At 45.1% G+C, this 54204-nt stretch overlaps 1 protein-coding gene and 1 non-coding gene across 3 annotated transcripts; one reads left to right on the top strand and one right to left on the bottom strand.

The window, feature by feature from the left end:
* Nucleotides 1-5822: 5822 nt before the first annotated feature.
* Nucleotides 5823-16287, bottom strand: Creg1 (cellular repressor of E1A stimulated genes 1). Of its 2 annotated transcripts, XM_034513433.2 has the most exons (4): nucleotides 15880-16286; nucleotides 11676-11795; nucleotides 10118-10302; nucleotides 5823-6042 (listed from the first exon to the last, which is right to left on the bottom strand). In XM_034513433.2, exons 1-4 carry the CDS (start codon nucleotides 16231-16233, stop codon nucleotides 6039-6041), a joined length of 663 nt encoding a protein of 220 aa, XP_034369324.1. In that variant the 5' UTR covers nucleotides 16234-16286; the 3' UTR covers nucleotides 5823-6038. The 2 variants fall into 2 exon arrangements, with proteins under 2 accessions (XP_034369324.1, XP_034369326.1); XM_034513435.2 differs by lacking the exon at nucleotides 5823-6042 and having other exon boundaries at nucleotides 10114-10302; nucleotides 15880-16287.
* A 12962-nt stretch (nucleotides 16288-29249) lies between these two features.
* On the top strand, nucleotides 29250-29368 carry LOC117716639 (5S ribosomal RNA). The gene has a single exon (XR_004607756.1). It is a non-coding gene; the product is annotated as a 5S ribosomal RNA (ribosomal RNA).
* The last annotated feature ends 24836 nt before the right edge of the window (nucleotides 29369-54204 follow it).

Below are 54204 nucleotides of genomic sequence, written 5' to 3'. Positions count from 1 at the left end.
ACGTGTGCCCCACCCATTTCTTGGGCTTGTAACTAAACTTAGAAAAAGAGCACTGCACGTGGGTATATTTCATAAAATTAAATGCATTGACAGCTGTGACTATTGCTTTTGAGAAAACAACATTATCAACTGATATATGAAGTAAAGAAACAGGACTTGCCTATCTGGTATTTACTGAGTGTTCACTCTATAAGGTAGCCTCTTATGGGCTTTTATGTGTTAACTTAAAAAAACCAAACAACTTTAAGGAAGGCTCTCACTATGTTGACCAGGCTGACCCTGAACCCACAATTCTTCTGCCTCAGGCTTCAGGGTGCTGGGTAACTTGGACTCTTTCTACAAATAAAGAGGAAGGGATTGTATTATCCTCTATTTTATGGCTGAAAATTCTGTGGCTCCCTCAGCAGACGGCACTTGTTCAATATGAACCACCTAGCTAAGGCTGAAACCAGCATTTGAACCTAGGCCCATGGCAGAGCCAGAACACTTGATTTTGAGATTAACTTTCCTTATGCATTCCGAAGGCTCACAGAGAGGATGCTGTTTGGACTCCCAGTGCATGATGGTTTCTTCTCTGTTATCCCTAAGAACAGTGGCAACCAGCAGCAGGCAGGGTGCAAAATGATTTGAGAACATTGTTGCTAATTTGTTCTTTGTCCTGTGAAGTATGGTCCTTCATGGGTATACCAAATAGCTCAAAGAAATAAAGAGATGTATTCAAGACAACATGTACTCTGCACAGATAGGGTCAAGACTTGGGGCTCCTGCAGTCTAGTCTATGTTCCCAACCTTAGATGAGCTATGTCCTGCTAAATTGTTCCGGGGGTCCACCAGGGGACCAAGAGAGCCTTTCCTTCCCATGGCCCAAGGCTCCCCTGCCTTCTCTAGGATTTTATGAACAGGCTCAAAAGCACACAGCATAGGAAAAGACCACCCTATGCTGGCTCTGTCAGTCCAGAGTGCCTGTGTGGCTTTAGATGGGACTTCCAGTTTTTATAATGGTGAGAAAAACATTTCTGTGTACTAACCAGCCGGTCTACGGTATTTTGTTGTAGCAGCTTGAGGAAAATCAGGCCCAGATGAATCCAAGAGATACAGACCTTTAACAGACGACCCTTGGTGACTAAATAAGACGTGTGCGTTAACTGACCTCAGCACATATATGTAATATGTTAGACTACCGTTCTCAGAAGAAACTGATTCGGTCAAACTGTTCTGCAATCATCCACCAATTTTTTTTAAAATTACATTTAGTGTATGTGCGTGTACATGTGTGGTATTGTCTGTGTGGTGTGTATCTGTGTGTCTGTGTGCATGCCACTACACACACACACAGGATAGATGCTGAGAAAGCCAACGAAGGGCTCATTGTGGAAGGACTGGAGACTCTAGCTAAGGAATGTGAGTGCATATTTATTAAACACCCTCAGAGTTCGAGTCTATGAGAATCTTAACAGATTTTGGTCAGTATCAGTGCCGAGGGCCCAAGCTGTGGACTACAGGGCGTCTCTAGACCAGGCTGCTCCACAGATTGCAAACAAGTTACGTGGGGAGGCCTAACTTAAATGTCTGTCCATGCTGTTGAAAGACCTGTGTGTAGATTTGGGCTCATACATCAGTTAAAGAGCTAAGTGTGAGTTGGGATCGTCATTAAGAAGAAGAACATTGTACACAAAGTGCAATCCAGGCAGATTGAAGAACCGAGGGTGAAAACCTAGGAAGAATGGAAGAAAGCCTGGACTGGCGATTACCAAAGTTCTCAAAGGCAAAGAACTAAATTTAAAGAAAAATAAATATGTTAAGAGGGAAATATTCAATTATGTAAATTTTCTTTGTGGAAAAATTTAAATCTACTGTTTTAGAACAGTTTAAAAGGAAAACAGTTTTTTTTTTTTTTTACCAAGTCTCTATTGACAACAAAAATTATTTATTGAAATAAACACATAACATTCACAAAAATAAAATTTTAAAAGGCATCCCCAAGGGCTCAGTTACCATGCATACTTGGGCCCTGGGTCCCACCTTGAGAGCCACCAGGAGGTAAATTAAAATGATTCCCAGGACCATTGGACAAGGAGCATAAGCCAACAATTCATAAAGAAGAAAAACAGCTGGCAGAACACCTTAAAAATTAATATATTTATTTAATGAGTATATTGTATGTGGAGTGGCACATGAATGCCATGGTGCATGGTGGGCACAGGACAATTTTTGTACTATCATATGGGTCCCAGGGATTAAATTCAGGTCATCAGGCTTGGCAGCAAGTACATTTACTAACTAAGTCATCTCGTTGACCCAAACTATTTTATATGTTAAGACCTAAACTCAACACCGTAAACACCACAATAGTGCTTTCCCCTGCTAGATCCAGCACAGAATAAGCACTGTGACATTTTGGAGATGTTGGTGGATATCAATCCCTAAAAGCAATCTGTAGCATTCTTGGAAATTCTATAACCTAAATGTTTAGAACGTAAGGAAGACAAGGAAACCAGGGTGGTGACCCATCAGCCTCTGCTTGCTCAGTCTGACCATCAGATATCGTGACTTCTCTCAGGAGTACCCTTCAGAACTCTCCAAGTCCCGATAGTTCCCAGGGCTGTCGCTGTACCCCCATCTTCTGGAAAGGACAATGAAGCACAGGACCTGGGCTCAATCACTGAGGGCACCCCATTTCCAAACCCACTTCTTACTGAGGAGTGAGTAGAACCGACTATGAGCATCTTTGTTAGAATTGTTGGCCGCAGACAAAACTAAGGAAGAGGAAAGCAGAGCCGAGAAGAAGGTGCTCTGAAGGACTATTTTATTTTAGGAACAGAGAACTCCTCCACTTTGTTTAAATTGCTCTGATTTGAGTCCCTGTGATAGCAAGAGAGTCCCAACACTGGTGTCTCCCCACCCCCACCCCATCCCCACCCCGAAGCAGATGGTTATTTTGTAGCCTGGGTATGAGGAAGATTCCCCAGCTACTCTGTTACCCTTGACTACTGTGGCTTCTCTTCGGGTTGTGTAGATCCTTTGCCTTTTACTAAATTATCCTTGTAAACAACTTCTAGGAACATAAGGAACTCAAGACCAAGTGGAAGACGTAGGTGCCTGCCTAGTACTCAGCCCAGCTCTGACCACACGTAAGCAAGTCATCAGAGACTGGAAAGAACCACAAAATACTAGCAGCTAGCCTAATCTCTCTCTGTGTGTGTGTCTCTCTGTCTCTGTCTCTGTCTCTGTCTCTCTCTCTCTGTCTCTCTCTCTCTTTCTCCTCCTCTGTACCTTTTCTTCTCCGTCTCCTATCATCCCCTATCATGTATGTTCCCTACAACACAAAGGAAAAGGAAAAAAAAAAAAAAAAAAAAAACCAACAAGAAAACGATTGCTCCACATTCTCTTCTGAACTTATCATTCGTCTTCCCAGATGAAAATACAGACCATCTGTTTTGAAGAGTTTGGAAAACACCACAAAAATACTGGCCAATAAACTCCCACAGAGTATTATTTTCTCAGCACAAAACAGCCCCAAAATGTGCCATTATAGGAAAGTAGTCTTCAATTACCTTGTGATTCTCTGCCTGAATACTACTAAGAAACCACACGATCCTGGCAATCTCTAGTCAGAACATTCCTGTTTCACTGAATCAGTGCCTCAGTTCATAATGGACCCCCACCCGGATGTAATCCCAAGGGGTTTGAACCTGGGCTAGATGACAGATGTTGTTGGTCATGGTTTGGGCAGGGAAACATCTGCCGAATGCAACCAATGTATCCCAGCTAAGACCCATGCTCAGTCTGCAGCAGGTGAAGTGTGAGACCCAAGGTCTGAAGCAAAGCCCATGAAGGAAGTGACTGAGCCTTGAACTGGCCAACAGCAGTGTGAAACTAGGCCTTCATCTCATCTCTTCCCTGCTGAATTGCCTGTGTTAATGTCACCATCATGGTCACATTGGACATTGTCCTATGTGAGAAAGTAGCACTGTACTGGGCATAACGGTGTGCATTTGTCATCCCAGTACTTAGGAAGCTGAGGCAGGAGAATCACAGGTTTAAAGACACCTTAGGCTACCGTCTATAAACACTAAGAAATAGAGGAAACAAAACAAAATAAAACCAAACCACCAAAACCCAGTCTGGATCTGCTTTATCGGTAGTCTATGGCGCCCCCTTGTGGACATACAGAATGCACTGTGACAGTCTGCAAATTCAATTATAAAAGAATGTGCGGAACCTTCTGCGAAGATTTGATCTGAATGTGGATAGTTTTTCATAGTGCCTAGTGCTTAAGACAAAACTCACAGTTAAATGGAAAAAGGAGAGAAAACCAGGGAGGAGAGATCCTCGAGCCAGTTCTACAATGCATGCTGCAACCCCAAGGCCTACATTTAGACACTGCTCAAATTCTAGGACATGGCCATCGGGGAAAGTAGGATTCTTCTTGAGTCCTGCAATGATCAGAGGCTGGTTTAAAGTGTGGCTAAAGAGGAACATTGATTGAGCAGTGCACAATGAAGCTTTCTAATAAACATCTGTGTCTCTGAAATCAGTCCAGTACACCTTGTTAGAATAATGCTTTTAATTATTGACTTGGAAAACAAGATTCTTACTGTTTAATGGGTTTTTACTGAGAAGTCATTTGCTGGATTTCTACCTCTTTCTCCAACATGATGGTTCATATTTAACTCTTTTGATGTTTAAGAAGTCACTTTATTAAAAGGAATCTTATACCATCTGAGAGCACGACTACACGTAATAAAACTAAGTAGTACCTCTTCTGAAAAAAAAAGATGTATTGTTTTAAATTATGTGTCTGTGTGTGTCTATATGTGCACTTGACCTCGAGTGCAGGTGACCTCGGACTGAAGGTATTTGATTTCCTGGAGCTGGAGTTATGGGTAATTGTGCCTATCTGACTCCAGCAACGGGAACTGAACTTGGGTCCCTGTTAAAGCAGTCAATCTTCTTAAATGCTGAGCCATCCCTCTAGGCCAGAAACATGTTGTAGTTTGTTTTAATGCCATGGTACCTTGGTGTCTCCCACAGAGGATTCAGGCTGCAGCACCAGGAACCTGGAGATTCAGAACCCCCTAAGGAGGGCTTGGATTATGGTTGGTGCTGGGTCAAGTCTTACAAAAAAAGAACCCAGCATATGTAAAATTCCCGCGATTCCTTTTTCATGCAAATAAAAATGTTATTTTTGGTTGGTTGTTTGTTTCAATGCTGGGGAAGAGATCTAAGGTCTCATTCATGCTAGTCAAGCACTCTACCAAGAAAGCTGCACCCCCAGCTCGTGTGTGTGTGTGTGTGTGTGTGTGTGTGTATGTGTGTGTGTGTGTGTGTGTGTTTTGAAGGGTGAGGAATGAATACAGTCTACTTAGATGGAAAATGGATACAGGAAAATCTTCTTGACTTACTTTGTTCTGGGTAATTATGACGTTAGGACATAAGACGTTTATGGAGTTTTATCAAAGAGCCAGTTTTGCCTTGTGCTGGTCAGCCACACAGGTGGACATGAGTGGGGGGCTCCATCTGTGGCCACTGCTGTCCTTGACTGAAGGATTCATTCAGACACTCTGTACCCGGGACCCACGCTCTGCCCAGGCCTCCCTACTCTAGGCCCCTCTGCACAGGCTCCTGAGACAGCTGTGTGAGGACAGCACCCTTCAGGCACAGTGGCCATCAGGGATAAAGCACCCATACCTCTGTACCTTCAGTGCCAATGGACAATCTACTCTATGGTGTCTTCCTGTGGACACTACTGAGGAAAAGCCACCGGGAATGGATGAAAGAAAACTTCCTTGATTATAATGAAGGGCATTTTTCTCTAAAAATGGCTTCAAAATACTTTTTTTTTTTTTTTTTTTTAAATCCAGCAACCACATCTTCTGACAAACAACACTCTGTTAACACAAGCAAACAAAATAGAAACAAGAGGTGGCAGAGTGAGCTGACAGCCTGGGGAAGTCCCAGGCAGGGTCAAGCCCTTTCAGTGTGTATGAGGCTTCGAAGACACTTTGCTGGTGTGATTCAGTTCACCACATTCTGCTTCACCTGCAGAGGGAAAGGGATACCATTATCTCATGAGCTGGATTCGCCAGTCTTACAGGTTCATTCATTCTTGGGAAAGACTAGAGAAATTCAGCACCTAAAAGTTTAATATTTTAAGTTAATTTCAGTGACTCCCGGTCCTGGTGACAGAAAGAGGCCAAGAATCCTTTTTAGCAAGTTTCTCTCCTCTTCATGCATGGCATCTTAGTAAATGCCACAGAGATGCTAACACACCCATTGCTATGGGGGCTCTCATTTAAAAAAAGAATTTCTGAAGGGTTAAAATGAAAGAGAGGGATAGGGAGAGAGAGAGAGAGAGAGAGAGAGAGAGAGAGAGAGAGAGAGAGAGAGCTGGGATGTAACTCAGTTGGGAGAATGCTTGCCCAGTACTCATAAAACTGAGTTTGATACACTTAGCAAGGTGGCTCACACCTGCAATCCCAGGACTCTGAAGGTAGACGGAAGGAGTTTTAGGAGTTCAAGGTTATCCTTGGCTACACAGAGAGTTCTAAACCAGCCTAGGATACATAAGACTCCCCCCCCCCCAAAAAGGAAGTATGGAGCAAAAACATTAACAAAACAAAATGGGGTTCCTGAATGCTAGAACAGGAGAGAGGTGACTGGCCAGTACCACCTAGCTGGGACGTGATCTTGTCTGTCTTCCTGTCCCAGCTGGAATTACCATCCAACTAGAAAATCTACACCCAGGTAAGGGTTTGTTCCATTCTAGACCTGTCTCTGCATCTGTCATGTGATTCGTGGGAGTGAGCTACAGGTGAGGAGTGAACCCTGCACCAGGCTTGCTGCTGTGCAGACTCCATGCTAAGCTAGGAGGTAATGCCTGTTCCGATCACCGCTGCCTCCAGGATGTCAACAAACACACCATGAGACACTTACACCTTCACTCTACACGCAGAGGAGCAAAGGGACTTGGTCCAGCAACCCAGTGACACAAACCACTTAGGTCTCACGGCAGGGCTGTCTCATGGCAGCCCTGACTGAGTGGCCCTCATTTCAGTGTCCCGGCCATCAGCTACAGAAGACACTGTGCTATTTAGAGAAACAGTATCTTCTGAGGTTGATGTGGGCAGGCCTGGCAAGGTGACTCCGACATGGAGAAAGCCCAGGATGCCACAAGGACCCCATTAGTGGCTCCTGAGAATGTGCAGACCCCAGTCTTCATAGCCTCTGAAGTGGCAATCAGTGGACAGAGGCACCCGGGGACAGGCACCTCCTTCCCTAGTACTGCCACTGGATGCCTTGCCCTGGTCTCACATCCCCCGCCCCACCCCCACCCCCACCCCGGATCAGGGCAAAGGTTCTGTCTTATCTTAGAGGGGCAGAAAAGCACTTACCTGTCTACATAACATAACAGGAGCCTCTATTTTACTCACTCAAAGACTTATGGGAAAACATAATTTTATTTTGTTATTAAAGTAAGCACTGCCCAGGGCATGTTATTTACACAGATAACTGCAGTTCGGAGGTTATGATGTCCTGGGAAGGTAAACTTTGACCTCACAGAGCAGCTCATGATTCTTACTGCCACTCTCCTTGATAATGTGCTGCCTGGTAACAGTCTCACAGCTGCTACCTCTTACATCCTATAAAGGAGGATGCTGGGCCAGCCCCAGGGAGGGTCAGTAGCCTGTGCCTCTCCTCCCACACCCATGGCAACAAAATCAATGCCAGGACAACCAGATTCTTTACTCAGACAGTTTGGAAGTCTTTGTTTCAATCAGCTGACTATAAACAACTGCCCCCCAAACACCTGCTATATGGGCCACGCACCACTCGCACCACCCTCAGCCCTGCTGGAATACAGAAATTCCAGCAACCCCGAGTTTGCTGTTAAAATTTGCAATCACGGCAGGGAGCGGGGTGGTGGCGGTTAGGGGTTACACAGTTTAATATGGGCTGTTCTCTAATAGAATAACAACAAAGAAAACAAGAACACTAAGAATTTAAGCTACAGGACTTAAGATTGTTTGGTTCCCCAAAGAAATAACCTTTCCCCAAGGTTGGACATTTAGCTAAAAGCCACCATTCCCTCGGGACTTGAAGAAAGTTCCTGCTTGCTAAAAAGGGAGTCTTGCTTCTTATCTCTGGCAAAAGGATCTCGTGGGTCTTCCCCGAGCTTACACTGTGGTGCCTAGGAACTTGACAAGGTCAACGCTAGCCTTTGGGCTCCCTCAGTCCCTGCTCAGAAACCCCACCCAGCTCACGAGCTCCCCCCCCCTTCTCTTGTTCCCATTTAATCCTGGAAATCTTTCCCTGTCATCTCTCCTTACTTTCCCAGGCGACAGCCTTGGCGGTTTATTGGAATAAAGGTTTCCCTTTTCACCCATAGATGGGCTACTTTGGTTTCTTTACTGCTCCCATATTCATTAGGCCATGTCTTATAAATGTATCTTAGTGCCGTCCCCTATCTCTGCACAGAACTGTCAGTCATTGCAAACAGGAAGTGAACCAAAAGAACCAGGAGAGGCAGCTCCAGCTCCAGCTCCAACTCCAGCACACGGTTAGGAGACAGGAGAGGGCTGGGGGCTAGGATGCCCAGCGCTTGAATCCCAGCACTGCCACCTGCTAGCTGAAAGGCATTATGCAAGCCCCTCCTTTCCCAGCCAGGCCCTTCTTTTCCCAGCCTAGGAACCAGTGCTTGCTTCACAGAGGTGTGGTGGGAATTTTAGCTAACCTCAGGAGGCGATTAGCATAGCATCGACCAGCAAAACAGGCTGAACAGACTCCAGCTGTCATTGCACCTCTCGGGCTTACAGATGTCCTATATTACAAAATCCAGTTCACTCAGGGAACACTGTAGTCCCTTCCATTCTGTCCTTTGACCCTTGACCTCACTCCACATCTGACCACTCCCTTCTTCCTGGCCCAGGCCATCTTTAGATACTGCTTCTTCTCTACTTCCAGACAAGATGTACTGGAGATCAAACCCAGGGCCTTCGACTGAGCTATGTCTCCAGCCCTTAGTAATTTTATTATTCTTGGTTGGTTTTGTTTGTTTGTTTGTTTTGTTTTTTTGTTTGTTTTTTTTTTCAACGCTGAGATTCACACTCAAGCCCCAGGGCCCAATTGCTGAACTTCAACCTCCTGTAGGCTTCTCCTTTCTCTCCAGTGGCCCCTTTGGAATCAACTCCATTACCTCTGAAGGTATAAACCACAGATCCCTTCCAATTGTTATAATTGTGGTTGTAGAAAAGTCATAAAATATAGACCCTAGGCTTCACTACTCTGAGAGTTATAGGCTCATTACTAGATCTCCCTTGTTTGGGCTTGTTTTGGGTTTGAACAGGGTTTCCTGTAACTTGAGCTGACTTTCAGCCTCACGGTAAAGCTGAGGCTGGCTTTGAATTCCTAATCCTCTGTCTCCTGAGGTCTAGGGTTACAGGTGAGTTTACTAATTCTGTATCAAACATTTAAAACTTTTTTTTTTTTTTTTTTTTTTTTGGTTTTTCAAGACAGGGTTTCTCTGTGTAGTCCTGGCTGTCCTGGAACTCACTCTGTAGACTAGGCTGGCCTCAAATTCAGAAATCCGCCTGCCTCTGCCTCCCAAGTGCTGGGATTAAAGGCATGCACCACCACCACCTGGCCATTTAAAACAATTTTATAGATACATTTTAAGAGTTGTTTCTGGTTGGTTGGTTAGTTGCATTTCTTTGTTTGTTTGCTGGCTTTTTGATTATTTGACACAGGGTTTCTCTGCGTAGCCTTAGTTGTCCTGGAAATCTCTCCGCAGACAGATTGGCCTCAAACTCAGAGAGTCCCACCCCTACCTGCCTCTGCCTCCTGAGGACTGGAATTAAGGCTTGTTTGTTTGGAAACAAGATCTCACTATGTAGCTCTGGATATCCTAAAACTCATTGTGCAGAACTCATACTGGCCTTGAACTCACAAAGACTCTCCCTGCCTGACAGCGATTAAAGGTGTGCACCTCTACGCCCAGCATCTTCTGTGATCCCATGTGCTTTATTATTTCGAAAGGTGATCCTAGCAGGATCAGCCTTGGGGGTACTGCTGGGGAGAGCTACAGTCTGGCAATGGTGGAAAGTATATAATTACTTACTGCAGTGTGACGTTAAAATATTCTTCAGGTGTCACTACTTTAGGTCCACCAAAGTAGTCCAAGACCCAGATATTGGTTATTTCTAATTTAGCAAAGAACCACTTATGGCTGGAAGGCCAGTGCTTCATCTCGGGGTGCCGGATGAACAGCGAATTCCTTGCGTAGTCCTCTTCCGTCTCGTTCACCTGACGGACAAACAGGAGAGAAACAGGCCTTTCTAACAACTCTTTCGTCTCTCTTTTGCTAAGAAGGTGTGGTTCTCACACCACACAAATCCTGCCCGACACCTGATTCACTTGCAAGTTCCGACCTTAAGAGCCAAGAGCAAATGGGAAGCTTGAAGAAAAAACAGAGAAACTTGTTTGTAATTTCAAACTTGTACTAACACATACAAATAAAGTAGAAACCACGATAGGAATGCAGCTTTGCTGTTCAACAGTAATTCCAAGCTATCGCTGTCTGTGGCCCAGAAGCACTATGGGGTCACCCGGGCCTGAAAGAACCCTCACACCCACTCTACTGAATGCATGTGCAAGGAGGGTAAACATGTTTAGAAGTAGCACAGTGGAACCCCAGAACATTTTTTACTCCCCTGCTTTCTCCTGACAGTCAAGGACACCGCCCACCCCTGAGATGCACCCACAGATTGCTCAGACCAGATGCTACAAGGGTCAGAAAGCAAATTGCTGACTCAGCAATGCGGTCAGTGTATTTGCTATCTGCACACCAGCACCCAGTAGTTCTTTTTTCTATGGTTGTTTCATTGGCTTTTGTTTGTTTGTTTAAAGGTTTATTTACTATGTACAGTGTTCTGCCTGCATGTGTGCCTGCACACCAGAAGAGGGCGCCAGATCTCATTATAGATGGTTGTGAGCCACCATGTGGTTGCTGGGAATTGAACTCAGGACTTCTGGAGGAGTAATCAGTGCTCTCAACCACTGAGCCATCTCCCAGACCCCTTATTTTGTTTTTTTGAGATGGGGGGGGGGGGGCGCTCGCACTATGTAGCCCTGGCTATCCTAGAACTCACTATATAGATGAGGCTATATAGACCAGGCTGGCCTCGAACTCACAGAGATCCACCTGCCTCTGCTTCCTTAGTGCTGGGATTAGAGACATGTGCCGCCACCAGCACCTGACTGCAGCAACGACCTTGTTTAACCTCTTCTTTCCAGCACTCTTCCCAAACTGTCCAAATGCCCTTCCAGTGAGTAACAGACACTCCTCTCGTCCGTATCAAACATGGGGACAAGGAGCCCACAAGACATTAGAAAGCAATGGTTCTGGATAAGGAGCTGTTTTTAGCAAGAGTGTTTTATACAGGAGCCTTTCGGATGTTAAGTCTATTCGGCTCCTGCACATGGGTCCTTTGCCCTACGAGACACACCTATATGACAGACCCTGGTCAGGGCCTTTAGTTGTTGAAATCATTGTGCTAGAACATATTCTTACCATCTGGCCACTCACAAATCAACTGCATCTTATTCTCCAAAGATCCCTCCCTTGGTTTTTAATGTCACCACGTTCTTTTAAGCCCATCTCTCTTCATGGAACTTACCTTGGTCACAGTTCCTGACATCATTATATGCACACACAGGGGACTCTGGGGATCAAATCCTTGGTTCCTACAGTAGACAGTCTGTGCTAGAGACATAGTCAGAGTAGCCTCTGGATTTTCCTGAAGAGAGAAAAATAAAAATCCTTCATTGTGAAATACGGTTTCTGGAGAGTACAAACTTTACAGCCTGCAGTCCTACTGTCCCTGGAACTGACTGCAGCACATTTCCATGAAACAAGGAACTGGGAGCCACTGGGGTGGGGGGTGGGGAGCGATCCCCACAAAGCGTGTGTGGAGAGGTGTCGTGTTTTAAATTAACAAACTACAGAGAATGTTTTAGCATAGCTGTTCTTATCAGTTCCATAACATCAGAATTATAAAGTTTCCCCTAAAACAGGGCTGGCGATAGCCCTCACTGAAACATCTACAAGATTAAGCTCTACTTATAAAAATAATAATAACTGCATAAAATTACCACAGGCGCTCGAACAGCCTAATTGGGTAACTGAAACAAGAAAGTAGCTGAGTCACGCTGAGTGGCTATCACTCGACTGCAGAAATGGTCACGTGATCTCAAGTTGCTTATTCCTTCTGTAACAAGAGAACTTTTACCTCAGATTTGAAACTCAAGGCAAAAAGATTCCTACTTCGTTTCTCTCCAAAACCCGGCATTGTTCCAGATTACTGTCAAGTCATAACTGCATTTACCCATCTTACAATGACTCATCAAAGCCATGGAGTCTGAGAGACTCCCAGGAAAGAGGGGGACGGGGCTCAGCAGGGATGAGCATGCTCTCCCCAAGGCCCACATTCCCATTGAAAATAAAGTCATCTTGCTAGATGTGCAGTTAGGGAAGAAGTACACACTGTTAATCCTCGATAAAACACTTACTATCTTCAAGCTGTTACAACAGGACACCCACCACCATCACCACCTCCCCAAGAAGGAAAACAAGGGAGAGAGCACTTGGGTAAGGCTTCCCCAATGTGAATTTTGCAGGCTACACTCAAGCAGTGCTTTCTAGAAACGGCTACAGAGTCTGTTAAAATGCTGAGTCCTGGTACCAATATGTATCCAAGGTTTTATTTATTTTACTATTTGTGAGTGTACGTGTGTGTGTGTGTGTGTGTGTGTGTGTGTGTGTGTGTGTGTTCATTCCCATGTATGTGGGCAGATACACAGGTGTAGAAGTCAGGTTAACACTGGATGTCTTCCTTGATCAATCTCTATTTACTAAGGCAGGGTGTTTTTGTTCAACCAGGAGCTCATTAGCTTGTCCCAGGATTCAATCCAAGCAGTGGAAGTACAGGAAGTCCAGTTGATTTTCTGCGTGGGTGCTAGGGATCTGAACTCTTCACACTTGCATGTCAAGCTCTTTTCCTGATGACCCATCTCCCAGCCCTGACACTCAGGGTTTGAAGCACAGCAGCAGCAGGAGGAGGTGTGTTTGTTAAGTCCTCTGTGTAGAGGGCAACCTGTATTTTTGTTATTGTAAGTCTGGTGGGCAGGCTGGTTCAGACAGATAGTTTAAAAGCTGTATGAGCACTCTCTAGCATGAGGTGGTGAGGACTTACCTAAGCATGGCATGAATGAAGCCGAGAGAGCCGGGATGATAACAAAGGAGAAAGATGGAGATGTGGAGAGGCAATGAGAATTCTAATGTGCTTACTGGGAAATAACTCCACAATCCAGAATGCTGCTGGTTGGTCAAGGGAAGGCGGTTTCCAGGAAGAGGAGGGAAATGAGACTTCTATCAGACAGGTATTTAATGAAGGCAATCAGAAATACAAGACTGGAGAGATGGCTCAGCAGTTAAGAACAGTGACTGCTCTTCTCGAGGTCCTGAGTTCAATTCCCAGCAACCACATGGTGGCTCGCAACCATCTGTAATGGGATTCGATGTTCTCTTCTGGTGTGTCTGAAGACAGCCACAATGTATTCATATATATTAAATAAATAAATAATTCTTTAAAAAGAAAGAAATACAAGACTCTGAGGAAGAGGGCCAACAGGCACACAAATGGGGAAGTAAATCCTAAATGGAAGGGGAACCATGACTGTGCACACAACATTCAAAGTTTCTGAAGAGCAAAGGGGTAAGAAATTGACTTGTTTTTAATGGGTCAAAGGGGAAAAGAAATCAGGCATAACCTGATCATATCACAACAGAGAATCACCAAGAGGGACGGAGAGATAAAAGGATTTTGTTTGGTTTGAGACAGGACATTATACAGTCCAGTCAGGCCATGAACTCACCAGATAACAGAGAACTAACCTTGAGCTGATAATCCTTCGCCTGCACCTCTCAAATCCTGAGACTATATAGCCTGGTTTCCACAGCACTGGGATACAACTCAGGGCTTCCTGCATCCTAGGCAAGCACCCTACCCAATTTTACTTTTGATTCGCTGGCTCTACAGCATACCTTGGTACTATACCATCAACCAGCAGAAACAAATCCTTTCTATAAACAAATTTATTATACAAAAATATCACACACTGACAAACTTGACAAGAGGAACACCCTGATGGGAGGGACACCCAAAAATATTTCACTGGAGGCCTACCCGTCGGCCATCAGCTGAGCCCCCATCTCTAAACTCAGTGTTCCTCATTTCAGCAGTGTGGATGATACCACCCCAGACACCTCACAAATAGAAATAAGATCACGGGTCTTAGTGAAGCTCAGACTGTGTCCTTCCTATTAGAATCACCAGTGAGGGCTTGAGGGAGTCGGGGGCCATTGTTCTGGAATAAGGTGGCTTGGTAGTGCACTTTAAAACTTCTCTGCAAGTGCTATGCAGGTCAGCTGGGTACCTCCTCTGGGGTACAAAGAACACATGAACAGCAGACACCCAAGGGAGTGAAATGGGCTGGGAAGAAAATGGTGAGTTGGGGTCAATATATCTGGGCTGGGAGGGGCAGCAGCTTCTATTCCTTTCATCTCTCAGAAAAATATAGCCCCACCCCCACTCCCAGTGCAGCGAGGTCTTCTGACCTTTTCAAGAAGAGTTAAAAACTTAAATAGCAAGTAAACAGACTTTGTACTCTAAAATTTTACCCTGTGTGCGCACACACATGCGTGTGTGCGTGCGTGCAGAGTGCAGGTGCCCTACAAGACATGTGTATTAATGAGTGTATGGTGTGGCCAGAGGTCATTTTTTTTTTTTTTGCATGGGTGCTGAGGACCAAATACAGGTCTTCATGGCTACCCGGCAAGTATTTTACCAACTGGGCTCTTTCCCTAGCCGCTACAATACCAGTTTTAAAAGGCTAATTTACATTTGTTTAGAACAGAACTCTGTGTAGGCTGAAGAAAACTGGTCTCTAGTACATGGGTCCCAGTCAAGGACTGTGCTTTGAAGACAAAGTAGATCTGAGGTTAACTAGGGTGGGGCCCCTGCCTTTGGCATTTAACCTCGTGTCTTCATCCGTAAAATGGGAATAGCCAAGCCTATTTCTAAGAATTACTACAAGAGACAATGAATGGAAATGAGTGCAACCAAAAAGCCCTTGGCACATGACAGGGCAAGGCTAGGTTAAAACGTCAGGTCTCTCGGCGCACTTTTACTTCTACCCCAGGCTTTCTCAGCTTTGCCACAAAGACCCTCCACAGAGTCAGGCTCCACTTCTGGGCTCCTGTGTGGCCTTTCCCTCCCAGGCTGTGAGTTGCAAGCTTAGCCCGGTCCCAGAGAGTAGTCAAAGGGAGACGAGGAACCAGCCCTTCCAAGAGCTTTGCTCTCTACTGGGGCCACCATGCTTATGGAGCCCAAATGACGCAGTCAACCATAATGCTGTGTAGTAGTTTCCCACTGCTGATAGGAAAAGGAAGGGAAGAGAATCTCTGAAGTCACAAAAGCCAAATGCTAAACTATCCAACAATCTGCATGCCTTTAAATAACAAGAGTTCGGTTCATGCAGAGACAGCGCCTTAACATGACGCCTATTTGAAGGGTGTGATGTGCTCCAGGTACTGGCAAAGAATTTACCAGTAACAGGGTAAGAGTAGAAACTTCCTGGTAGTTGCCCAACATCTGGGATGCTACAACCTCCGCCTAGCCAGCGCGGGCCAGAACAGACAGTCATGTGAGTTGGGTTCAAAATTCTTATCTCTAAAACCCACGCTCTCATCGGTGGGCTAAACTCAAGAGGTTGATTCCTTGCTCTGGCTGGCCTGGGAAACAGCGCCACGCTCCCGCTCACCTGCAGGTCGTTCACTGCTTGCTGCATTGGACTCAGGTACATGTAGGGCTCGCCTGTGCCTTCTCCCGGAGGACCGTCACTAACTGAGATAATATCCGCGAAGGGCCTGCCCCGAACCTCCTTTATCGTGGATATGGTGGCCAGCGAGCCCCAGTCGGAGACGTGAGTCACGAAGCGGGCCATGCGCGGCCCGTCATCGCGGGGTGGCAGCGGAGGCAGTCGCCTGTCCACGTCCCAGTCCCCGTGGTCCCGGCCTCCGCGACCCCAGGCCGGCGACACCAGTAGTGCCACAAGCGCGGGCACCAGAAGGGCAGCAAGCAGGGAGCGCGCGAGCGCAGGAGCACAGGCAGCCATGGCGCTGACTGCCGAGTCCCTGCCCTGCGACCAAACTCTGCCGGGGTAACTATTGCCCGCCAGGGTTCCGCCCCTCCGAGAAAGCCAATCAGAAATGAGCAGGCCGGAGGGGGTGTGGCTCCAGCGCGCCGGTTATCAGCTCTGTAAAGAGTGCAAATTTGTCCTAAAGAGATACTTGTTTTGTTTGTTTGATTTACAGACAGATAAGTGAGATCTAGAAGAAATTAAGCAACTTCCTAAGTCACGATGCTAGGAAAAGGCTGCCTTCACGCACGCACACACCACCTTTTTAGTATGCGTGCTTGGTAGCTAAGAGAAAGTGAGTTTTCTATGTGCTCTTTCTGTTTACTCACTGTTAGCAAGCAAGCCTGTATGCAGTAAAGGGCAGAAATACTGACATGCAAGAACTTAAAAATTACTGGCCCAGAAGTGTCTTCAGATAAAGCCACTAAGAGTGTGTTAGTTTTCAGTATCCCACTCAAGACTTTTATCTTGTCCGTTTGAGACCTGTTGAGTCGTCTAGCTTGGTTAAATTCATAGTTTCATGCATTTATTATTCCGGCAGATCCTCCAAGCCCGTCTGATCTTTATTATGCTACCCTGGGGAGTTAGAAAACATGTGTAAACGACCTGACTGACATTTTTTCATCATTTTAAACTGTGGCCACTGTTAGAACGTAGACCCTTTTAAGCCCCATCCTATAGTCTGAATCAGGCCACGCCTCTCTGCAGCGCTCTCCCCCCTCCTTTCTCCCCCCCCATAGAGTTATGAAGCAACCCGTGCTTGACAGCTCCTCTCAGTTTATGGTACCCAGCTCCCTATTATGTAGACCATGCTGAACTAAATCATCGGATATGAAACTTCCTGTCATCTCTAAAATGATATAAAAATCAGACTTAGCCTTTATTCTAGGGATTGGTGTGAGAGTCCTAAAGATTTCTGGGGAGTTATCCTGAGGTCTGCCTCTAGCTGGGTCCCCCACCCATCTCACTAATCTCTCTCTCTCTCTCTCTCTCTCTCTCTCTCTCTCTCTCTCTCTCTCTCTTTCACATTTGTTGAGGTTTGGGCTATTGCTGTGTATTGTAATGCTAAATTCTATATGGGAAAGTTGAGCCCTATGAGTGACTTCTCACGTTTACAAACTTTTGTTGTACAAACCTTGTTCCTTGATTTACAATTATTGATTAAATAAAATTGACTGCAGCCAGTTACTGGAAGGATCAGAGGTAGGTGGGTTTGGAGTGACCTGGTCAGAAGAGGAGAGACCAAGAAAGAGGAGGAATGAGAGAGGAGGAGGAAGCCACCATGAGGGGAGGGAGGAGGAACCATGAGCACATGACCAGGAGAAACAGTGAGTATCTGGGGTACACCACTGGAGGCGTAGCCAGGCCTGCAGTTAGAAAAGTAGATTAGGGGTGACCCACAGTAATTGTCAAAACCAAATAAAATAACCATAGTCTGAGTCTTATTTATTTGTAAGCTAGTCGGAGATAAATTGTTGTACCACACGCACTCTTTTTTGTTGTTTTTTTTTTTAAGATGTATGTATGTATGTATGTATGTATGTATGTATATGAGTGCTCTATCTGCATGTACACCTGTGTGCCAGAAGAGGGCATCAGATTCCATCATAGATGGTTGTGACCCACCATGTGGTTGCTGAGAATTGAACTCAGGACCTCTGGAAGAGCAGCCAGTGTTCCTACCCACTGAGCCATCTCTCCAGCCCTTATTCACATTCTTAGTGAAGCACCAGGCTTTAAGGGGAAGCCTTTCCTTCCATTCAGGGTCCATCTTGTTAGAGCTCCATAAACTACGTTGTCTCCATCTATTGCTCTTCCTCCTGTCTCCAGGCCCCGGGCTCCTGCTCAACTTCACAAGGACTGTGTCTGCTTCTTTGCTGACAGACTCAAGCTGTTCATCTTTTAAGACAGCCACGTCTTTGCAGGTCTTTCTGACCCAGCCTCTGGTGTATAAAGGGCTCAGTAGGCCCAAGCATAGCAAGCATGGCTCTGGCAAGCCTTTCCTTTGCCCAGTCCTTCCTCCTCACTAAACCACAGATTACTTTCCTAAAGCCACCAAGGTCTATTCCCTCATTTGGCTGCTTCCTCCCCTGAGGCTGATCACCAAGGTCTAGATATCAAATTATTGAAGTCCAGCAATCAAAAGCTCCCTTTTGGCTGCCCTAATTAACATGTCCAATAAAAACAAACCAACTCATTGTAACACAAGGTTTCCCCTTTTCCTTTTTTTTTTTTTTTTTTTTGGTTTTGGTTTTGGTTTTCCGAGACAGGGTTTCTCTGTGTAGCCCTGGCTGTCCTGGAACTCACTCTGTAGACCAGGCTGGCCTCGAACTCAGAAATCGGCCTGCCTCTGCCTCCCAAGTGCTGGGATTAAAGGCTTGTGTCACCACCTCCCGGCCCCTTTTCCTTTTATAAATTGCCATTTTCCCATGGGCCACTTCTCTGTATCCAGAGGCCCTCCATTTTCCTCCAGGGCAAAAATCTCCTCTCCTCTCACCCCTGTTCTTTGTCCCTTTCCCCTTGTCCTGTTTCCTGTCTTTGTCTCTCATTCCCTGCTGTTTGCCCCTCTGGGGCAGATAAAGCTCCTTTGTCCTCAGAACTTGGTCTTGGTATGTCCTATGCCAACTCTGATCCTTTCAGTGTATACTTCTGTGGTTACAAAGGCACTACCTTGAAAGGATTTGCCGGTGTTAATCTGGTGATACCTGGCCTTTTTGGGCTTTGTTATGTAACTGGAGTAGCTTTCTTCAGGGCTGTGTGCTAATCCTGTGAGCAAGTGTGGGTAACAGGCATGGAAGTCAAAGCCCACCTCCACTTCTTGTCTGAAGGCCAGTCTCCCTGCATTCAGCCAACTTCTAAGGCCACACAGCAAAACATGATCCCGTACTCTGAACAAGTCTGTGCTTCCTTCTGGTAGCCAATCTGTGCCACACCGGTTTCCACATCTGGCTCAGAGTAGTGAGTGTCAACAAGGTTCTGTCCAAGTTGCTTTGCTTTTCAGGCAGAGTTTAGAAGAATTTCAAGCTAGTTGGAAAATTAAGTAGGACACATTTAAATGGAGGAAGGTCAGCTCCTCCCTGTTTAAAACTACTATAAATGGCTTGAATGCTTGTCTCTTAGCAACTGCTCATCACTAGAAATTGTGCTAAGGAAAAGGTTCACACAGACGTCTAACACTAGCCAGTCAAGCGTCTGTGGGGCTTTCACCTCCACTTAGAGATTTCAACTGTTCTCATTCAAAATTAGGAGTTGAAAGCTGGTTGTGGTGGCGCACACCTTTAATCCCAGATGTAGTAAAAAAAATATGAAATAAAAATCCCATCATGGGGTTCCTAACTGCCTTTGACCATTTATGCTCCCGGATGAAAGACACACACACACACACACACACACACAGAGAGAGAGAGAGAGAGAGAGAGAGAGAGAGAGAGAGAGAGAGAGAGAGAGACTTTATGTTTTAATATGTCTTAAGCAGCACAGTAGCTGGGCAACTGCCTATCCTGCATGTTGTTAGACTCTGTTTTCCCTTTGGTAACCCTGAATTATCACTCACTATTTATTATGTTTCACCTGGGCTGCTCTTAACCCAATTGTGCAGCCTTCTGGGCCACATTCTCTTGGCCCTGAGCCCATGGCGGCTCTCCTTCTCCCTCCTGCGCATTCTTCTCTATCCCATGGCGGCCTCTCTCTTCCTCTCTCCTGCACATTCTTGTCCATAGGGGGGGGGGGGGGTTCCTCCCTCTTCCTCGTGGTCTCAAGCTTAGGAAATCTAAACCTCACCTGTGCCTCTTCTCCCCAGCTGTTGGCCGCTGGCATCTGTATTTACCCCATGCATTTGCACAACGTGGGTATGGCTCCCATCACACCACTTCATCTGAGGAAATAAAAGCAACATTTACAGTACATCTTTGTACTTGCTGTTTGTTCCCTGTGGTCCAAACATGTGTCTCTGCCCTGACTGCCTCCCATCTAGACTTCAGTGAGTTGGATGTCACTCTGCAAAGGTGCCCTAGACCCCAGTTTCTTTTTTAAAAAATCCTGTGAATGTGTGTCTGTCTGGTGCCCTCAGGCCAGAAAAGAGCACCAGAGGCCATGGAACTAGAGTTATAGACAGCTCTGAGCCACCATTTGGGTCCTCTGCAAGAGCAGCCATCTCTCCAGTCCCCAAAACCTAGCTTCTTAAACTGAGGTTTGTAGCAGGATACTTATCTGCTACATTGTATTCGCAGTGGAGCTCAGTGATTAGGCAGTAGGAGAGGAGGTGGAGTTGGGAGAGAAAGAGAGGAAGGGGAGGGAGAAATAGAGGAAGGGGAGGAGAAGAAGGAGGCTATCAGCCATGGAGAACTATGGATGGGTCAAAAGCTCTCCTGGGTAGCAACTTCTATCAAAAGATTAGATATTGGGTAACAACTCTAATTGTGTGGGCATCTTGTTGATTGAGCATTTCTAAATATATAAATCCTTTAGATAATCATTAAGCTTTAAGAGTCTCAATCTATCAGGTACTGGGAGGATGGCAGATATTGTCTGGGGTTCAGCCTAGCTTTGTGTATACAGCGTGGTGGATTGGCAGAGCCATCCCCCATGCTGGCATTTTGTGAGTTCCAGGACCTGAACATCTAGCTAGCTGGAGCCCCGGTCAGAGCTGAGGAGCAGCGGGAACATGGTGGCTGCCCGGGACCAAGCCAGACTGGACACCATTTTCTAAATATCACCCCTATAGTGGTTCATGACCATATATGGGACAACCTAACTCAATGTGGTGATCAAGGAAAATTTGACAATAGTAAAATTAATTGAAAACCAAAGTCATGATGAATCTGAGACCTCATTAGTAGCGATTATCTGCATTGCACCAAGGCTTCCCTGTAGTCTTCTTGGTTTGAAGCACACAACATGTTCTTTGTGCTCAATGAATGAGCGATCACACCGTGAAAATCCCATGCATGAAATACCTTGGCTTAGGATGCAGACTATAGCACACTTGAACTGCAGTGTTTCTAATGGATCTTCAAAGCTTTTTCCTCTTGTACAGAGTGGTTTGATTATAGAAAACAAAGATTTCTTACCATGTTCTTTATCTTATTAAATTAGTGTAACTTTGGGTTGTCTTGTGTCGTGATGTTTGACTTTAAAAATTGCTATTTGAGTTGTTTGAGCTTCATTTAAAAACTGTTCAATGAACTTGGGATTAGGATGGAATTCCTAACAGTTTCTGAAATGGCTTAAATGTACTTCTGCCATTGTGCGTGACAATATATATGAAGAGGTGTCTACTATGAAGTCAAAATGTTGATCATCTCTGAAAATGTGCAATACATTCTACCTCAAACTCACTATGTATCAAAGGGTGGTCTTGAACTATTGACCCTCTCTCCTCTGTTTACCTGGTGCTGTGCCAGGTCCTTGCTTGTACAGACACACACACATGCAGACACACACAACACACACACTGCTCCCCTAGCATAACTGTAGCATAACTGTAGCCATTTTGTTTTATGCCCGCAGCCAGCCATCTTTCATCGTTACTAGGAAGCTTCTTCATGCCTGAGTTAATTGCATATTCTATTCTATTCTATTCTATTCTATTCTATTCTATTCTATTCTATTCTATTCTATTCTATTCTTAGGTGTTAAACTCCCCAAACCCTAGCACTACTTTGAAACCAATTACAATAGACATCAGTTAGAATTGCTTTGTGTAGTTAGCCACGATAAGCTTGGACATGAACCAACCACCTGGCAGCACTTCCTGCACCTATGTATGAGCTTTTATGTTTTTGCTTTTATAAACTGCCCCTGGGATGGACCCCAACATAAGAGAGACACCTGTACTAATATAAGAAGCCATTTGGAATAAAACTTATATTTTGAGTAGGGGTCAAACAAAGTTTTAAGTTCCCAAGACCTCCCAGGGAATTGACACCCTACTTGGCAGAAAGAGATATGTGTGTGGGTAACTGACATCCTGGTTGGCAAGTTGGGACGTGAATGCTAAGCAGGTCAAATCATCCCCCCCCCCCCCCCCCGAATAATCCACCCAATGAGAGCAGGGTATGTGTAACACAAAGACTTGTTCCTAAGGAAGTCCCCTATCCCTAAATCCTGACTGGTGAAATAACTTGGCACAGATGTTTCTGGATTTCAGGCTTAAAAGCTCTGTAGGATTCTGGTTTGGGGTTGAAATTTAGCTCCTAAGACTAGACTGCCACCCTAAAAGATCAGTCTTGAGGTGTGCATTCAATAAACTAGCCTGTTTGACTGATATTGGTCCTGTTTGACTGAGATTGGTGTCTGAGTGGTTTGTGCAGCGATTCCCACACCTCAACAACAACAACACACACAGACAAATTAATAGTTTATGATTTATTGACAGTAAAAATTAGCTTATGATTTATCGACAGTAAAAGTTTTATTTCTATATCTATTTTATATAACTCTATGCCTGAGGTCATGTACAAATTTCTCAAGTGAAAAGGGACTGTGAGTAGAAAGAAGTTTAAGAAGCCCTACACAGGGGCAAATGTCTTTAATTATTCCACTTGGGAGGCAGAGGCAAGTGGTTCTCTGTGAGTACATAGACACTGTCCAAACAAACAAACAAAAATTTAAAAGCCCTACCTTACACTACTCCTTCTGAGAGAATTTCTCTAATTACCCTTCATTAGACAATATTGATTCCTTAATAACTATCACCACACCCTGCAATAACAGCATTTATTTATTTAGTAACATTGTCTACTGTTGTATTGGGAGCTCCTAGAAGGCAGGAATGCTGTCTGTCTTGTCTACCTCCACATCCCGCAAGCAGAGTGGGCGCTCAATAGATTTGTGTCAAATGACTACTTGACTGAATGAATGATGGCTGGCGGGATTCTTTGCACACAGAGATGTGTAAGATGCGCAGTGAGATGTGAGTGTGACAGCTTCAGAGCAGGAGAGTGCCCTAGCTCTTAATTAGCAAATTCCCTGTTGAGATGTTGGGGAAACTCCCAGCCAACAGTGGCTGAAAATCATTTGGGATTCTTCTGCTGCTACTTCTCACTTAGTGTTACTATTGGAGCAACATGGACTGATTCCCCATCCCCGATGACCCACCATGAAACAGTCCTCTTCCCTTCATGACTGTTTTTCATCCTGCTGAAAAACTTACCCTGCAAGCTCGCTCTTTCTCATGGCATTTCCGCTGTGTATTTGTCTGTGTTGCCACCAAGTGTGGTTCCTTTCATATCAGGATCGTCCCTGTGTCCCAGCACACAGTGCTAGCATCTAGCAGACACTTGTGTGTTGTTAAGAAAATCGGCTACATCCAAGTAGTCATGTGTCAGATGAAGGTTCTCAGCCTTCAAACGCTCAGGACTTAATTCTGAGGGAGCAGACATATTCTGCTTTGTGATATACGTGCTTCAACTTATGACGGTGGAGAGAACTAGCTTAGAGATCTGCCATTTAAGCATGACCTTAGGGTGCATGAAACTCGAAAGAAAAAAAGAAATAGAAAGGAAAGGAAAGGAAGGGACTGCTCCGAGGTGGAGGGCAAAGTTTATTGTAGAGCATAGCTCTACCAAGGGAGAGCATGGCTAGAGAGAGTGACATCTAGGTGAGTCCAGATTGGACATGGCCACACTGGGCTGGGCCGTGTCAGAAAGGAGAGTGAGGGTATAGTGGGAGTTTAGCTACTCCACTTTGTGCTGCCGGCCAGTTGCACACTTCCAGCCATCTGCCCGGCAGCTCTCTGGATCCACGAATGAAAGCTTATTCTTGAAATTCCTTTGCTAACTTAATGACTGGGCATTTCTAATCCTCTGCGTGCTACCCTAAGGGCAATCAGGGAAGTGGACATTGGCCACTTACCCGAAATCTCACATGGCTGGTTGGCTCCATTCCTGTGACTACAAAATGATACATCTATGGAGAGAGAGAGAGAGAGAGAGAGAGAGAGAACCACACCTGAAGCACCATGATAGGAACTGAGAAATTAAAGATTAGCAGACATTGTCTCTATCCTTGGAGAAATTTTAAATTAATTCATAAATAAGCCAGCAGACCATCTGTAATGTACTAGCTTATCGTAATGTGAAAACATGTAGAGAATAAAAAAGTATGAAAGAAGGACTTTAGATCCATCTTGAGGGAAGGCTTCACACAGGAGGCTGTTTTTTTTTTAAACCTGGAAGACAAATAGATTAGCAGACAACGATAAAGAAGGAAGGGGAGAGGAAACAGACGGTTAACTATCGAGAACACCTGATAGACTTTGAGGAGCAGCTATAAGCTGAGGAGATTAAGAACCAATGTGTGAGACAGGCATGTTCATTTGAGAAGGGAAATGGATATTGTTGAGGAGAAGGGAGTCTGACTCCTAGAAACCATAGAAAATTCTTTTTTTTTTTCTTCTTAAGAAAAATCAAGGGCTGGGGATGCAGCTAGTGGTAAAGGAGCTAACTAGTATTGGCAAGGCTCTGTGTCTGAGCTCCTCAAGGAGGAAGGAGGGAAAGTCAATACTGTAGGATAGACTCAGAAAACTAATCGTAAATAGTGGCAAGGCTGACAGTAAAACTTCCTATACACTCATGCTATGCCTAGAAAAGCTCAGTTGCTGAACTGAAATGCTATTAAATCTAAGCAAATTCCATAAAGTGACTGGACTCAAGACAAACATAAAATCAATATCTTCCCAACACACTGGCAATAAACTGAGAAAACTTCGTGGGAAAGATAGAAGTTGCTAAAAACATTTTAAGTGTTCCTTATTCTTAAGCAAGCAAATGCAGTTTCAATGGTCTGTTCTCTCTTAACCTAGTAAGTCAGAACTTCCAGCCAAAACCCCTACAGGACTGTAATAGAAGTCTTTAAAATTCATCTAGAATTCTAGTTTAATCATCAAGAAAGTTTTTGTAAAGGAAAAGAATGAGAGAAAATGTATCTTAGAACTATCAAACACTGTGAACAAATAATATATTAAAGACATAGATCATAACTTTAGCAAGCAGGTCAAATGATGGCATTTATCAGGCTTAAATCAACCTTGCTAACTCAGCATTATGAAAACCAAGCGTGTGGTCACAGAGTTCAGAAGTTAAAAGGACTTTACAAATGACAGCAGTTAAGATGTTGGGAAGATAATAGGAATTAACTGTTGCTAGCTGGACTCAAAGGATCTGTGCAGAGTTTGGCCTGCAGAGTACCCAGAATACATCAGTGCTCTGGGAAGAAAAGTCGTGGAAGCAGGCTGGGGCAGAAGGAAGCTAACCCACCCTGTGAGGGACAGCAGATTTCCCCACGAGGAGTTCTAAGTGTGACTGTCCCGTGAGAAGCTGCTAAACCTGATGACCATCCTCAAGATGCAAACTAACCTCACTTCAGAAACTGCTAAAATTTGTTAAAAGCCTTATAAAGCTAGGAGTCGGGGAGAACAACCAGAACTTACATATTCTGCTGAGACACTATGAGTGTGTTGTAGGCATAAACTTTTTTTGCAACCTACTTTTAATCAGGGTTCAACCTCTCTAGCCCACCACCCAGCAGAGGCAGTGGAAGAGAAAAGTTATCAGGATATGGGGGAAGTGAACCCATTCAGTAATAGTTCTTGGGCAGCAGTTCAGCCTATAGCAAACACAAAATATGAATCAGCAACTGCAATCTAGTCCCCTAGGCAGGCGGATACCACACAAGAACCAGCAGCTACAATCCAGTCCGTTCAGCAAGAAGACACCAGGCAGCACCAGCAGCTGTAGCTCAGTCCTGGAGAAACCACCAGGCTCGCCCCACGGCCCTAAGGTGAGGCCACAGAAGGGGCAAGCTGTATGAGCAGTTCTCAGGCAAGTTTCTCTCATTGGCTGCATTACTACAAGAGGAGCTCAACAACACTATGTAAGGCGAACCAATACATGTATGTTGTTAGTGAAGTACAGCAAGGCAGAGCAAACCAAACCAAAGCTCAATTGTCTTCTACTGTCTGTGGGGTCATGTTTATGTTCCTTCATCACGGGTCCTTTTATGTGTTTGCTATATCAAAACATCCTTTCACCTGTGTCTGCTTCAGGAAAACATTCTTTCACCTTTGTGCCCCAGCAAAACATTATTTGACATAACTAACTTTCCAAAGAAACTAGAAGTTTCCACTTCGGTGGGATGACTGGAAAGATCTATAGAACATTAGGGTCAGAAATTCCACTTCTCAGTATACACTCAGCCGAAATTCTTATAAACATTGGCCAAGATATAAGCATAAGAATGCCCATAACAGCATTATCTGTAACATTTCCCAAATGTATAGCAACAGTAGAAAATTATATTGTAGTGTACTCATGGTGAAATACTGTCATGAGAGGGTTGTGTCTTTCCAATGTCAAAATGTATTGAATCACAACAAATGATTACGTGGTATATTGATTTGTTGGCAACAGTCTGCCAAGTTGTCCTGATTTCCTTGGCCAAAGAAAACGTAAGTTCTCATATTTGGACCTTAACTATTGTCTTAGTCAGGGTTTGTATTGCTGTACAAATGTTATGACCAAGAAAGCAAGTTGGGGAGGAAAGGGTTTATTCAGTTTACACTTCCACATTGCTGTTCGTCACCAAAGGAAGTCAGGACAGAAACTCTCTCAGGGCAGGAACATGGAGGCAGGAGCTGACGCAGAGGCTGTGGAGGGATGCTGCTTACTGGCTTGCTTCCCCTGGCTTGCTCTTATAGAACCCAGGCCCACCAGCCCAGGGATGGCACCACCCACAACAGGCTGGGCCCTCCCCCCTCGATCACTAATTGAGAAAATGCCTTACAGCTGGATCTCATGGAGGCATTTCCTTAAGGGAGGCTCCTTTCTCTGTGGTAACTCCAGCTTGTATCAAGATGACACACAAAACCAGCCAGTACAACTATTAATGTACGTTCTCAGATCACACATTGCATAGTAAAATGTTCTCTCTCTCTCTCTCTCTCTCTCTCTCTCTCTCTCTCTCTCTCTCTCTCTCTCTCTCTGTGTGTGTGTGTGTGTGTGTGTGTGTTACAAAAGGGTTAAAAAGGCACCACAGTAGTTTAAAGAGTTCCAAAGAGAACCAGATGATAGAGAAGCAGAAAGAGTAGGGGAGGAAGTGTCCCACACTTAACCCTGTCAGAGGTCTGATAGACACTCTGCCGCAGAGTCAAACCCCAGGTCAAACTTGAGCTGCAGAAACAGAGGTGCAGGACCCTGGAGGCCACTGAGATAAAGAACTGGATTGGATCTAGATGAACAGATAACAGGTTCAGATGGATAAGCAGATGGATCGCCAGAGGGGGTCACATCTAAGATGGGGGCTGAGCTGAATTGAAGCCCTGGTGACAGTTGAGAGTTCTCTGCCTATTGATCCCTTGACACAGCAGGTGGCCACATGTCAGTTCCGCAGTGGGGATGGAGTGGGGTGGGGGAGGGGGTGGGTGGATGATCCTGATTGCAGTGGTTAATGTCCTTCTCTTTAGGCAGTTCAGGTAAAGGCATACCCTTTCCTCTTTCTGTGTGTTTGATAAGTTTCCTTATACGGTAAAAAATTTCAGATGTATATATTTTATTTTATGTGTTTGAGCATTTTGCTTGAATGTGTGTGTAGCAGGTCTATGCACTGCTCACAGAGTCTAGAGAGGGTGTCAGATTCCCTGTAACTGGAGTTACAGAAGGCTGTGAGCAGCCGGATGGTTTTTGGGAACTGAACTCAGGAAGAGAAATCAGTGGTTTTAGCTAGTGCGCTCTCTCTCTCCAGCCCCTTTAGATGATCTTAACATTCCATGTGATCATATGATGCCAACCTATTTTGGTAAAAGTACAGGCTAGTCCCCTTTTGACTTTTTGGATGTAAGATGGTGAAAGCATCTCTCCAACCCTTTTTACTTTTAAGAAAAAGTTATTTATCAGTCTGTGTTGGACAGATGGTATTGTCTATGTGCCTACCTAGTGCCCAGTCTGCCTGCCTCTGTACACATATTGGAAAAGAAGTCCAGTGCCTTACACTTTGCAGGGCTTTGTCTGACAGGGCACAGCACATTTGAAAAGCACTCATTCAGGCATTACGAAGTAACCTGGAACACGGTACAACCTGACCTCAACAAGTATTACAGCAAATGACATACTGACATGGATAAATCACAAGGCGCAAAAACATATCACTCACCTTGACTTTTATAATATCAAAAGCAGACAGACAGTTCTCAGAGGACAAGTGTGAGAACAGCAGTCTCTCTAGAGGGGCAATGGCAGGGGGCAGTGCTCTGGTTCAGAATGCTAATTGTTTTGAAGTGCTGACTCAGGGATTGTATAACAACCCCCAGCCTGCTCTGATTTGTGCTTGTACCTGTGTTTCTCCGTAAGAAATGCCCTCAGATGGAATGGCTCAAGTCATCAGCTGTCATATCAGCCTTCTGTGGTTGGGAATCCAGATGTGGATAAGTTCAAAGTTCCAGCTTAGCCTCTTTCATCACAGCCATGGGCATCCCCAGTTCTACTGGAATTGTTGGACTTAAAAAAATCCAAGACCAAGGGATGCACTCCCTGGAGACACTCATGAACGGGACTCGTTGCAATAGCATGAGGTTTATTGATGAATTGATAGTGGCCGGTGCACCGGGGCTCTTTTGCTTGCAGGCAAGAAGAACCCTGAAGTGAAGTTAAGGGCAGTTTATATACAGAGTTTACAAGGACAGTTAATTATTTCTTGGACAATATTAAAAAAAAAAAAAAAATTCAAACAGCCATTCCCAAGCCTGGTTTCTGTTCCCAGGCTCAGTTTCTAAGTAACTCAAATTTGCACTTTTATCTTTATAGCAGAGAGGGTTTGTTTAAGTGGCTTCTGTTTATCCAGGTGGCTCATCTCCCTTATCCTGGGCCCTTTCCTCTGGAACGTTTTTTCGATGAGTCTTTGGAATGTGCTCCTCCTGGGATGTGCCTCGGGGGCAGCTAATATTTGAGTGTAAACCGAAACTCAAAACCTAAGAATCCTTTAATTTTAAGTTCAGGCCGGTCTACGGCCATACCACCCTGAACGCACCCGATCTCGTCTGATCTCGGAAGCTAAGCAGGGTCGGGCCTGGTTAGTACTTGGATGGGAGACCGCCTGGGAATACCGGGTGCTGTAGGCTTTTAAAAAATAAATAAATAAATAAAAAAGAAAAAAGAAAAAGAAAAAAAAGAAAAAAAAATTAAGTTCAGGCCGAGACTTGAAATTACATTCCTACAGAATCTCCTTGTAACTCTTCATGATCTCAGAACAACATCCGTCGCTCGAGGAGGAGAAGAGGTGATCACAAGGCATGATCTTAAGTTGGAAAGCACTGCTCTGGAGTTGAGAAGAGAATCTGTAGAACACAAGCAGCCTACAGCTTCTTTTTATTCTTTAGTCCCTGCCTGACATCCTTGGTCATACGCCCAGAAGCAGAACATAATGGAAAGAGAAAGAGGGGATTGAAAATCCCTCAGCCACAGAAACAGAAAGTGAACATTGGCAAGCAGGGTCTGGGGTCCTCTGTAAACCTGCTATGAGACTCGGAGTCATGACCTGTGCCTTGATAAGTCTCTTTATATGCTGAAAACAAAGAAACAAACAACAAAAAAAGAATCTTTTTATCATGCCGGCCACTTGTCTTCAATCAGGCAATTAAGAACCAAATCAATAGTGAAAAGCAGAAAAAGGAGATTTATTCAGAGAGATCCAGGAACTCCTGCAAATCTGTCTTCAGATTCCTGAAGTAAGATGAGGTGTACCTAGAAGAAAGAGTAAGGAGGTCCACATCTAAGCAGTCCTGGTCAGGGTGTGGTCCTGCCCACTACTGACCCATCCTCGACTGGGCTTCATCTCACCTGTAAGTGGTCTGATAAGCTCTTATAACTGTATGAAGTCTCTATCAGGGAGTTGAGTTGGCCTTCTGGCTGGAGCTTTTTTTTTCTCTGAGCATGAGATTCCTGGAGAAATTCTCATTTCTCTGAGGTGCATTGTTTCAGTAATCTGGTAGTCAAACTGAGACTATCTTCATTTCTTCCAGGCCTGTTAAAAAACTGGTACTAAACTGGAAGGCATGGGCTTCAGCTGAGAGTACTTTTTATATTACCGACCTGCTTATCCACAGCCTTCAAGGATTTTTCTACTGGTGAAGAACCTGACAAGAGACTGGGAATCGTGTCAACTGAGGGCTCTCTAGAAGATCAAGACATTAAAAACAAAACAAAAAGCTGTAGGACTGTTAAGGTGTTATGTGGTGTGTTTACATCTTGTGTCATGCCTTTGTTACTAAAATCAGTGTTTGCTACATATTTGTACCTGCACATTAAAAAGAGCCACACCTGTAAGCCAGGTGTGTTGGTTTGGATCTTCACAAGTTTTTACATCTGCAGATGGTTGAACTTTGGAGATTGGGATTCAAGGCCTCATGGATGCTTGTGATGGGTTCTAGAACAGAAGGTGTAACTAACCTTTGCCTTATAAATTCAATTGGGAAGTTGTTAGGGCAGGAGCAGGCTTAAGCTTCTTAAACCAGGATTGCCTTGAGTTTTTCCAACTTGCTCCCTGAACTTGCTTATTATAACTTCATCCCTTGTCAGCTCCCCCCCCCACCTCACCTCTCTCCCACCTCCAGCCTTTAGTTTCCTGATTACTCTGCACTTTCTGCTTCTTTTATAAGTAAATGTCTCTGAAATACACTCATCTCCAGCCTTGCAGTGTGCCAGGGGACGCACCCAGAGCTGGGCTCAGTCCAACTTCTGCAAGGTTCGGCAACTCTCCCACCAGCTCCTGGATCTGTTGCCTCTGAAGCCTCAGCCTGGAAAGAGGAAGAGTCTGGAGTGGGCTGGAGCTGTGTGAAAGCTCTGGCCAGCCCTGGCTTCACTGGCTGCCTGGAGCAGGAGCAATTTCGAGAAGGGAAAGCACTAGCCATTTGTGGGGACAAAGTGCTGCTCTGGGGCTACCCATTGCTGGGACTATCTGTGCCTGCTGCTCTTGCTATGTGCACTAGAACTAAACAGCCCTGGCAGAGCTGAGTCAAAACGCTGCCTTTCCAAATAGGAGAGACACCAACTTGGATCATCACTTCATACACTCCTGTTTAATCCTCTCATCAAAACTGCAACAGTGTTGTGCATCACAAAAGCTGTGGCAGATCTTCCAAATGACTGCATGATAATTCTCTGGGACTTCACTGGGATGGACGAATGCCCAGGCATTGTTAGTTACTAGATGGCAATACAATCGACAGCCAGCTTGTGGGGAAAAATGAAAAGTCCACTGGAGACTTAGACTCACAATGGGCAGCCATGATATTACCAACACTCATTTATTTTGTAATTGACTTTGCTTTGGGGGTGCCTTATACTGGAAGAAGAAATTATCTTGTCTTACAAGGACAGTTGAAAATATATAGGTTATGGCCAGGTGGTGGTGCACACCTTTAATCTCAGCACTCAGGAGGCAGATGAATCTCTGTGTTTGAGACCAGCCTGGACTACAGAGTGAGTTCCAGGACAGCCAGGACTACACAGAGAAACCCTGTCTCAAGCAAACAAAAAAGAAAAGAAAAGGAAGGAAGAAAAAAAAGAAAAAGAAAAATACTGATTGTGATGGGTGGCCTCAACTGAAAAACTGTCCTGATTTCCTTAACTGGTGAGGGAAGACCTCTAAGTGTAGACCCCACCTTCTGGTAACTATTTGCCTTTTGCTGCCTTTGGTGTCTGAGTTGGTTTACCTGACGCTGATTGCTCCTCTAATGTCAGAACTGATGACATTAGTCAGGCTTCTCTCCAGGGACCTTCCAGGGTTTCAGTGCCAGAGTGCAACTGCTGAGAAACCCAGCTTCGTGGGCTGAGCAGTTATGGAGTCTCTGCCTCTCTTAGTTCAGACAGCTACTGTGGGACTATGCTGACTACTGAAGCACCCCACTGCAATGACTTAAGCAATCACCTGTTCTCCGATACTTGGGTATTTATTTAGGTATGAGATAACTATTATTATTTTAACATAAGCACACACACACACACACACACACACACATTCTGTTCTTCTAGAGAACCCTGACTATACACAGATTAATGAATAGAATAAAAAGGTAAGTATGTTACAACCAAAGAGAGTTTTCCAACCTGTAACTGCCCTTTATCAACACTGTTGCCCCTGTATGTTACTCCTGTAGGCTGAGATCTATTCATGATGTTTCTTCGTAAATGAAACAACTTGAAACAAACAGCTTTCCATCCTGTCTCAACAGACAGACACGCCTCTGTCTGTTCTTGAGTATTTAACTGTGAACCTGGTGCTTCCCTAATCATCTAAAAGAGGCGCTTGCACAGAGCAGGCTTTGCAAAGGATGATGGGGGGTGGGGAGCAGCCCAGTCATACCATTTGCATGGTTCTGGAAATGACTTTTACATTTTTAAAAAATTTATTTCATGTGTATGGGTGTTTTTCCTTGTATGTATGTTTGTCTACCATGTGTGTGCCTGATGCCAGAGGAGAACAGAAGAGGGAATTGGATTCCCTGGGACTGAAGTTACTGATGGTTGTGAGCTGGGAATTGAACCAGGAGTTCTGGAAGGGTAGCCAGTGCTTTTAACTCCTGAGCCTGGACATGTCTAAGTGCTAAAAAACCCCCATAGCTTTGTTTGTCAGTTACAACCTGTAGCCTGTAGTTACTCTGCTACAAGTAAATTTCAGCCTGGATATTGGGAGTTTCTTAGGAGTCAGTCTTTTAAAGACAAAGACTGAGTAGCATCAGCCACTATGTGGAGTTGGAAGTCATGAGACCTGCGCATCAGCTCTGTAGTTGCTGACTAGACAGGAGTATGAACATTAGTGCCTCCTGACACAGACCCCGTGACCTTCGTTGCACTAGTTCATGCTGAACTAGAGTGTGATGGCGTGGCACAACAAAGACTCACGGAGAGATACATCACAGGAAGAAGCTAAGAAGGACATGTGTCTCCCTAGTGAATCTGGCCCTTTTCCTTGACCTCTCTACAGTGTATAAATCATGTTTGCAAAGTATATTGTGACATGTTTATAGTCTGTAGTTTGTATGCTGCATAGCTATAAAAACAGACGGGAGAAGATCTGAAAGTAGAAAGGACCCTGTTTAGGTTTTTTTGTTTGTTTGGTTGGTTGGTTTTTTTTTTTTTTTTTTTTTTTCATTTCTACCGTGAGAAAGAATAAACATAAATGTGGATATTGAAAACTTGTGTTATACAACAAGGTGAGGAGTCAGGAAACACTATAATATAACCTCCATTATCTCTCTAAAGGAACCATTTATTTAAAACCAGGCACTGCATGTTCATTTTTGTGAAATACAAAAAAAAGAGAGTTTAATGTAGTTATGTATTGTTTGTTATTTAAGATATGTGACAGCATCCCTCTTATTAGGGCTGAAATTTGCAGGCATTCCTAAGACAGACATTGTAGGGATTTGGGTTTTGTTGTTGTTGTTTTGTTTTGTTTTTGGTTTGTGGGGGGCGGTTGGAGACCTGTGTAGCCTTGGCTGTCCTGGAACTTGCTCTGTAAACCAGGCTGGCCTTAAACTCATATATCCACCTGCCTCTGTCCCTTGAGTGCTGGGATTAAAGGCATGAGCCACCACTACCCAGCTGGACATTGTGCTTTTCAACTGAAATGTACAAAATGGTGTGTGAGTGTCCCTTGTCTGGTCGTTTTGTTTTTATTTGTTTGTTTATTTGTTTTTTTGTTATTGTTGGTGTTCTGTTTAATTGTGAGAAGAACAATTGGCTGAAGTCAAAGAGTGCGTTATCCTCTGGCTTTATTTTGATAAAAGCTCTTTGAGCCATAAAGAAAGAAGCCAAAGCTTTACATTCTTTAAGAAGTCAGGGAAACTGTAAACCAGATTCTCCTTTTTACAGTGAGTCTTGTCACTGGGCGGTTGGCTCAGCAGTTGTTCCTGCTGCTCCTGCAGAGGACACAGGTTCGGTTCCCAGTTCCCCTGTTGTGCAGCTCACAGACACCTGTGACTCCATCTCTTAAGAACCCAAACTCATCCTCTGGCCTCTGAGAGCATCCACACAGGAAGATCAGTAAGTAGTTCAAAGCCAGTTAAGGCTACATAGCAAGACTTGCCAAAAACAAACTACTGCCCCTTAAGTATTTACAAACAAGAGTATATCATTTCTGTTTAGACAGTAACTCTACCATAGGTACTTACTACATTATCCACACCACTTTGTGCATGGACTTTAAGATATTCCCTGACTGAACTGGTCCCCAACCATCCCTCTCCTCGTTTACCCTGCTTTGGCTACAAGCTGTTCCTCCAGTATCCTTTTTAGTTTTTGGTTACATTTATCACATCACATGGCTGAATTTTCCTAATGCTGAGATGGGATGCCTGATCCAAGGCTCACTTGCTAAAGAACACGTGGTTGTTGTTAACCAAGTCACATCTCTCTAGCTGCACATCAGTCATGTGTTTATATGTGATGGGATGTTTCAATAATGACTCAAGAATTTGCCCTTTACCATGTTTCTTGAAGACCAGGCTAAAGAAGAGGACGCAAACTAACCAAGCCCTAAAGTACCTAAGTGACTTGAGGCTTGATTCAGCAAGCTTCCGGAAGAATAAGTAAAGAAAGGGCTTAGGATAGCCTGGAATCCTTCCTCCACACTGGTGGCCATAGTTCAAGAGAGTTGGATTTTATTAGGAAGGGTCTTCTCAGTCCCTGAGCATCTGTCACAGTGCGTTTAATCGTAGGGACTGCTCCAGATCTTCCTGCAGGGATATTGCAATAATGTTTTTCTGGAAAATTTTAAATTCTGGTATATATCAAGCCCCAAGAGTCTTAGATAACAGATGGTGTTTTTCTTTGTTCCATCTAACAGCCGAGAGTACTGAGGCCTGTGGGAGTTAAGCATTAAGTGAGCAGCTATACAGTCTGTTTTCTGAAAGTCACTCCCGGATGCTAGAGCAGCTGGGTCACAAGGACAAGGACCTGTCAGTCAGGAGCCAAACCCAGAGCTTGTGCCTCTGGACAAGGATGACACGGCCTTCACGGCCTCCCTCCACCCTGAGGCTGAGAACGAGCGGAAAGAAAGGCCTCCTTCATCTGACACATACTGACTCGTACTTTGCTGACACCTACTTTGTCTCTGCTAAGGTTGATGAGGAAGGCAGTGGGTGGCCTTTGCCTCTCTCCTCTATTTCCTTCTTTCTTGGTCATTGTCAAAATTTTTTTTTCTCTCCCCCAAGAATCATATAGGATAATTTTTTTTTAAAGCCTGATGACTTATTGAAAATGAAAGGCAATTTGCTTAACAAGACTATAGTGTTCCAGACAGGTCTTCTAGCTCTTGGGAAGGCTGGGGCAGAGGTCACCATGGCTCCTCTAGCCATGTGTCTGCACGGGGTGAACTTCCCATGACCTTCAACAAGACCTCTCAAGACTTACACACACACACACACATACACACACACACACACACACACACACACACACACACACACACAAACACTTCCTAGCAACAGAAGGGGAAAGCACCAGTTTCAGCTTAGGATGACCAGGTTCCTTTTTTGTTTTTAAATTTAAATAAAGAGAACTCACATGCCGGGCTGTGAAACTCTTTCCTCCCATAATGCTGACTGATGGTTCCTCAGCAAGCCGCTTCTCACAACCGTCATCTGCGGAGCTTCTGCTTGCTCGGAGCTTGAGCCTCCTTTTGCCACGATGAACTCACCAAACACTTTGTTGCCATTCCTGGCCAGAAAGACAGCTTACCCAAAGTTCCGCAGGCTTTTGTCCAGTATTTAGGATGTAGTCACACTGTGCTCTACCACAGCAGCTAATTTGAAATTGAATATTTGGATCCCTGGTCTAGAAAGTTTCTCAGACTGACTAAAGAATGAAATTCTTTTCCCTTTGATATATATAGTAACTTAGCTCTGTATCTTTTATTATCCTTCCCACTCGGGCCCTTGGGCTATTTTTCCTACATCAAACTGACTTTCTGGGCTTTTGGTAAAGGAAATATGTTTCTTTCACTTCGGGCATATTTTGGCAAGGGGTCTAGTTGGGGCGGGGCATACAGAGAGGAGTCAAGACAGGGATTCTCTGTGGAACAATTCTGGCGGTCCTGGAACTCACTTTGTGGACTGGGCTGGTCTCAAACTCACAAAGATCATCTTGCCTCAGCTTCCTGAGTGCTGGGATTAAGGCATAAGCCACTATATCATGCTTTCTGGGCATACTTTTAAAGGTCTTCTTTCAGGCTTACAAAACTGCAAAAAAAGACACTATCCATAGTATTAGATACCAATCGACAGACACTCAGTAAGTACATGATAACAGAACTAACTCCCAGCACAATGGCTGACTATGTCTATTATTTGGTGAATACACAGGCTCAGAGGACATTGCATGTCTCTAGCCTATAAGCTATACATGGAAATAATGTGAATTCTTTCCACCTGGCTGGGGCAGGGCCATCTGGGGCAAAGATTGTGGATGTTCCCTGGTGGGCATTATGCTGCCTACCCTCTGGTTGGCTCTATTTTGGAACATAAGGAAGGACAGCAATTCCTCCTTGTAGTTAGTAGAGTCATGTGACTAGCTCTAGCCAATGAGATGCAAGTGGAAATAGTGTGTGTTTCTTCCACCCAGCTGGTGGCAGGCTCCCAGAGGCCTCTCTCCCTTTACCAGGCAGCTGGACAAGCAATGGCATCCCTCTTTGCAACTGAACCTGCTGTAGGTGTGTAATCGTCCCACTAGGCCTGGGAGGTATCTGTTTACACAAAATCCCTGATATCGTGGGGTTGGTTTTCATCCTTGATGAGCCTGGGTTTCTCAGACCAACAGTACTTAGCTAAAGCACATGGTTTTCTAGTCCACACTCCATGGCTTGTAAACTTAACATCCTTTGAGGAACTTTGTCTGCACCAGGGTTTATTCTCTCTTCTTCAGCCTTTGCTCCTCTGACCAGGACAGATTACAGATCCAAGTTGTGCCCACTTAGTCACTTGAGATGTTTTGTTTGTTTGTTTTGCTCAGGGTGAGGCTACTGTGGAAAGACACCAAGCCCATACCCTGAATTACACAAATAAGAGCAGAGGCTTTGTGCCCAGCAGGAGGAAAAGATGATGGTCTGACCAGACCAAATGTCAATCTTGTATTCTACATCCTTGTGAGAATGTAAATAGACTTGGCCATTGAGGAAAACGATTTGCAGTTATCTTCTACTTAGACCTAGTTGTTCTCAAAGTTCAAATAGCATTCTAGAGAGGGCTTTGCTCCGCCTTTATAATAGAAAAGACAGAATAAGACAGAGTAGAACCTGCTCACGTTTCCTCGGCAGGAAAATAACAGGGGAGCTGTTCACCAAGAGAAACACTATACAGCAACAAAAATCACCTCCTGCGACAGGCGTCAATACGGAAGCACCCAGTAAATACAAAGTTCTGTGGGAGGGCCTTCAGGGTTGCCTCAGTGGTTAAAAGCACTTGCTGCTCTTGCAGAGGACCTGAGTTCAGTTTCCAGCATCTGCATGGTGACCACACCAATTGTAACTCCAGCTCTAGGGTCTCTGAAGCTCTCTTCTGGACTGGGGGCACCATGTATGCACACAGTGCAGGGCAGCACTCATACATAGAACATAAAAACAGGTGCTGCATAAGTGAAGAACAACTAACTCCTGGCGTCATTTTCCAAGAGTGGGTCTGTTTTACTCACAAGAGTTTTGATCTCCCTTGTCTTAATCAATCTGAAACAAGTCTAGTCTACAAGAGACTGGTCTAATCAAAGAGGGTCTAATCTTAAGAAGTAGTGGCCCAAGCGAAGGCTACTCTCTTTGTAATTGAACAGCACAATACATTCAGTAACAAAAAAGGAACGAGGAACCTTTACCTTAGGCAATCGATGCTGTCCAAACCACACAAGGCCACATAAACTCCTAACTGAACTAGTGACTTCAATTTGCTCTAAAATCACATCGATTCTTATAGACAATAGGGTTTTTTTTTTGTTTTTTAAAAAGAACTTGAAGTAGGGAGGGGGGCTTCTGGGATGCCTGATGCCTGCAGGGAGTGAGAGGGAAGGACAGAGAATGTATACAATCAAGATACATTGTTTACATGTATGATATTGTCAAAGAATAAACAAAAGATAGTCTATTTTTAAAAAGAAAGAAACCACAGCTTAAAATAAACATGAATCAAGGCATTTTGCTGAGAGATGTTTGTCCTCGTGAGCAATGGCATCTGCTCTCGCTTCTCGTCCCAGCTCTCTCGTCCCAGCTCTCGCTGTGGCAACATCCACTCTGCAAAGCATCCATCCTTGAGCAGTTATTGGAAATTCAGCTTCCTTCTGGAGCGAGCAGATTCCTCAGATAATGGTGTCAGATCTGTGGATGAGGCCGCATCTTTAACAAATGAAGATTCTCCCAGCACACTACCGTTTGAGAATCTTTCTGATGTCTCCCTTTCTTTCATTAGCTACAGGACATGATGGCTATTTTTCTAAAAGGGACTTGGAAGCCAGCAGTGCTGGGAACATCTGTTATCTACAGCTCTCGGAGAGACTAAGGCAGGAGGCTATCAAGTTCGAGGCAAGCCTGGTCTACATTGTGAGATGAGGTATCTAACTGATTTCAGTAGCACCAACAGGAGATTAGGGTCTAGTTTTCTCCTTCTGTTGAGATGAAGTCAGCACTGTGAGTTACGTGTTCAGGTAAAATCTTTATAATTTTCTCAAATGCAAGCGTGAGTGCACCGGCAAGAGAAGAGCTTCTGGGAGTCAGCTCTCTCCTTCCACCTTACTGAGCCAGGGTCTGTCTTGTGGTCTCTGATGAAGTGAAGCTAAGTACTCCAGGATAGCTGGGTTACAGATGAGGTCTTCTGTACCTAACTTTAACATGGGATCTGGGGGTGTTGAACTCGGGTCCTCAGCCTCCGACAGCAAGAACTTTATTTTTTTAATACCCGCTGAGCCGTTTTGTCCCTTCTTCCTTCTTAGTTACTTAAAGGACAGCAATCTTACTGTTTGTCAGCAGCAAGGCCTCTTTCAAGAGATTGCATGTTTGCATTCTGTCATGTTTATCAAAAACCTGGTCAGGAGAAATAATATCCATCCTTGAAGGATTTCTTGAGAACATGTGGCCCACTCATTTAAACATTTTAAGCAGTTCTAAACTCTACTTTCGAGACAAGGAGACCGTAGCTTCCATGGGGTGTGCTATTTGCTCTCTCACTTGGATGCTTTATGGAACCTTGCTCCGGAATGACGTCACCAGTCTTACTTTGAACACTGTTGAAACAAAGCAGGATGCCAGACATGGTGAGGCAAGCTTATGATTCTGGCTCTTTGGAGGCTGAGGCAAGAGAATGAGTTTGAGACCAGCCTGAGTTATTTTGTGAGTTCTATATTCACACAGCAAGACCCTGCCTCAAATAAATACAGAAAGAGAGGAAGGAAGAAAATGAGAGTGCATTGTGGGTGGTGGGGGCCAGAGATCACCACAGTTCTAAGACTGAAGTGTATTTCTTGGGAGACAGTGTGGCATGCTCTGGTCACAAGAGGGCGCTGTTTCTATAGCTTGCAACAGTCTTACAAATGAGAATTTGCTGTGTCTCAGAGTAGAGACATGCAGTAGAGCATGTTACAATGCTCTAGACCATAGCTGGAGCCTCCCTGAAACCAGGACGTCTGTGCAGAGACAGAACCAGTATGTCAAAACATCAGCTTCAGGGTCTAAACTAGAATAAAAGATAAGTGACCTGGAATGCTTCTTGGCTTAAAACAGAAGTATTGGAGCTGTTGGGATGGCTCAGCAGTTAAGAGCACTTGCTGCTCTGGCAGAAGACTCAAGTTTGATCCCCAGCACCCACACGGAGGGTTCCAGAGGATCTGCTGGCTTCTGCAGGCACTGCATGCATAAGGCATCTGTATGTAGGTAGTCAAACCACTCATAAACATAAAATAAAAATAAGTAGACCTTTAAAAATGAAAGTGTCGTCCCATCCCATGATGCTGTGGAGAAGACCATACTGGCATCCATCTGAAGCATCTGTCTTAGCACCTCACACCTGCCAGGGACTCAGAACACAAAGGGCCAGTGGTGGGTTGCACCCTACGGCACGGATTTTACTGGACTAAAGAAAACTAACAGGGGAACTTGAATTGGAAGAGGCAAGTCTGGACTCAAAATGGAGGGCAGTGATCCAAAGGAACCAGAGCAGCTGAGGATGCTGTTTACTGGTGGTCGGAGCCATTTCTAGAGAGGCCCCAAAGCCCCAGTGCTCACTGAACAGTGAAGAAAAAAAATGTTGGTAATATAAAAGAAAATACAGACGAGTATAATCTAAGAGATTACTTTGAAAAGTATGGCAGAAACCATGTACATCATAGAAGTCAGACAGAGAGGGAAAAAGAGGACTTGCTTCTGTAACTTTTGATGATCGTGACACAGCAGATAAAATTGCTCAGAAATAGCACACGGTCAATGGGTGCGATTGTGACGTGAGAAGGGCCGTTTGTAAACAAGAGGTGTATCTGCTGACCACAGAGAGGTCTATCAGTGGGCATAACTGTGAAGAAGAGATGCAGTCTGCTGGGTCGTACAGAGGTTGGGGAGGAGGATATGGCAACTTACGGGTCCTGGAGGAAACTTTGGTGGAAGAGGGGGCTATGGTGGCAGAGATGGTGGCCAAAGAGGGAGGTACAGAAGTGGTGATGGTGGATTTGAAGGTGATGGTGGATATAAAGGATTTGAAGGTGATGGTGGTAACTGTGGTGGTGGCCATGGTTACAATAATAGAGGAGGCTACGGTGGTAGACCAGGATATGGAGACCAAGGTGATGGATGTGGTGGAGGATGTGAAGGGGGCACTGTGGTGGAGGTGGGAACTATGATGACTTTGAAAATTAGAGTGGATAAAGGCACGGATCCAAGGGTGGGCAGTTTTGGTGGAAGAGGCTCAGGCAGTCCCCATGGCGGTGGCTATGGATCTGGAGGTGGAAGTGGTGAATACAGTAGCAGAAGGTGTTATAAACAGTAGGAAACGGCTATCATTCTTAGCAGGAGAGAAATCGAGGAGTCATCTGGAAAGCTGCAGGTTACTTGGAGACAGTTGTCCCACAGGCCGTAGAGGAACTGTAAATGTCTGCAGCAGAGGGAACGATGGTCCGTAGTCAGAAACGTAGTCGCTGCAGCTTAAACAGAAAGCCCATCTTGCTTAGGACCATCATAGCCACAGTTTGTAAAACGTGCAGCTGTTTATTAATGAAATGTAGTGTCGATTAGATGACCATCCCTGAGGCCTTTTATCTACTGTACCTTTCTCTTTTCATTACATCAGGCATATTGCCCTGTAAACTGTGGTAGTGGTACCAGGAATAAAAAAATTAAGGAATTTTTAACTTGAGGGGGGGGGGGATATCAAACAGATGGCTCAGTGGTTAAGAGCTGCTCTTTCAGAGTTCCTGGGTTCAATTGCCAGGACTCAGAGTTCACAACTGTCTGTAACTCCAGTTCTAGCAGGTTCACCACCTTCACACTGACATATATGCAGGCAAAACACCAATGGACATAAAACAAAAACTAACTGAATTATTTAAAAAAAAAAAAAAAGACTAACATGTATGAAGAATCATCCTGTGTTAGCTCTCAGCATCTACCTTGTTTGAAATAGGATCTTTTGTTTTTTATTACAGTGTCCACCGAGTGGGCTGGTCCGCTAGCATCCAGGGGTTCTCTGTCTGCCTTCTATCTTGCCATGGGGATCCTGGAATTACAAATGTGTTCTACCTTGTAGAACTTTTTAAAGGGTTTAATAAGGGCCTTTATAAGGGTTCTAGGACTCTGAACTCAAGTCTTCATGTTTGCAAGTCTAGGATCTTCCCGCTGAGCCATCTCCCCAGCCCCTGTGGACCTCTTGAGTCTCCTTGTAAAGCAAAACTCTCAGAATTCCATGACTGGGCTGGGAGGAGTTAGCGACTGACCCTAGAAAACAAACAAGCTTTTGGTTTAGTTTGGCTTATGAAGTGCACTGTCACCCAGCAGTGACCCCATCCTGGTGTGGAAAGAACTAGACCGGTAAGGGGTTGCCACCCATGGTGAACCACTAATCTGAAGGCTCTACAGGGAGCACGCTCACTTCCTCAGACGCAATTCTGTGTGTGTTGTAAGGGACCTTGGGTCACTCCTCCTTTTGTGCAATGAGATCAAAAGAACAGTTTCTGCTTCTTCAGCTGCTTCTTTCTTAAAACACAAAAAGTTAAAGGGTTTTACTTATTTTATTTTATGTGTATGAGTGTTTTGCCTGCATGTATGTCTGTGTACCACATGCATACATGGAGGTCATAAGAGGTCATAAGAAGGTGTCAGATCCCTTGGAACTGGAGTTATGGCAACAACAGGAGATCTGGGGATAAACCCAGGTCCTCTGCAAGAGCAATAAATGTGTTTAATCACTGACCTGTCCCTCCAAATCTGATTCTTGCTGTCATCAAGGTCCCTTGTGAATTCTCAGGAAACAGGTCTGCTGTGACCACTGTTGGCTTTTGACTGGTTGTTTGGTTGGTTTTCTTGAAATAAGACTTCACTAAATAGTCCTGTCAAGCCTCTAACCATGGTTCTCCAGTATCAGTCTGACACCTCTGTGCCCAGTGTGATTCAATCGCAAAGCTCCCCTAGATCGCTGACTGAGCAGAATATCAGTGAAGGGATGCATATGCCTGAGGGTACTCATCTCTTGTGGGTAGACAGGCTGTGCAGAGGCAGGCCAGCCCCGCAGCTGCCTTTGACCTTTTAGGTCTTTCTAAAAGCCTGCTTTAGCAATACTTTTCAAATTAAAAAACAAGACTCATTATCTGGCTAGCACATTTAACTTTCTTCCTTTTATTTAGTTTTCAGAAAATGTTCTTAATCTTTTTTTCTCTCTCTTTAGAGAAAGGATCTCACTATGTAGCCTTGGCTAGTCTATACGTCTCTATGTAGATGAGGCTGACCTCAAACTCAGAGAAATACACCTGTCTCTTTGCCTCTGCCCCTGTCGCTGCCCTGCCCCTGTCCCTGCCCCTGCCTCTGTCTCCCCAGTGCTGGAATTAAAGGTATGTGCCAGCATACCCAGTTTTTCATTATGGTTAGTGGGGGGGGGGGGGCGAGCATGCACGCACGCACAACCACATGCATGTAGAGGTCTGAGGGTTCAGTTTTCTTCATCCATTATGTAAGTCCAAGAGATCAAACAGATTGTCAAGCTTGGTGGCAACCACCTTTATCTCTATCTCTCTGAAGCCCACATGACTTCAGCACCCCAGGGACAAACAGTGTGAAAGTGGACCATGCCAGAACCCAGGATGGATGCCCATGACTCCTGGGAGATTCTGTCCCCCGTGGACACCTGTTGGAAGCGCCGTCTGCTTGTGTCAGAGTCTCATGGCTGCAGGTATGACACAGGCATCAGTCACCGCTGCCCCTTGTTTGACTCCTGCTCCAGTTTTCCCAGGAAGCCCAGCATGAACTCACTATAGGAAGCCTTTTGGCACTGTGAAGGCTCATTAGACACTCCCAGCTCCTGGAATGCTGCCCTGGTTGTTTTAAAACATCTGTCCACGGGCTGAAGAAGTGACTCAGTGGTTAAGAGCACTGGCCGTTCTTCCAGAAGATCCGGGTTCATTCCCAACTCACACATGGTAGTACATAACCATCTGTAACTCCAGTTCCAGGGGGCTCTGACACTCTTTTTGGCCTTCCTGGACATCAGGCACACAAGGTACCCAGATATACATATAGGCAAAACACATACACATGGAGTAAAAAAAAAAAAAAAAAAAAAAAAAAAAGAATACTTTAATCTAACAACCAAAGTATCCCAAACAAACACAATACCTTCTGTGTACTGCCAGGGCTGGGGTGGGGGTGGGGTGGAAATGGTGAAAACCACCATTCTGTCAGATTTTGAGTTCCCAGCAAGGGTATGAAGCCTTTCTTGCTTAAGTGTGATTTTCAACAAGTCATGTAAAGAGCTAGACTTGGCCTCAGAAGTCCTGCATTCAAATCTCACCTCCTTTCTCTTGGTGGCTGTGCAAGGCTTTCCCACAAACTCAACTCCTCCCCTACCAGCAGGTAAACTCAAATTCCCACTGGCAGGGGGCTAGGGCAGGGGATAAATACTGGCACATTGTATGCCCCTGAGTCATGTAATAGGTGGCAAGAAAAGGTTTTCTCCTAAGGAGATTAAAGGCTAATGGATAAGAACAGGTCCTCGTAAAACAGGCACAGGCTGGAGATTGTCACAGACTCCACCAAGAGTGTGGGACAGGAATACTAAGGCTGTGTTTGTGCCTTGCTGCATAGAAGGGGAGAGGACCGGCTCTGAGGCATCCTGGGGGCTGTCTAATGGCTTCCTTCTTACGGAAGATGCCAGTCTCTCTACTCAAACTCACTCACTGAGGAGTAAGCTCCAACAGCCCTATCAGCTACCTGTGACTACAGCTCAGGAGCCAGCAGGCACTCACCAGAGGGAAGAATAGAAGGCCAGGAGCAGAGCCTCTGAGGAGTAGTTGGTCACAGTGCACAAATGGAGCTGCAGGAGTGTACTGCACAGGCACAAAAGCCTCTGAACACAGCAGAACATGAGAGGACAGGCAAACCCAAGAGCTGTTCTGCAGGTCTCTCACCTACAACCCGGCTGAAGCCGGCTTGGGCTGATAAGTTTTAAAGCCGTACCAAAATGATGCTAAGTAGGTATACGGTGACTCTCAAATCGCCTTTTGACTGTTCACGTTTATGGCTATAGGTTAGTGAGGCTGTCAACTTTGTCCAGACAAGCTTGTTTTCTCAGCGGGTAGCAGTTATGGCTGAGACTCATAACTGCTCAAGGTGCTGAGAACTGGTTGATGGTTGGAATGCCTATATCACACACACACACACGCACACGCACACGCACACGCACACGCACATGCACGTACATGTGTGCGTGCCCTGCCCAGCAGCCAAAGCCCAGGGGTTGCTAGGGATGAAGGGGCAGAAACAAGGTGATGGCATTGTGGTACACTGTTTTCTGTCGTGACCTGCCTGCTGCATTCTTGAGCTCACAGCATGTGTGATCGCTTGCTACAAGACTTGTACACAACTGGGCTCATTAACACGGGTTTGTGGATGAGGGACTTGTGAGGCCTCACTCTACCCGAAGATCTATAGGAGGTTAATGTTTGCTGGAGGAAGGAGAATTTTTCTTCGATGCTATAACCTCTGATAAGGTACTGACACTCCTGTCAGCAATTCTAATTAGTCTCAAGGGGTGGGGCCAGGAGCAGGGGTTGGGGGGGTTCCCATGACTGTAGAAGGGAGATTAGTTAGGAAGATAAAGGGAGTGGGCTGAGCAGAAGTGGGAGGGAGGTGAGACGGCAATGGGCTGCTGGGGTGGTGATAGCGGTGACATCGCCACATGCCTTCAGTCTCAGGAGGCAGAAGCAGGCAGATCTCTGTGAGTTTGAGGCTAGCCTGTTCTACAGAGCAAGTTCTAGGATAGCTAGACCTACACTGAGAAACCCTGTCTCAAAAAACTATAGGTGACAGTATCAAGCATAAATAAATAAATAAGAAGGCAATCAAAATGTAAAATATATATGGGTATGAGAATGTCATAATGAAATCTACTCTGATTTGTTATTTTGCTAGAAATAACAAAAACTTAGAAAACAAGACAACCAGCCCTCTAGGTATCCCAATATAGGGCCTCTTCACTTTCCACCTGGCCTGGTATCCCCTAGCAGGCTCTGGGGTTCATCCATTTATTTGGAGCTTCCAGCATCTGCTTGAGATGTGTAGATTATTAATTCTCATCACTTCACTCAGCAGAGGAAAAGTTGAATTTTGAAGAAGTTACACAGACTTGCTAAGATCAAACCTTCTGGGCAGAGATGTCACAAAGCCCCTCCTTCTTCAAGCCAGGCAAGAAGCCAGGTAGTAGCAGCTGTTATCTGTTCTCCAAATATGTTCTCTCTTTAAAAAATGACAACAGATTTCTTTTTTCTCTGCATGTGTGGCAGAATGCGCTAAAGACTACATTTCCCAACATACTTTGCACCTACCGCTGTCTGTATGGATCAGCATAGGTTATAAGAGTATGTGCAGTCTTCCAGGCCAGATGTCCTATGCCTTCCTCCATCCTGAATGGCAGATGAAGAATGTGATGATTGGAGCCAAGGAAGCCATGTTGGTGAATACTGGCTCTGAACTAACTCACCTGGGAGTTTTATGTGAAGAAGTAAGCTGAACTGTAAGCCACTGCATTTTATATTTTTTTGCTATAACCACTTAGCATTTACTCTAACTGATGTGAATCACAAATAATCGTCACAAGGAAAGGAAACTGTGGTACAATAGGTGCTAGCAGCTAAATCAGGGTGTCAGAGGACATTGTTACCAATAGGTTAGCCCTGATACCGTCACCTATAGTCACCATAGGGCTTAAGCTTATACACACACATAATGCTCCTGCATCTTTACTGTACCACATGGAAATAGCAGCCACTTTTTCCTTCAAAGTGAGTTTAAAAGCCCCAGGCTGGAGGTCGAGGGGTCAGAGATCTAATCCCAGCTCAGCCTGTTCTGCCTGACCACATTGCTCACTCTCTCTGAGTGTATGCTTCTCCGTCTGTGAAATGAAGGTGATTGTATCTACCTGTAGCCGCTCTTCATTTTCCCTACCCATCCTTCTCCCTTGCCCCAGATGGATCAGCCTTGCATGTGGGGTTTAATCTGCCCAAGTTAGAGGGCGAAGACTCAGGGCCAGCATCTCCCCTGCCAAAACTCCAATAAGCCAGGAGTCTTTTTACAAGGGCAGTGGTTCTGTGACGCCTGGAGGAAGGGGAGCCTGTGGCATCTGTGAACTCCACAGTGGGAGCCATTGTGTGGATGGAGGGCTAAGATCATGACGGCAGCTTTTGAGCTCTTGGCTGAACCTGAAAGGTCAGAGATGCCTGGGAAGGAATGGCTGATTGGTTCAAGGTCAGCATGCCACAGAACTGGTGGCTCCAGTCCACACCGAGAAACCTGGGAAACCTCTCTGCTGGGTAGCCCAGGGCTGACATCATCCTGAACCTTACCAAGTATCAGTAGACACTGAAAAAACCAGCAACAATTAAACACTGTGCAAGGAAGCTGACGGCAGGTTGTGTTCCAGTCCCATGGCCAGCATTCCTGAGTATCAGCTTAAACCAGCTAGTGAGAGGTGCTGTCTGTCAGGGGACTTGAATCCTTCAACACTCTCCAACACTCTGTGGCTCTTACTAGTTCCCAATTTTCTTAGGCAGTGAGGCCCACCCACGGATACAGCCCTATCCATCTCCCACCCACGGGATGCCTGGGAGCTGAGTGACAGATCCCACTTGTGGATTCTTAATTGAATTCCGTATTCCCCTCTCAACCCAGTCTAGCCCAGTGTCTGCAAGCACTCTAGGGCATTCCCCTTCCACCCACACAGTGGCTGAGGCTCCCAGCTGGTGAATCCTGAGTCAGATCTACCAGCGGTTTCCTTGTTCTACAGGTATTTTCTAAGGTGTGAGTGCAAAGTTTGGGTATCAGGAGGATTTAAAACTCATACTGTGGTAGTGCCTTTAGTGTAATGGACATAGAAAACAAAACAACAGTCTGAACTAGTAATTTCCTAGGGATTGTTACTTAGAACAATACTAAAATGTAACAACCATGTAGCAACCAGGGGCTGGGGAGATAGCACAAGGAGCAACAGGCTTACCTTGCAGGCATGAGGACCGAGTTTGGTCTCCAGCATGGGAATTAAAACTGGGAATGGTGGAGCATATTTGTAATCCCTGTGTTGGGGAGATAGAGACAGGCAGATCCCTGGTGCCCTCTGGCCTAGCACCTAACCTAGTCAGCCAGCCCTGGGTCCCAGAGAGAGACCTGTGGATAGGTCCAGAGGAATAACTCCTGAGGCTGATGTCTGGCCTCCAGATGCACACACACACCTTTGCCACACACACACACACACACACACACACACACACACACACACACAAACACACTCAACGTGCTCAGTGAATGGTGGATGGTGCAAGCTCCAGGACACAGACACAAAGATAATGCCTGAAAACGCTTTGATCTCTGCTCATGCTCTAGATACAAATTAGAAATACAATGGTGTCAAATACTCTTCCCAGTTCCAAAGCAGTTCGCTCCTTCCCAGCAGGACCAGGTTCTAGGGAATTAAATATCAGATAGCAATTGTAGCTTGTAGCTGAATGGCGACACGTGTGTATGTGTGTGTGTGTGTGTGTGTGTGTGTGTGTGTCTAGCACATGCAGCTGACCTATAATCCCTGCATTTCAGAGGCTGAGGCAGGAGGATCATAACTTCAAACAGTCTGGGCTACATCATAAGATATCTTTATCAAAAGACCCAAATAAATGAAACTTGACAATAAATAAATAAATGAAAGACAGCAGGTCAGACTTATATTTAAGATGAGTGTGAAATAAAGCTCTCTGCAAAAAACACAGAACCCTTGATTGATTTAGAACTTCAGATTAATTATTGCACAAGACATACAGAAAATTATTCATAATTTGATATTCCATATTAACTAGATGTCCCGTGCTTTGAGAAATTTGTCAGCTTTATTTTGAAGTCTTAAGTTATTCCAAGCCCCTTTAGCTCCGTGGCCCATCCTAGGCCTGACTAGTCTTTAGATCTTTCTTCCTCCCCAGTTTAGGCCTATTTCAACCCTACGCTCTCCTGACTTTTTCTGTCCTAAGATGTGTGCCCTGATCCTGCTGTCAGAGTCACTTTTCTAGAACATAAACCTGCCCCATACAAAAAGCCCGTGAAAGTGGCCCTTCTCCCAGATGCAGAGCTGAATGAAGCCCAGGCCCCTTCACAGGCCTGAGGCAGGCTCCGTTCCTAGTCACCCTCTGAGGTACTAGGGTTTTGCTGTCTATGCTCACCAGTGAATCCTGTCATGAAGCAGCCTCTGGTTTCCACTTCTAACAGCTCGACACACTACAGAAAATCTCACCTGAGTCTTCTGTTGTTAATCCAGTGTCATCCTGTCTGCGAATCCTCCCCAGTGCCCCAGCACCCCTCAGCTCCTCCCATGCCCCTGGCCACATCCCTGCTCCAGGATGTGGGAGTTAGCCTCATCTAGGGCTCTCTACTCAGGCTGCTAGTGACCAGACCACCGGAGGTGAGGCTGGGGTGGGATTCTGACCACAGCAGTAGCACCCTGGATCCCTTGAGCCAGCAAGAGATGAGAAGAGCAGAAAAGAGGAAAGGTAGAAAGAATAACAGAAGCGGTCTGGGAACTGGCTCTTTCCCTCTTCTGTGTTAGTTTGGATAAAATTTTACCTAAGCCTTGCAACAATATGCAGCCTCCTCACCTCAGATTCACACAGGATGATAAAAGAGTTTGCATGATTGGCCCTCAAACCCACAACAGTGGGAAAAAAAAAAAAAAAAGTCCAGAATTAAGACCCGTGAATTCTAGTAAGAAGGTGGCATGTATCATTAACTCTACACTTCCTCCCACTCTACAAGGTCCTCTCCACTGACCCTTGCAATCCAGGAGGAGGCCCAAGAAAATAAAGCCATTTCTCTTTAGCAAGTTACGTGCTCATTATTACGTACATGGCGACTGTATCCTGCTTACTGTATTGAATTGGGGATGGCTAGGGCTTTGCTGTTGATGTTTTCAGAAAAAATAAAATGAAAGAGAGCGGGGAGAACGGATTCTTTCATTGCTCCTGGGGCAAACAGCTGGGTAAACAAGACCCATATATTTTCAGAAGAATGAATGAGGAGCGGAATCTGGGATGGAACTGGAATCACTTGTCTGGTCCCTGGAACATTCCAGCTAACAATCTCCAGGTTATCAGACATGATAAGTTCCGTTCCTGCCTGTAATCTTGGAACTTGAGAGGTGTCGGTGGGAGGATCAGGAGTTCAAAGATTTCCTCAACAACCAAAAGAGTTCGAGGTCAGCCTGGACTACAGGAGACACTGTCTCAAAGAGAAAGTAAGGAAAGGAGAGAGGAAGGGATGGGGAGACGGAGAGGAGAAGGAGGAAAGAAACAAAGTAAGTGGTGGCTCAGGCTTTTATTCCCAACACTTGGGAGGCAGAGGCAGGTGAAATCTCTGTGAGTTAGAGGCTAACCTGGTCTACATATCCAATTCCAGGCCAGCCAAGGATAACAAAGTGAGATCCTACCTCAAAATAAATAAGTGAATAAATAATACATATTTTATTTACATAACATACATATATATAATCCTAAATTTTGCTCATTTAAGTCTCTTGAAAATTCAGAGCTTTCAGCTGCTCTTGACTTGGAGTGCATCCTGGGTGGGCTGACTACCTACAGCAAGTGACTTGCCTAGGGGCCACAGTGCCTGAAGCACCCTGCTACCTCTAGAGAAGCCCTGGGAAGCCTGAAAGGATTCCCTCCTGACTCATTCCTACCCAACCCTTCCAACCCAACCCTCACTCCCTCTTACCTGCCAGAGCTTCTGAGAAGCCTCTGCAGCGGCTAGAAGAATAACTGAACCTCTGTAACCCGGAAGCCTCCTGCGCATCCACCCTGCAACAGCTGGGCCAGGACCCCAAGCCACAAGTACTGGGAGGTTGAAACTTGCCATGTAGTTCCTCTCCAGGGACTACCAGGAAACCATCTCAGATGTCCTGAAGGATAATATATTCAACAAGGATCATGATGAAGGGATACTGAGAACTTCCTGTGCGAACATCACAACATCAGAGCCCATCCATGTAACAAGCCAGTCCTTGGACAAGCAAACTTGCCAGGATGGTAGAAATCCATAGCAGAAGACCACCTGTTCCAGAGGCATCACTAAGCCAATTGCAGTAGCCATCACAAAAGCCTTGCAGCTGGCAGGGTGGGGTTGAGATGAAAGCGTCACACGTTCTTTATTGCAGCATTGAGACAGATAGGGATGGGTACAGAAAATGCACCGCTCAGCTGTGACCAGCACCGTGCTGGGTGTTCTGGGACGCCTTAGGTTCTGAAGAACCCCCATTCATCAGAAGCTGAGCTTGAGTATGCGGACTATGGGGTACGGATCCCAGCGGTGCTAATGCAGTCTCTCATCCATTTCACTATCAGCTGGTGCAGAGGTGATCTTCTTAACATCTTATTATTGGCAATGTTAAAAAATGAACCGCCAACTAAGGGTAGGTTATATGCACCCATCACTGCTATTCAGATCACCTGAGGAGGCAGGCAAGGAGAACGTAGGGATTTGGTTGTATTTGTTGTGGCTTCAGCAGCTAATCTCAATGCCCAGCCAAAGACTGAGATAGTGTGCATAGCCCAGGGCAGTCTACCTCCTCTTGCCACTGCTCATCTCAGCCCGGTGGTTCATCTCAGAATCTCCATGTTGGAAACTACCTGAAAAGACTCGATCGTGACACAGGTGATTCTGACGTCCTTGTCTGAAGTTAGCTTTTGTCTCCAGCCGGTGGCCCTCAGTCCTGGAGAACACACACCTTCATGAGGAAGACCACAGTTTATGGTTTGGTATTATAATGGTTATTTTTTTTTATTGGTGTCATATCTGTTTTCTCAGAAATTTTTATCCAGTGAGTCATACTCCTGGAGAGAAGAGTGACATTTATGGTGGCGATTTGTGGTCAGGGGTATTCAAGAATTCACCTTCCTCCCCCCTACCCACCACCCCTTAGCATAAAATTTACCTTCTTAGCCAGTGTCCAGAGCAGCTAGTATTGACTTAGCTTTAAGCTGTTGTGTGACAGCCCCCAAGCCAAGCACGGTGGAACAGTGTACCACTGTTAAGTCTTAGCTGTTCAGGACATGGAGGTAGAAACTTTGCTTGTGCCTATCAGGTTGAATCCAGCCTGGGGAAACAGTAAGACCTTGTCTCAAAACTCAACAATGACAAGTTTATCTGTTTGCTAAACAGAGATTCTATACGGTGGGTGGCTGGGCTGGGAAGGGGGGCTGTCCTTGAACAGTTCAGAACACTTGTTACTCTTTGGGAGACACGGGTTCAGTTCCCAGCACCCAGATGGCTGTCCACAACTATCTGTAAGTACAGGTCCATGGGACCCAGTACCCTCTTCTGACCTCCTCTAGCACCAGGCACAGCATACGAGGCATATACATACAAGTAGGAAATTGCACAAACATATAAATTCCCAGCTTTCTGGATGGAAGAGCAGGTATTACATCCATCCCTTTGAGAGGACAATCCTTTATGCTTAATAGTGCTGGTTTTTCTGGGGATCTCTGGGCACAAGGACCTTTGTGTTGTGTCCCCAATAGCTAACCTTTTTTTTTTAGTTTTAATTGTGGTCTTTAACAGACAGCATCTTAAATGAGTGTGAAGTCATAGATCACTGGGCTTCTGCTGTTTTTCTAATGATTAGTGGTATCAAACATTCTTTCATAGACTTCCATGCATTCTTTAGGGAGATATCCATTCAGGTCCTTCAAGCTATTTTTAAACTGAATTAGTGGGTTTGATGTTGTTAGTGTGTTGTTGAATAGGAGAGGTTTTTTTTTTTCTTTTTTTAAAAAAAATGTTTTTACATATTATTTTTTACATTCCTATTTTTATATTTTTATATATCTTATATAAATCATATTTTATTTAGTTTATATTTATAAAATATAAGCTACTTTATATTAAACTTTATCAGATACATGATTATTTTCAATGGCATAGCTTGACTTTTACCATAGTATTCCTGTTAACATGCTAAAATCTTCAGGTCTATGTAGTTAGCCCCTGTGTCTATTTGGCTACTGTCTTCTGTCCTTTTGGTGCTAAATTAAAAAACAAACAAACAAAAGAAAACCACTGCCAACTCCATGGCACACATTTTCACGATAGATCTTGGTTTCAGACATTTATTTATTTTGCACTGGTGATTGAACCCAGGACTTCCAGTACCTGCCGCTGAGCTGCGTGTGGGACTCAACTGTTCTTTCCCTTTAATTCTGAAACAGGGTTTTCCAGGCTGCCCCTCAATCCACTCTGTAATCCAGCCAGGCCTTAACCATGTCATTCTCCTCCCTGTATCTCCTGAGTCGCTAGAGTTCCAAGTCTGTGCCACAAAACCAAGCCTTTAATTCAGTTGGAATTAATTTTTGTACAGAATAAACACATGTCCACCTTCATTCCTGAGCATATATGAACGTACAATGTTTCCATTGTTGTGTGTCGGGTCCACCCTTTCACCACACAGGATGCCAGTTCCCTTGTTGACGATCATGTGATATAGACATGAGGGTCTGTTTCTAACCCTATTCTGTTCTCTTGGCCACCTGTCTGGTTTTGTGCCTATAATCACATTGTTTAGATTACTAGAGCTTTGTCCTATGCTTTAAATTCAGAAAATCCGAGACCAGCAACTTCCAAGACTTTTTGGTAATTTGGAGTCCCTTGAGGTTCCATATGAATTTTGCAAGTCTTCCTTCCTTCCTTCCTTCCTTCCTTCCTTCCTTCCTTCCTTCCTTCCTTCCGTCTCTCCCTCCCTTCCTTCCTTCTGTCCCCCCTTCCCTCCCTCCCTCCCTCCCTCCCTCCCTCCCTTCCTTCCTTCCTTCTGTCCCTCCCTCCCTCCCTTCCTTCCTTCCTTCCTTCCTTCCTTCTGTCTCTCCCTCCCTCCCTCCCTTCCTTCCTTCCTTCCTTCCTTCCTTCCTTCCTTCCTTCTGTCTCTCCCTCCCTCCCTCCCTCCCTCCCTCCCTTCCTTCCTTCCTTCTGTCCCTCCCTCCCTCCCTCCCTCCCTCCCTCCCTTCCTTCCTTCTGTCCCTCCCTCCCTCCCTTCCTCCCTTCCTTCCTTCCTTCCTTCCTTCCTTCCTTCCTTCCTTCCTTCTGTCCCTCCCTCCCTCCCTCCTTCTCTTCCTCCTTCCTGTCTACTTTCCAAAAAGCACTATTACAACCTTGACAGGGATGGCACTGAACACCTGGATAGCTTTGGCAAATGTGGCTGCTTTAACAATG

This window comes from Arvicanthis niloticus, chromosome 10 (assembly GCF_011762505.2).
Source record: "Arvicanthis niloticus isolate mArvNil1 chromosome 10, mArvNil1.pat.X, whole genome shotgun sequence".
Taxonomy (NCBI): Eukaryota; Metazoa; Chordata; class Mammalia; order Rodentia; family Muridae; genus Arvicanthis; species Arvicanthis niloticus.
Note: the sequence above shows the minus strand (reverse complement) of the source record. Positions and strands in the feature narration are given on the sequence as shown.

Coding starts and splice junctions, on each gene's coding strand:
- Creg1 (XM_034513435.2), bottom strand. CDS start 16,233: ATGGCTGCCTGTGCTCCTGCGCTCGCGCGCTCCCTGCTTGCTGCCCTT. Junction 11,796..15,879: donor AAGCAGTGAACGACCTGCAG/GTGAGCGGGAGC, acceptor TTCTCTCTTCAG/GAAAATCCAGAGGCTACTCT. Junction 10,303..11,675: donor TGTCAGGAACTGTGACCAAG/GTAAGTTCCATG, acceptor TTTGTCCGTCAG/GTGAACGAGACGGAAGAGGA.